At 45.8% G+C, this 71,277-nt stretch overlaps 1 protein-coding gene and 1 pseudogene across 1 annotated transcript; one reads left to right on the top strand and one right to left on the bottom strand.

Moving 5' to 3' along the window:
• The first annotated feature begins 20,486 nt into the window (after positions 1 to 20,486).
• Positions 20,487 to 55,470, top strand: Chst3 (carbohydrate sulfotransferase 3). Its single transcript, XM_055598890.1, has 3 exons — positions 20,487 to 20,542; positions 51,016 to 51,258; positions 52,206 to 55,470. Exons 2-3 carry the CDS (start codon positions 51,101 to 51,103, stop codon positions 53,482 to 53,484), a joined length of 1,437 nt encoding a protein of 478 aa, XP_055454865.1. The 5' UTR covers positions 20,487 to 20,542; positions 51,016 to 51,100; the 3' UTR covers positions 53,485 to 55,470.
• Positions 55,471 to 65,413: 9,943 nt separating this feature from the next.
• Positions 65,414 to 66,112, bottom strand: LOC129670360 (gem-associated protein 8-like; annotated as a pseudogene).
• Between the last annotated feature and the right edge of the window lie 5,165 nt (positions 66,113 to 71,277).

Below are 71,277 nucleotides of genomic sequence, written 5' to 3'. Positions count from 1 at the left end.
ACTATAACTATTACTATAACTATAACTATAACTATAACTATAACTATAACTATAACTATAACTATAACTATAACTATAACTATAACTATAACTATAACTATAACTATAACTATAACTATAACTATATATATATATATATATTTCACAGATTGGATGGTCTGATGTCCCTACAGACAGACTGAGGTGCAGAGATGAACAGCAACCACTCAAGGACACTGGTGTCAACACAGGGGGCAAGACCTTGAATTGAATTCCATTCAGGGGGCTGAATCTAAACTCTCTCTCTCTCTCTCTCTCTCTCTCTCTCTCTCTCTCTGGATTTCCAGAGACAGGGTTTCTCTGGTTTGAGACAAGGCTGTCCTGGAACTCACTCTGTACACCAGGCTGGCTTTAAGCTTGGAGCTCTACCTGCCTCTTCCTCGGGAATTCTGGGATTAAAGGCAGGCACTGCCACCTGCCCGGTGAGTCTGGACTTTTATCAACAGTGGTTTCTTAAATCATCAGCCCAGGAAGCCTGGGGCAGTGAGGAGCCAAGCACTGAGTCACAATTCATGTCAAGCCAGTCAACACAGGCACAGGGACTCTGCACCTGAGGCAACCACTACAGTGCAGAGCTGTTCCAGCCACGAAGAGGTTCCAGGCCTCAGAATTATCCCAACCATATCCAAGTGGCTATGAACCCCAAGATGCTGCCCAAAGCAGCCCTCCAACTTAGAAGTACAGGTGCTGGGGCTGGGAATAGAGCACCCAGACAGGGTGAGGGGACAAGTGGTGCCGCGGTGCCCTTCTTAGCTTCTGTGGGCTCGACAGTCAATGTAGAGAATTACTCTTCTATTCAGGAATTAGCACGATTCACTGTGGGCTCCACCCTTACTGCCTAAGGGAGCTATCTCCTGTTTCAGGGCTGTGGGGAGCACAACACTATCTGATTTAGAGCACAATCTCTCTCTCTCTGTCCTTGGATTAAAGAGCTGGTCCTTAAGAAAACACAGCTCCCAGGGCCAAAGCTGGGACAGACTTTCAACTTCAGTGAGAATTTCTTTTACTGGAATGTCTCTCAAGCGCCAAGTGCTTCCCTTGGCTCTGTAGGAAGTCAGGCATCTACCTAATCAAGGAAACAACAGTGGCAGGAGACAGTGTGAAGCCAAGAGGAGGCAGGCTGTGCCATGACAAGCTATGGCCTGCCTGGATTCTGTGTAAGGACAGGGCTGCTCACAGAAAGTATTCTGGAAGCATCCAGAGAAGGTAGAAAGATGCATGCTTACTCCGAACACCTTGCAAGTCGTGTGCCTGTGAAAATTAAGCATGGCAGAGGTGCTGCTGGCAGTTCGCTAGGTTCTTGGTTTCAACTCTGAAGCAGGAAGGTGTCTGAAGCCACAGCCTTTACTCCTTGTCCCGAATAAAGTTAAACTGGAGGGTAAGTGGGCACGAGCTCCTCTGGCTGGGTGCTGGCCATGAAAGGGTTAGGCTAACTTTGTAACCTGTATGTCTTCTAAAGCCTATAGTTTTGAGTTTTAGGTTCAGGTTAAGCTAAAGCCTCTTAGTACCTTTCCAGAGAATGGAAAAATGTGACCCTATCTATGAGGACAGATAGAAAAAAAGGCAAGCAAGCAATGACCTTCACTCAGCAAAAAGAAAAACTCCTGTCTTTGAGATAGCATTTCTTAGCAACGAACCCAGACTTCTTCTGAGTAGCTTTTGACCTGCAGCCAAAAGTTCGCAGCCCCTAATCTTCAAGGATGAGCTAACCACCCCCACCTTCAATTGCAGCTGCATCCACACTTGGCAGGACTGGCCAAGCTTGAGCACCTAAGACTAACCAATCATCTTACTTTATAGCTTCCTCATCCAATCCTAAATTGCCAAGACTGCAACTTCAAATCTCACGCAATTTTTCCGTTAAAAACCTAAAGGCCTTTGTCTCCGGGTGCCACTCTTTGCTGACCAGCAGGGGTGACCCCATTGCGCAATGGTTAATAAACCTCTGAGTCGTGGTCTGGGGGAATTTCTGGGAAGGGCACAATCTTGTACTCCTGAGCTGTGAGACCCCAGGTCTTACAGATACACAAACAAGACTTGTTTTTCTCTTAAGCCTAGAGCTAAAAATATATATTAAAATGGCTTTTTGACACTTTTCAATTCTGTTTCAAAACATAAAACAAAACAGAATCAGGGGCCAGTAAGATGTCTCATTGGGTAAAGGAATTTGGCACTAAGCCTGAGCTGAATCCCCATGACCCACATGATGGAAAGAGAGAACAGACTCCCACAAATTGTCCTCTGACCTCCACATGTGCACCATGACATGTTCCACCCCCAATAAATATAACTTTTTAAAAGAACTTGTCATGAGCCAAGTGGTGGCAGCACACACCTTTAATCCCAGAAATCAGGAAGCAGAGGCAGATGGATCTATGTGAGTTCAAGGCCAGCCTGATCTACAGAATGAGTTTAGGATAGCCAGACCTACTCAGAGAAACCTTGTCTTGAAAAACTAAACCCAGGGCTGAAGAGATGGCTCAGAGTTAAGGCCCTGAGTTCAATTCCCAGCAACTGCATGGTGGCTCACGGCCATCTATAGTGAGATCTGGTGCCCTCTCCTGGCCTGCATGCACATATGCAGACAGAATGCTGTATAAATAATACATAAATCTTAAACAAAAACAAAAGAACTTGTCATGAAAATCACTGAAACAAACACAAAACTGGGGGGAGGGGAGCTGAGACCTCAAGGGCAATGGCCACTCCAGGCTCTGTGGAATTCACACTGCCATCCCTTTGGTCTCCATCTGGAACTAACTGCTTTTTCAGGTTAGATAACCCTGATACCTCTTCTCCATCTTCATCCTGGCCTCTCTTCTCCATCTTCCATGTTTTTGTCCTGGCACAGGCCTTCTTTACTGATCTTTCCAGACTATCTCAGGGCCCTCCCTGCCCCTAGTCCTGCCCCCTCCAACCCAGTTTCCTCACTGCCCACATTGCTGCTTGTGCCTCCTCCATCCCTCTGTACCCAGATCCATTTTAGCACTCTGTGTTTGGCATGTGGGAGAAACTCATCAAATACCTGATGCATATCATGACAACGTCATAGATGTGCACCTGTACCAGCTCCAGGATCAGAAGAGTCCACACTTGGTTTCTTTGTTGTTTTTGAATTTGTTATTACTTCATTTTACAAGTGCAAAAACTGAGGCAAAGAAAACTGCAGCCAGTAGGGGCAGAACTGACTTCACCCCTGTGATAGCTATTCTTAGCTGTTAATTTGACTACATCTGGATTCAACTAAAATCCAAAAATGGAGGGCACACCTTTCAGGGTTTTCTGCTTAATTTGAAGTAGGAAGTTCTATTTCCAATCTGGATCTTTGAGAAGGAAGACACACCTTTGGTTAAGATCTTTAATCCAGATCTAATCTGGGTCAACCCTTCAGCTAAAAACTACATAAAAACATGGAGGAAGGGAAGCTTTTGCTCTTTGCCTGCTTGCTCTGATGTTGCTAGCAAATCTGTTCTTTTACTGGCTTTAGAGTCTACTTTTTCAGGGTTTCAGTGTATACCGAAGACTAACTGAGATATCCAGCTTTGTGGCCTAAGCAAGCTAGCAAACAACACCCCTCCATGGCCTCTTCAGCATCTGCCTCCAGGTTCTTGCCCTGTTCCTGTCCTGACTTTCTTCCATGATGACAGGTGTGATATGGAAGCATAAGCCAAATAAACCCTTTCCTCCCCAAGTTGCTTTGGTCATGGTGTTTCATCTCAGCAAACAGTAACCCCAACGGTTAATGTCCCTACCTGCTGCAGGGCATGGCTGACATACACTGCCCTCTACCTAGGGGTGGGGCTTCTCTCCCAGAGGCCCTTCACTATATAACCAGACATCTTTATTCCAGACATCATTGTTCTGTACCCCCCTTTCCACTCTTTCTCCCCTTCCTGTCCTCTCTCTTCCTTCCCCACCTCCCAGCACACCCCCTTCCCCTCCCCTTCCCTCACTGCTCCCCATAAACCTGCATTTATATAATAGAGCTTCATCTCTCCATTAGCTCATTCTGTTTTATTTAATCAATCACTAACTAAGACAAGTCTTGAAATGATGATGTGCACAACAGATATTACACGAAAGAGAATTATTGGATGAAGAGAGAGAGAGAGAAAGAGAAGGAGAGAGCTGAGACATGATGGGGGATGGGCAGAGGCACCCTGACAGAGAAAGGAGACTACAAGAGACTGCAAAGAGGGAGTCCAAGTGCCACTTGTTCCTTTTACAGCCTTGGGGTGCAGCTGAACTGCACCTGCCAGCTGCATCTACCTGGGGGTAACACATAATGACATCCTAGGTTACTAGGCAACCCAGAAGCAGGCTGCCTAAATACTAACAAGTTCTCCACCCCACTTGTCTCCTGGCTCCTCAGTAACTAAGGCCAACCAGGAGGGTCCATTTCCCATGAATGTATAGAGGCTTTGGGAATCCTGAGGTGCACTTTCTCCAAGTGAAAGCTTAGATTCTCATGTCTAAAGATATGCCCTTGTAAGCTTGGGCTGGTGACACAGGCCTGTAATTTCAACACTTGGGAGGTATTTTGGTTCAGGAATAGCTGCACACTGACCACTCAGACACCAGACTCAGATCAATGGACGTTTATTGAACACTTAGCAAAATCTGATCTGTAAGGGACATAGCTTGGATTCAGGAACCAAGATTGAACCCGGTCTGTTTCTAAGGTAGGCTTTCTATAAGAAAAACTGCAACCAGGTAAAAACCAGGTAAACAGGTATAGGAAGAAAGGGTAGGGCAGCATTACATCATTTTGACTAGCTAAACAAAGGTCTTTAACTGAACTTTAAATTTTGGCTGGTTCTGTAGTTGGGGGAATTTACAGGATGTCCAGGTAACAAAGCATACAAAGTTTGAGAAATGAAATCATAGAGACATAACAAAATAAGAAGTTATTCTGACCTTACAAAGTATCAGCATCTTAATCATTGGGAGGTGGAGCGGGAGAACCTGAACTTAACTTTACCTTACAATCAAGACGGTAAGTTATTAATATTTCCTTTTAGTTCAGCAGCAGTTATTCCTAAACCAGCTGTATACCCATATCACCACACAGAGACTAGGATTTTTTTTTTTAATTAACCTAGAGCACAATGCTGGGCAATAGTTTCTCCATCTTTAACCTCCAAGCCTGCATAGTTTCCTACCATTCAGATTTTACCCATTGTACTTGCTAGAATCCTGCGGAAGAGAGTTACACGGTGGGTTCACAAATCACACCACTCAACTGGTTCCACATGGGAAGTTTATTATTAATAGGAAAGGGAGGAAGAGAAGGGAAGGGGGAAGGGGTCACAGAGACTATCTCTGGACAAGGCAGGAGAAAATGGGGGGAAGCTTCCAGTTCTCTCATAAGGTGACCTAGAGCATTCGCAGGTGGTTCCAGGTGTTCTGTACGTGGCTTCACAGATGCCTGATATCTGGTTTGTCAGGTCCCTTGGGGCTGGCCATAGAGATGCCTGCTTACAGATACCAACATTCCTCCCTTTTTGTTTTATTAAAAAGTGAGGAGCTAGGAAGGGGTGATGGTGGGGAGGGCATGGAGCAACCTTTGTTCTTCAAGGTACTTCCTGCTGATTAAGGGCATTGTCATTCTCAGGGTATAGCTGGTCCCCACCATCAGGGACAATTAGAGAGTCATTGTCATCTGGTTCTGTGAGCAGAGGTTGATAATCCTGTAATAGTAACTGATTAATGGTTTGGTTAGAGAATTTTTGCATTTGTTGCTGGAGGAATGTAGAGATGAAGTAATTTAAGCAGGGTGCAAAAAGCAAAAGCAGAAAGACCAGCAGAAGAGGTGTGAGGAAGGGCAGAGTCCATTTTCATATGGGGCTCTCGAAGGCCCAAGAGCTAGAAGCCTCAAGCTATTCCTTCGTTTTTGTAAATCTGTCTGGAGTTGTTGGATTTTGTCTTTTACTATACCTGACTGGTTGAGGAGGTGCAAAGGCCACCTTCTTTAGCTGTGAGGAAATCCAATCTGTGTCGGTTTTGAAGTACTACTGCTGCCAGTGAGTCAATCTGTCCTTGGAGGGTTAGTATTGTCTGAGCCACTTGCTGAAGGTCCTGGATGAACTGGGAAGAAAGCTGATAATACAAAGTTAATGAAGTGGCTAATCCTGCTGTCCCGGTCCTGACAGCTGCCTGCAACAGCCAAGAGGGGCAGGATTTGAATTGCCCTCTTATCCTGCTGGGAAGCTACTGAGTCCATGACCGGGATTGGTAGGGGCTCTTTTTCATTTATCACCCCCAGCTCAGGGAAGAGGAGTCCCAGTGTGCAAACTCCTGACCAATCAGCAGGCAGATGATGGTCACCTGAGTGCCACAAAGAATCGAGGTATTATTAGCAGTAGGGCTTTGGGGTTGAGATGAGGTATCAAGGATTATAGTTTTATTACATTCTAAGGAACTTAGCATTCCTACAGAGTATGTCCTGGATGCCTTGAAACAGCTTGCCATGCCAAAGAGGGTGATATGAGAAAGGTAGGGGGTTGTGGCAACATCAGAGTCAGGGCAGTTAGTAAATGATGAAGTCACTGCAGCTTTAAAACAGCCCTTTTGGGTCACATTAAGGAGCTTGTAGGCCAAGGTCAGAGTCTGAAGTAGGAGAAGAAATGACAGGTTTGTATTATTTAGGAGGGAGGGGGTGTCAGAGAGGCAATGACCTTAGATGCCTGAGCCTACCAGCAAACTCAAACAGTTGCTGGGTGGGGAACAAGTATTGAAATAATTAAAGCAAGTCACATCAATTTAAGAAAGAAGTTCCTGGAACTGCCAAACTTGTTTTCTAAAACTACTTCCCTGTAGCAGATATGGTCCAAGGTCACACAAACAAGTTTTAGGAACTTCCTCTTTTCCGTCTCAGGGTGGAGGCCGGGGTGAAAACATGTTTTTTGATAAATAACAAAGCAGCTTGATAAACAAGCAGCTCTCCAAACTTAGAGGAGTGTTTAATTACCTTCTCTACTTCTCCCATCTCCAGGGATTGGGTAATATACCAGGTGGGACCCTGTAGCTGAATGACCACAGGGGAATGATGCCTAACAACAAAGGGATTTTGGACATCCCCGACTTGAGAGGCTGGTAAAGGAAGCAACGTGGTGTCATAACTGCTAGGAAGGTAGGGTAGGTAGGAGGAGGAAGAGAGAGGATGCTGGAGAGCTTGAGGTCAGGCGAATGGGTGGAGTAAGGAGATAGAGGTTCCCACTTTGGCTAAAAAGTCCCTTCCCAGTAAGGGAACTGGACAGGGTGGCATCACTGAAAAGGAATGAGTCAAGGGGACACCCCTGAAGATACAATTAAGTGATGGAGTGTGACAAAGCTGTCAAGGCTGTCCCCCTACCCCAACAGTAGAGGAACTACAGGAGAGGTTGGTCCCCAGTACTCTGTCAGGACTGAGTAAGTGGCTCTGATGTCCACAAGGAAGGAGATGGCCCACCCTGATACTATTATGATTACCCGTGGCTCCCTGTTAGTGATGGCAGTGGTCAGGTCAAGGGAACCCAGTCGTCTGTAGACAGGCCTAGGATATTGGCCGGAGGGCGATCTGGGAGTGATGCCCCCATATCATGGGAGAAACGGTGGCAGTCAACACCCCAATGTCCCTCTTGGTGACATTTTGGACATGGCCCCGGTGGCTTTCGGGGGTTAGGACAAGCCCAGACCCAGTGATCTTGTTGGACCCCCTAGGTGGGGAGTCCCTCCATCCCTCGGGATAGACGCCGGACCCCAATGACCAACGAAGACACGTTCTCTATGCAAAACAGCAGGAGGCTTTTATTCTCAAGCCGGTGCACCCGGACTCAGCACAGCCCCGGTGCAAGGAACAGTGGAGAGCTCTGAGCAACAGAATCACAGAGTTTATGAAGGCAAAAACCACAAAGCAGGAGGGTGTCTAGGGGTTAGAGACTTTCCTAACGGGGAAATCAGTGATTGGTTGTATCCAGGTGCAGTGAGTGCAAAGCAAACAGGAGGGGGTCGAGGGATTGTTTGCACTTCTCAGTCCATGACTACAGAAGGGCATTTCTCAGAAACGTTTCAGATAATGATTGGAGCTCACGAGTTCAAGTACGCATGGTCAGGGCCAAGTTAACCTTGAAAGACCCCAGCCTCACACTAAGTTAAACATAGCTAATGCCATTTTGTGAGACACCACTGTTTTGTAAAACTCTGAAGGCCAGATGAGAAACTGGAAAATTTCTGAGAAATCCTAGCTGTGTCACCCACTTGGGATATCTGTGGTCAGGCTGCCCCAGTCATACTAAAAACAGTTTGTGTTAATCACTCTCATAGATATCTGTGAGACTGTTTCAGCTAAGATAGGGAAAAACAAAATAACAGGTGGCGGGCCACGTCAAGGGGTCATCCTACCCCCCTTGACCACCCAGTTCCTGGAATCTTGGTGCCCTGCCAAACTTTGACGCAAATTGTGGTCTCGTGTAAACGTACCAATCAGCCCCCTGTAACCATGCCCTCTCGTTTCTGTACCAGTGCTTCTGCCTCTAAAACCCTATAAAAACCCCAGCTTCCCATCTAGGGGGCGCGGAAGTCTTCCGAATGACTTCTCGCCCCAGGTACCCGAGTATCAAAATAAAAGCCTCTTGCTGTTTGCATCCGAATGGACTCGTTGATCCTTGGGAGGGGGTCTCTCTGACGGAAGATACCCTCCGGGGATCTTTCAAACCTCACAATTCTTTTGACCACATTTGAGGCAGGGACCTGGTGGTCCTTGTGCCTTAGAAGGCAAGGGAGCCTGGGTAGTGGCTGAGGCTGGTTGGATGGCCTTGGCCAGCATTTGGTATTTTTGCTTGCAGGCTTTTTCATCTCTCCTGTGGTACACCTTAAAGGCCAGCGCTAAGACTTCTGCCTGTGGAGTCAGAGGACCCTGAGAGACCAAAAGATTAAAAATTAGCAGCTATTATTAATATTTAAGGCCTGAACTAGGTGGGTGGAGAAGTCCAGCAATGCCCTGAGGGGAAGAACCTGCCTTACTGCATTCTTTTCCCACTCACTAGAGATACAGTTGCTAGAAAACTGGCCCATCCCCCTAGGGAGGGACACCAGATCATTAATGGTTTGGGGGCCTTCCTATAGCCAATCAATTCAAAATGTAGCATTTTGACCAGTAGATGCTTGCCAGGCAGGAATCGCCTCTGCCTTGGGCATGCTGGGAGGGACCTGCTCTCAGCTCTCACTGCTTCTGCAGTGGCAGGGGGAGGGGGGGTGAACCCAAGCTGCAGCTTGTAATGATTTGTAATGAAAAGAGCCTCATGTATTTACAGCAGAGTCTATTTATTCCTGGTCTTTTGGGGTTCGAAAACTGAGCAGAACATTCCCCTCTCCAAGGATTTAAGCTTAGCCCTGATGTCGGGGTAACTTTGGAAGAAAAAGTAGGTCATCAGAAGTTGCCTACCCTCTGTACTTTTGGGGTCTAGATTAGTGTGTTGTAAGAGGGCCTTTGTAAGGTGCTCTAGGAATTGAGATGGGTGTTCCTTTCTGTCCTGAATGACCTCCTGGAGTTTTTCATAATTAAGTGGCTTAAGGGCTGCCTTGAGGAGACCAGCCAGGAGGCATGTCGTGAACTGATCTCTGGTTAAAATGCCTTCCGGAGTATTGTAATCCCATTGTGGATCCTGGTTGGGTACCGCCTCAGCCCCAACCGAGTGTGAAGCATTTGTTTGGTAAACCTCATCTGCATGTGTTCTAGCCTGTTCCCAAACTTGCCTGTGTTCCTCAGGTTATTGGTAAGAATCATATAAATATCATGGAAGGTGAGACTCTAAGATTGAGTGAGATATTGAAATTCTTTAATGAAAGTAGAAGGATTAGAGGTATAGGATCCTAATCTCTTTTCTACTTGAGAAAGCTCAGTTATTGAGAAGGGAACATGCACCCTAATTAAGCTGTCTACACCTGCTACCTCCTGCAAGGGAAGAATTGAGGCTGGCTTCTTCGAGTAGAGGAAGCAGGCTTTGCGAGAATGGGTAGCAGGAGGGCTAATAGTTGTCGGTGGGGTGAAAGTGGGTGCCAGAGTAAGATGATTGGGACAGCCTATTGCTGGGGAGAGGGGGGAGGATTTTGGAGAAGGCAAAGAGGGAGAAGAGGTAGTAGAAGAGGAGGGGGAAGACAACAGAGGTTGTGAGGATTTTGGAGAAGCCGAAGAGGGAGAAGGGGGAGTAGAAGAGGAAGAAGCTGTGGGTTGAGATCAGCGAGGTGGAGGTTCATCTGCAGGGTCAAAGGTAGAGAACTCTTGAGGTTGAGATTTTATAGCTAGAAGAATTCAGGTAGGAGGACAGGAAGAGCAGAGAGAAGTTTTAGAGTAGAGTGAAAGCTTGAACATAGGGTACCTCCTTACGTTTACCAGATCGCTGACAGTAATTAAGAAGATCCTGTAAAATATTGGGATTTAATGTGCTGTTAATTGGCCAATTTGAACCCTTATCTAAAGAATATGTAGGCCAAGTTTTATTACAGAGGCTTATGAGCTTAGAGCCCTTTAACTCAGGCTTCATGTGTAATGTTTTAAAATTCTCCAGAAGATATCCCAGTGGGGACACTGGAGGAATGGATGTCTGGGTGTTCCTCATTGGGAGGCAGAGAAGTCAGTGACCTTCCAGAGGCATCCCAAAGGCAAGGTGTGATTCAGATGAAAGGTCCTATGTGATCCAATAGCTCGTGAACTTTTGGCCAGAGACCAGGGGCACAGTTGTCTGAGAGAGCACAGTCCACCTAGCGCTAGGATTTTCCTCTGCGAGCGAGAGGGGAGGGAGAAGGAACTGTGCGCGTGTGGGAGGCTCTCCCAAGGGAAAGTGAAGCCCTAAATGGAGGTCCAGCAAAGAGGGTCAACAGTAGCCAATGAAGACCGTGGTTGGGGGTTCTTCCGCCTCAAAGGGTATTGGGAAGTTGCTGGACTCTCAATGGTCAGTCGTCCCTTACCCAGAGAAATGTTTATGATGACCAATGGGGGGAACACACCAATTTAGCTGGTGTAGAATGCTATGGTAGCAATCTGGTTGCCTGCCGGAAAATGGAGGTCATGGGTGGATTTGGACCATTGCTCAGCATTGGGGCTAGTTGTTTAATTGACAATATAGGGAACAAATGGTAGAACAAATGTTTAAACAAACTTGAGACAGGTGATGCTTAGAATAAGCATCACAATACAATGTCTGAATTGAAACCAGATAGTGGAATAGAGAAATCAGCATTTGCATGAGTGGGTAAACTGTACACATTCCAAAAGAACATTATACAAATATTTCCCCCTTTAAGTCCAATAAAAAGCTCCTTTTCTTCCAATACAATAATAACTATAAAAGTTATGAAAACTGTTAGGTAAGATTTACATGTGCAATAACCAGTTTACATGCATTTGGCAAATTAGGAGAAAGTATTTGATTATCTATCCTATCTTGACAAGTTTAGAGTTATATATCCAAATTAACTTTATTGTTATTGGTATTATGTGAAAACAATTTCTTAAATTCTAAAAACTTAATTATGGAACTAAAACTATTTGGTCTTCAACCCCACCAAAGACTCGAGAAGGAATAAAATTAGTTACTGGAGTAAATAGGAAGTGTACGTTAGCAGTTTCCAAAAGATAAAAAACTGACAGAGACAGTTTGCTTCCTGAACAGTCACCCATAACTCTGTATAATGTTGGAGCATCATCTTCAGCCTTCTGGCTCAGAATATTTGACAGACATAAATGTGAAGCAGGAACTATTTAGGACTTGCTTATACTGTCTTGGCAGATTTTGGCAGTCAGCTTGTCCTGCATTTAAGCTTTCCTATTTTTGGCAGAATTCTGTCTGTCATGAAATGGGGGCATTTTCTTTTTGCCTGGTTGGCACGTTTGCCACATTTGAAGCCATTTCCATATGGAGGTTCTTCGATGCTTATCCTCTTCATTGAGGTAGGCTGGGTGCTGCTAGGAGATGACCTGTCTCATTGTCAAAGAATCTTGAAAATAGTAAAGACATTTTTAAATGCCATATTCTACAGGTCTCTGAAGTTTTTGAGGACGTAACCATCTTTATATAATCATATCTATCTGTTAAACCTAGAATGTATACTCCTGAGATAAATTAGACTAGTGTCTGACATGACTATGAGTTGATTATCTAGCCATTAACTTGTATTACCTAGTACCCTAAACAGTCTGTAATGACAGTTTACCAATGTATTAAAAATAGACTTATTTTTGAATCAATATACAAAATCCTATACCAGAGTTAAAAATAACCTTATTTGAGAATAACAAATAAAACCTTAAGTTGAGTAGATTCAATAATCTACCTTTTGTCTTATTATTCCTTTAAGATATCCCTGTATTCCCCTTTCTTTCTTTTTAACCCCTCTCTCCTTATCTAAGAGAGAAAGATAGAGAAAAGACAAAGGAAAAGAGAGGAATCCCTGAGTCTAACCTTGTTTTCTCTCTGAATAAGACCATTAATAATTTATAGCCATCTCTCAATGACAATAAACATTCATAGCCCCAGAAAACAACCAAAAGCGTACCCAACCTCCCTTAAAGGAAATTGAACGTTGTTCTCATGAATTTCTTCTAGCTGACATTTTGGACATGCAGAAATCCTGTTAGGGTGACCAAAGGAAATTCTGAAAAATGGTTAATTAAGCAAGCATTAACTTTTGTGGTCCAGTCTTTGAATATTGAGAAATTTCAGGCTTAATAGAAGTCCTGTTTGAAGCAGTCTAAAATGCTGGACTAATTGAGATTAGTAGCTTTCTTCAAAGCTCTCTTGGGAGCAAGCTTTGATGAGAAATAGCAACTGAAGCAGTTGAGGAAGGAACAAGCAGAGTGCTGGAACACACAAGATACTGGAGCAGATATGTCAATGTCTCAGCATGCTGGAAGGATGAATTCTGTCAGGTTTGATCCAGCCCCTCTGGTGTCCAGTCCTTTTGTTCTGCAAACATATAACTTCTCACAAGCATTATACACTTCTAAAATTATAAATGTATGAGATATTCAGGATGAAACTAAACTGTTAACCAATTTTATTTAAGAATGGCATAATAAATTTTGAGGATATTATAGCCAAGGATTTATTGGCCATGTATTGTTAGAGTTCTGGCTAGAGACATTTTTTTATGTCTCAGTCAGTTTCAGAGTTGTTCTCATGTAAAGGGATCAGCAATATATATCATTAATATTGAACATACAATCATTATCATGTTGAAATCAAAACAAGGTTGTATAGATCAAAATATCGTTTTTGGGCTCTTGGGAGCCTGTTATATTAGGCCAATTTGCTACCTATCTCCTGAGAGAAGGCCTCCCATTAGAGAGACAAGCTGGTTGCCCTGAGCAATAGAAAAGGCATGTTTTAAGTAAATTTTATATAAACCTTTTTTCAGAGTTTAAGCATACCCTAGGCATCTTGTACCTGTTTAGAGGCTTAGGCCTAGGTTTTTATATACGTGTATATATGTATATAGCTATTTTTGTCTCATCTCCGTTTCATACAAAATTAACAGTTATGCCTGTATAGCCAAACTTTATATAATTTCTTTTTTATCTTTAGCATTTAAGCATACCCCAGGCATCTTGTACCTGGCTTTTTACATTGGTTGTGGCTATTTTTTTGTCTTGTTCCCCTTTTGATATGGGATGGACATGGACAGTTCTTCTTTTTAAACATATGAATTATAATTTTTGAGTTTTTGGGACTTAACTAGGCTGGCATGTACTTTGCCACCAGTAAGCCTCCTGTGTCTTTTTTGCATCAGACATGACCAACATTTGTCCCCCCTGAAAATGTCTCACATTTAAAAGGATAAGCCAGCTTCCAGAGCAATGTGACACCTTAATTTAGTTCACATTTAAAAGTTTTTTTGACATGGGAAGCATGCGGTTTGCATGTTTGTCTCCCAGACTAATTTTGAGTCCTTACATTGACCAACAGAACATATTTCTTAAGCCAAAATACCCTTTTGTACCAGTTTTCCTGTGAAAGTCCCATTTTCTGAGATTAGCTGGCCTTTGGTATGACATCATCTCTCTTTACATAAACCTAAAATTGATGTGATTTCAATATTTAGAACAGTACAGTCATAACATCTATTACTAAGAAAAAAGAACTTAAATTGTAACCTTAAGGAAAATTTTGTCATTTTGAATCTTAGACTATCTCTGCAAGTGATTCAACAGCAGGAGTTGCTACCCTGGCTTTTATTATGTAAATTATGCTGATCTGGAACTCAGAGATCTGCCTTTTTTTGTTTTTTGTATTTTTACTTTGTGTTGGGATTAAAGGTATGTGCCTTCACCAACTTGTTCAAATATTTTTTTTTCTCAAATCAATATCGTTGTAACTCATAACCTTTAAATGAAAATCAAGCAAAGAGACAAGAAAATTTTAAGTTTTGGGTCAGTTGTGCCAATTGAGGCTGTAACAAGCAAAGCCCAGTTGATAATATTTTGGAATTTAGTTGTTGTTACAGTGAGTTGGTAGACCCTTACCAAAGAGATGACAAGTGTCTTATAACCAGAGAGTTTTGAATTTTAGTTTTTGTTAAGCTAATTTTTATTAGGAAGAGGGCCCTTTCTATTGCCTGTAACTTAGTATTCCATTCCTTGTCTTTTTCCCCATTTTCTCCTTGAACTTTCTTGAAGAAGGCATGAAGAAGAGCCATCACCATTAAACATATTGCTACCAGATCCATAACTATGACAACTAAAACAAAGCCAAAAGGGATTAAAACACCCTCTGTCATGGCATTTTTTATTTCAGATGCAGTTTTAGGCCAAGTTCTCTCTAGAGGTCTGTCTGCTCCCAGTTTCCTTCTTTCCCACCATGGCTGCTGCTAAACTGAGCTGAGCCGGCCATACTATAAGGAAGCCATGCTCCTGTACCCTTCCTGTTAGACTGTAGGGGCAGCCAGTTTTGTTATGTTAAGTCTCAGGTCAGCTCACAAATAGGCTGTCTTTTGCTCCTGGGCCTGTTTAAGAATCTCTCTGGGTTGTATCACTAAATTATGTTAAAGTATGATTTAAAGGGTGTGGATACTTAGATTAGTTGGGTGCCATTTCTTGTGAGTTATGATATTTATTATTGATTTATCTTTTAGTTAAGCAGTGATTATTCCTAAACTAGCTGTATACCCAAATCACCACACAGAGCTAACCTAGAGCACAATGTTGGGCAATAGTTACTCCATCCTAAACCTCTAAGCCTGCATAGTTTCCTACCCTTCACATTTCACCTATTACACTTCCTTATAGTCATATCTCAGGTCGTATACATTCCAAGAGAACATTATACTAACAAGATGGAGACTAAAAATGGCTTCAGTTTTATTTTAATGATGAAGGCAAGTGTCAATGTAGGAATTACAGTTATGCTAAAAACTAAAGTAGGTCTAAAGCAGGCCTCAACAAGGTAGGAGCAAGAAACTTAGGAGTTCAAGGTTGTCTTGGTTACACAGTGAGTTTGAGGCCAGCCTGAGCTACATAAGACCTGTCTCAAAACACCAGGAAAGACAAAGGCTGTAGAGATGGCTCAAAAGTTAAGAGTGTGTATTGCTGTTCAAGATGACTCAAGTTCACTTGTCAAAGGCATGGGCCATCCCATCCAGCTTGGAGCTTTCAGAGTATTGTTGTGCCTAGATCTTAAGGTCCCCAAAGACCACCAGGAGCCAGACCACATATGCAAGAGCAAAGAGATTTATATGGGCTTAAGCTCAATCCCTCCACCTTCATCAACCCCGTGGAGCAGAGAGGAGAGCCCTGAGCAGCTACATGGCAGGGTTTTTATTTGGGATTTGAGGAAGAACCTGGAATTCCCAGCTTAGCAGTTACAGGATTGAATGACCTTCAGCAAGGGCAAGCTTGTTACAAAGTGATTGGCTAACTAACATAATTAATATTGAGTTATCAATAGACCCCAAGGAATGTTAGTTCATTGGGCTGCCCAGCACAGGTGCCCTACCCTGAGATAAGATACTTTCCCATTCTTGTGGTAACCTCCAGGCTATTCCTTGGGTAGGGAATTTTATGGTTTTCTTATTCTTGGAATTGGTGACCTATGGCCTAGTTCCTGGGACTGGTGACGTTTGGGGGGTGGGAGTCAGGCCCGGTCCTTTCAGTATAAACAATATTACTTTTTTGAAAAGGCAGCTTTCTGGCTGTACTGCCTTTTCTGAGTTAGCCTCTCTCTCTTCCCCATACCAAATCCTCTCACCTTCCCCATAGCCACCCTCTCCTGTTCAAGGGACCCCAGCTGGCCCCTAGCAGGGCTCACATCAGCTCTTTCGTACTCCACGCTCAGAGTGACTTTGCTTGTGGCAGGTAGCCAGTCCCTGTCCTGCTGTATATCCTCCCAGAGCTGCTTTAAAGGACTGTGTATCCCCTACAGATAGAGCCACATCTTGTTCCAACTAATATACACTTCAGCCCACACAGTTAGCCTCTAGTGCAACTTATGCTTGCTTATTTTTTTTTTTTTTGAAAAAGGTCCAAGGCGGTTCTGAATTCTAATCATCCCACCTCCTCCTCCCAGGTGCCTCAGTTTTATGTGGTTCTTGGATTGAACCCAGGCCTTCTGGCATGCTAAGCAAATACTCTACCTGCTGAGCTATATTCCCAACTCCACATTTATTTCTTTGAGGTGCTGGACACTGAATGCAGGGTCTCATGCATGAAAAAAAAAAAAAAAATCGACACAAGGTCTTAGATAGACCAGGATAACCTTGAACTTGCTGTTTAGCTAAGGTTGGCTTTGAACTCCCAATCCTCATGTCTCCACCCAGAGTGCTGGGATTACAGGTGTGGGTATCATGTTGAGGATCCTTAAAGGAAAATTCAAACACCAACAGTATGAGTGGTCTGATGAGCACAGTGGACCTTTCCCCAGCTTCAGTTGTCACTTGATGGCCTGCGGAATTTCAGCCACCTACACCCACTATTCCCGCCAAGTATTTAGAAAGACACTTGACACCTGTGGGCAACATTTCATTTGCATTTGTGTTTCAGGATCGAATTTCTTCTCCTTCTCTCTGCGTGTGCATTCACTCTCGCTCTTTTATTTTTTCTTTCTTTCCTTTGTTTGTTTTTATTGTTTGAGACAAGGTTTTTCTATGTAGCTCTGGCTATGTTAGAACTCACTCTTTAGACCAGGCCTCTTAGAGAGATCCCCCTGCCTCTGCTTCCTAAGTGTTTAGATTAAGGGTGTGTTCCACCATTGCCTGCTCAGGATTTAATTTCTAAGGTAAGGACACTTTACAAAATCAGAATCAAGATGCACATCTACTGGGTCTTGTCATCTTGAAATAGCCAAAAACTCCATCAAAGGTTATACTGAGCCTCTCTAGAGAAACAAACAAGAGCTAGGCATGTTGCTGTATGGGAAGTGGAGCAGGGGGAGTTCGTGGCCAGCCTCCGCTGCAGAGCAAGCTCAGGGCTACTCCTGGCTAGAGACTGTCTCAAAAAGGCTTTGGAGCATGTGCTTTTCCCTGCATCCTAGCCCACTTCCACCATCAGGGGCTGATTGCCCTCCTTCCTTTTTGTTTTTCCTTCCTTCCCTCTTTCTTTCCTTCCTTCTATTTATTTATTTTTGAGGCTGGGTTTCTTTTTGTGTAGTCCTGGGCTGTCCTCAAACTCTCTCTATAGACCAGGCTGGCCTTGAACTCATGGAACTCCACCTGCCTCTGCCTCCCAAGTGCTGGGGTTACAGATGTGAGCCACTGCCATACGACTCTGATTTTCTTTTTCTTTCTTTTTTTTTTTTTAAATATTTTATTTATTTATTTTACATATATGAGTGTTCTGTCTATAGTATAGCTGCAAGCCAGAAGAAGGCATCACATTCCTTGTATAGATGGATGTGAGCCATCATGTTGTTGCTAGGAATTGAACTCAGAACCTCTGGAAGGGCAGACAGTGCTCTTAACCTCTGAGCCATCTCTCCAGCCCTGATTTCCTTTTCTTAATAAATTTTCTCATTTCTGCTTTTACTTTTTTAAGGAGGTCACTAGGAAAGCAGAGGCAGGCAGGTCTCTATGAGCTCAGCCTGGTCTACAGAGGGAGTTCCAGTCTTATCAAGGCTACAGAACCCTGTCTCAGAACAAACAAACAATTTTAAAAATGAAAGGTGGGAGCTGGACCTGTTAGCATATACCTTTAATCCCAGCACTCCAGGTAAAGGCAGGGGGATCTCTGTGAATGCAAGGCCAGCTTTGTCTATTGGCATAGAGGTGGTCTAGAGAGTTCCAGGTCAGTCAGGGCTAAACAGTGAAACCCTGTCTCAAAATACAAGCAAACATGAACAAGAAAACCCAAGCATAAAAACCACCCCCACTGCCACCAAATACAATGTCTTCTTTCTTATGTTTCTTTCTTTCTTGGCAGTCTTAATATGTAGCCCTGGCTGGCCTGGAACTCACATGCCTCTTGCTGGAATTGAAGGTGTGTGCCACCGAGCTCCTGCCTTAGCCTTCTGAATGCTGAGGTTATAGGCATGAGCCACCTTGCCCAGCTAGTTCTTCCCTGTTTTTCAAATAAGGAGAAGTGGGAGCCCCAATCTTATTTCAATGATATTGTATACTGAGTATATTGTATACTGATATTGTACATTTTAGGATGAAAAAATTTTCAGGCTCTTGGCTAAAACCTTTGAACTCAATGACAAGTCAGATAGATGCCGGCACTGAAAGCCCAGGAACCAGCTGCCCTCTCTCCCTGGGGAAAGAGTTCCCATGCGTGCTGAGCATTTCAGGTTATATCTTAGCTACACTTCCAGCCTGACACAAAAGTTCTAACTTTTGGCCTTTGTGTACCCTGAGGTATATCACAAATTCCTGGTGATAAACTCCAAGACTCCCTGTGTCCCTAAGGAAAAGCGTTTTGCATGGGGCCATCAGACACAGGTCAGTGAATCTTCTTGACAAGTTCTTAAGAGTGGCAGGCCAGCCTCTCATCTGAAAAGACATAGCATTGGGTGCTTGTGTGTGTGTGTGTGTGTGTGTGTGTGTGTGTGTGTAAAACTACCCAGATTTGCAGAAGAGCTTGGTGACTGACAGAGTCTATTAGGGGACAATGCAGAATGAGGGAGCCAGGGAGTTCCCCAGAAGTGAGCTTGGTCTGAATTTTCTCCAGTTTTTGTCTCTTCCACAGGCTGCGGGACAGAGACGAACAGCAGGTCTCACATTATAGTGAAGGGCAGTTTGATCAAGCCAATGTTATGCAGCAGATTCACAGATTCCTACCAGCCTTCTGATTCGGGACCTGAGAGGAAGGTCTTGAGGCTGCCTGGGTCCCACTCTATTCTGTTTGTCTCTGTATCTATTATTAACTTTTTTTCTCTCAGATGTAAATGATGGGGGGGGGGCGACAGATGTGTAAGTTTCCTTTTTTTATTTTCTCACTCCTTTATAGAAAATTGTCCATTTTGTCTAAAACTTACATGAGGCCATAAAATGTCAGGAATGCTGTCTTGAGCCTGAATTTAGCTAGAGGCAAAGGGATGGAAAGTCTGGGGAAGAAAGTTGGACAGGGAGTCATCAAGGACAGGCTGCCTCATCAGGATTGGAACACAAACCCTGAGGTTCAGTTTGTATTCCGATACTGAGTCATCTTAACGAAACTGGCCTTTTTACAGATCCAGCTGGCCACTGCCCAAACTACATGCCCCCTACCTCAGGGTGCCAGCAGTCCAAGTGGCTCCAGGTCCCTCTGTGTTTCTTGTGAGGACCCTTCCTGCTTCTTGCCCTGGGGTCTATGTGAGAAAGCACCAAGGACACTACTGCGACCTGTTGCTGCCCAGGGAAGGTGCACAGTGGCTTTCCAAACTCTCAGGGAGCCTTCACGGAGAGTCAGGAAGGTTCTTATGTCAGCCCTGAGGGTGAGTAACAGCTTGGGGCTTCAGGAAAGCTCTCCAAGCAGCCACTCCCAGAACTCTTTTCCCTGGGGCTAGGAGCTCCTCCCGGCCTTGTCCTCCAGGGTAGGGATCTGAGCAGTCCGTGGGGACGCGGCCACGTCGGGAACAAAGGCTGGCAGAGGGGTCCTGGAGAGCGAGGCTGGGGGGGGGGGGAAGGAGGTGGGGGCTGCTCCCTCTCGGCTCCTCCCTCCTCCCTGCGTCCTCCGCCTCCTCCATCCTCTCTGAGAGGCGGCCAACTTCACCGGGCGTCCCCAAGTTGCGAGGTGCGCGTGTGGAGTGAGGTAGGGAGCGCGGTGGAGAGGCGAGGGGCTCCCGGAGCCTTGGCTGTGGTTCAGGAGGCCGCCGGCGGCCGCTAACGGGATTGGGGTAGCGGCTAGGACCGACAGTTCGCCTGTGGCTAGGACACCGCCCGCTAGGCTCCGCTTCCCGCCCAGCGAGGGGACCAGCCCCAGCGCGCCTCCCTCCTCGCACTCGCGGCCCCAGCATCTTCCAAGCAAAGGGCGCAGTTAGGGGAGGATGCTGCCCGCCCTGGACGCTGGCTTCCGGACAGTCGGATCCGCCCGCCGGGAGGAGGAGGAGGCTCGGCTGGGGTAAGTTGGGCGCCCGCGTCTCGCGTCTTGGCACCGCCTCCTGGGCCCCAGCCGGGCGCCGACGGCGTCCCAAACTTTGGGAGGAGAAAGGACCAGCGTGGGGCGGGAGGGAGTTCCCTGCGCGGGGAAACCCCAGCGCTGCCAGATTCCCAGCTGCCTGGTGCCCACTCCCGGGTCACAGCACAAGCCACAGGCGAAGGTCTTCTCCACTCCGGGCGTCCGGAGCCCTCCGAAAAGCGTGCTCCTGGGAACGCAGGGTTGGGGACTTCTAAACCAGTCTGGGTTCTCTGCTGGTCCCGCAGCTCCTTCCACCGTGAAAGGGAGTCCTCGAACTTCATAGCCGGAGACTACTAGCTGCCCGGGCTTTGGAAAGCTGTGACGGGGACCCGCTGAGGTCCAGGAATAGGGAGGAAGAAGCAAATATTGCAGTCACTTCTCCCGGACCAACAGGGGCAGATTTGGTGTGGAAACTCAGTGTCTGTATGATGTGTCTGGGCGTGCTCAGCCCTTCCAGAGAGAGATGGGGGAGACCGGAGCCAACAATTTAGAAACTTTTTAAAGAGTTCTTCTGGTTTGGGGTCTTTGAACTGTGAGGAAAAATCTGCATGCTAGTGCTGTGCCTGACATCTGCACGGTGGCCAGGACAGGGAGTTGCAAAGGAAGCAGAGACCCTGGCGGATGTACTTCCTCAGAGGGACTTCCAGGGGGATCGAAGCTAATGTATATAGGGTCATGGGCTGAGCTGAGACTTGAAAGTCGGGGTGAAGCCAGCCCTGCTGGTCTGTCTTACTCTAGAATGCTTAGTTTGTGATTCTAATGTCCTGGCACACACCCCAAGGATCTTCCTGGGCCTAGTGCAGTTCAGGGCACACAGTCGATGATGACTGATGGCATCAGTAGGGAATGCATTTTGTACTTGCCTTGAGTGAAGCCCAGGGAGCCTCAGCTGAATTGGCATTGCTCTTCTTGGAGAGGAAAAGGCCTCTCACTGGCTGTGGGAAGCCCTGCCTGTTCTCTTCAGGGGAAGTGGCCCAAGTGGCATGTTCCACTGTGCCTCGTGGTTACCTCTCCTTCCCCAGAACAAAAGAAAGGTTCCAATTCAGCATCTGGTTAAGTAGGAATGGAATAGAGTTGGAGAGTTGTGTGCTGTTTGGCAGACTCAGAGCTCTGCAGTGGACATTATAAGTTGATTCCATCCGTCCTCCCATGCCCTCGCCATGGTGGCAGTGAGTTAGTGAGGACTAACTACCCCAGTGTGTACATGCTGGGGTAGAGTCCCTGAAACAGGAGGGATTGGGGACATCTACTCTTGCTTGCTCCTGCTGGTCTGGCTGGAGAAAAGTGGCTACAAGGGTCTAGTAGAAGCTATGTCTTCCAGCAGGGGCTTGACTTGGTGGTAGCACGTGATGGTAACCGTGAGCGGGTGATCACAGCCCTTGTGCCAGTTGCTGTGAGTTTCCCAGAGGGGCAGAAACATTCCTTTTTCCTGGAACTGAGGCTGCCAGCAGTTGGGACTGAGAGTCCACAACGATGTAGGAGTGGTCTTAGCCCGTCCCCGGGAGGAAATGTGTCCATCTGCACTCCTGTCCCTGAAGGATATTGACTAGCAGTAGTGTGCCTGCCAGGGCCCTAAATGCCAGCATTAGCGAGATGCGTGGGTAGTGCTAGACCTGCGGTCCTAGAGGAGAGAGGAGGCGTTTGGCCCTCACCCAGTGAGATTCTGTTAGATGGGGGGTATGCCAGTCCCTTCTCAACCCCCCTTTCCATTTTCATCATGTGTTCTGGAATCAGGAGTTCTGTAGATGCTGTTCCTTTAAGTCATTACACTCCTCTAGAATTTCCATTTTATCTTTTTTACAGATGAGCCTCAGAAAAACTGCACATCTTTCAAAGTCACACAGTTGGTAAGAGACCAAGCCAGGATTTGAACTTGGAGATTTGATTTCAGAATTGTGCTGGCTCCACAATTCTGAAATCAAGTTCTGTACAGTCTATCTGTATAGGCTCTGTAGCAACATTGGTGCTACCTTGAAACCTGTTTCTGTGGTCTCTGCCTGCCTGTCCTTTTCCACAGCCTCTGTGGAGCCATGGGACCAAAAGCTGGGTGGCACCCAGCTCCTGGAGCCTTCGTGTGGCTCTGCACTCAGGAAGCTGGAGGTTTGGGTGTGAGTGCCAGGGCATGGCACAATAACATCACGAGAGACAATTGCCTACTCAGTCCCTTATGGCTGTTCCTTGGCTGAACCATCTATCTTTAAGTGGATCAGTATACTATTTCCCCTTTGCCCCTGGATACATAAACTGTTATCTGAGGAAGTTATTCCTCACCGATATTTCCCTGGTGACTTAAGGGGTCATGGTTATAGCTGTCTTTTCTGTCATATCATGTACCCTGGAGAGCTGGACTCTTTAGATCATCAGAAGAGACAGGTGGGACAGAGCCAGGCAACCAGGGGAGATGATAGCAATGGCTCACTTTGTCCCCAGCTGTGCTTCTGTGAACAGGACCCACAGAGTGTCAGCTGTCTGATCCCATGGGGCACAAGAGGATATGAGGATCAAGGGTGGATGCATAAGCTCGTGAGTCAGGAAACTGTAGCCACATTGCCTCAGGAACCCCTGCTGATTTTCTTAGTTTTTAGAATACCTGGTGTCCTGTTCCTCCAACTTTTGAGTGTTAGAATCACCCCTTCAAGGGCCAAGGTTTCTATCTCCCCAGAACCTCTGATACGGTATCTATGAGATGAGGAAAGATGAGGACTTCAAGAATGTAAGAGGCCTTGGGTGAGCATAGCTCAGCTGACACCCCACACCCCATGTAACAGAATCTCACTGGGTGAGGGCCAAATGTCTTGAAGTCCTAGCTGCAGGCCCTCCCTGGTAGAGGCCCCTCCCTGGTAGAGTGGACATGATAGATGGCGAGAGGAAGATGGGATATGGGGGCAATCCCACAGAGGACATGCTTGTACCTATCCTGGTGCCTTACACTCAGGGAAGCGAGAGGTAGCCGTGGTGAAGCCTGGGAAGGACTGTGTACTCTTGCTGGGGAGTTGCACTGAAGGCTCTTAACAATTTTTTTTTATGATTTTTTTTAAGATTTATTTATTTTATGTATATGAGTGTTCTATCTGCATTTATACCAGAAGACCAGAAGAGAGAATCAGTTTACATTATAGATGGTTGTGAACCACCATGTGGTTGCTGGGAATTGAACTCATGACCTTTGGAAGGGCAGACCGTGTTCTTTACCAGTGAGGCATTTCTCCAGCCCCCTCAGGGCTGATTTTTATCACCCTTTCCTCTCTAGGCCTGAAAAGAGGATAAGAAGCTGATCCAGTCCGTGGATTCCACCGTTGGGTGTGGGTGGTGGGGACAGGGTGTTGATCTTTGCAAGCTCAGGCACCTTCTGTCTCTATTGTCCCAACTCTAGCTGCTGCTCCTGGTCCCCAGCCAGTGTGGAGGGAGGAGCTCCTCTGTCAGTCTCCAGCATTGGCCTGGCGAGAGCTGCCACCTTCTCACAAAGATGGTGTGTACTGGAGCACTGAGGGTTTCTCTAAACTCTAGGTAGTTCATCACCAGGCTCCAAGAGGATTCTGTGGGAAGTCTGGAGGAACTGTGGAAAACCAGCAAACCAATTTTCCACTCAGCTGCTCCTGGCGACCACAAGTAAACAGCCACTTCTGGGACCAGCCTGAACTGTTGGAGGGCTATGCCTGCCCCTCTCTGCCCTTTTGACTTTGGTAGCCTCGAAAGCCACAGAGCACATCTTAGCCAGGCCAGTTCTTGCGCTGCTGGACTAGGTGGTTGGGATCAGGTGAAACTTAGGGGATAAAGGAAAACCTGGGCTTGGGGCCCGACGCTGTTTGGGTAAGTTACTTGTGTTCTACCCAGTTCATGAGCCCCAAAAGACCAGGAATAAACAGACTCCACTGTAAATATATGACCTTCTTTTTATTACAAATTACAAGCTGCAGCTTGGGCCCACACCGAGAGCCCCGTGCCCAGCTTAGTTGGGTGATTTAAAGATTCTGCTCCCTCCCAGCATGCCCAAGGCAGGGGGATTCCTGCCTGGCAAGCATCTATTGGTCAAAATGCTACATTTTGAATTGATTGGCTATAGGAAGGTCCCCAGACTATAATGACCTGGTGTCCCTCCCTAGGGGGATGGGCCAGTTTCCTAGCAACTATATCTCTAGTGGGTGGGGAAAGAATGCAGTAAGGCGGTCCTTCCCCTCAGGGCATTACTGGACTTCTCACCCACCTACTTCAGGCCTTAAACTTTAATAACTGCTCATGTTTAATCTTTTGGTCTCTCACTTGCTCTGGGAAGAAGGCTGGTTCTTTGACTTGGAGGGTAGAGAACAGCAGTGTTCTTCACCAGCTTTGGGGCATCTTACACATTGCCTCAGGATGGGTGGACCAAAGTAATTTTCAGCTCACACCTTTCCAAGGTAGGGCCCACTTTGGAAAAGATCATAGAGAGCATGCACTCATTTCCTCTGTCTATTTTCTATATTGACAAAACTGTCCCAGAGTTGGGTCAGCTTGAGGAGGGCTGGAGGTTCAAGGTCATTCATGGCTTCACGAATGGACCTTTTGTGTCTTAGAGATGGGTAACCTGGTGGCAGCTGCAGGTTATTGGTCATGAACTGAAAGTTCACACACAGTAAGAAAGAAGGTGGGCTCTCGGTGAGGGTGGCTTTCTGGTGCTCAGGGCCAAGAAGAGTCCCACAGTCCTGTGTGGCTGTGCAAGCTTGGCTCTCTAAACTGGACACTGCAGGAGCCTGGAAGAGGGGCATTGCATGAAGGTGCTCAGAACTGCTGCCACCAGGCTGCTAAAGAAGGGAGTCCTGGGTGGGTCCCCTCATGACTGCAGGTTTTTCTTCCTTTGGTGTTGGGAATGGAACCCAGGGTCTTACACACTCACTAGGCAAACTCTCTACCACTGAGCTCCTCCACATACCTATCCTGTAGCCTTGGTAAAGAGAAAAGGCTGGTAGGCCCACAATCACACATAAACCACTACAAAAATTCATGCACATGCACTCAAACACAAAATATTAAGTGAATATGAGACAAATTAATACACTCCAAAAAGATGCTTACAAACTGAGCCTACAAACTCAAGGCATTGAAAGGCAAACTATGTGATATTTAAGAATACCTTGGGTTAGATACTTAACCTTTCTGGGCCTTCCTTTCTTTTTTCTCAGTCTGTAAGAAGGGATTGGAACAGTGCCCTGTGTGCCTGGCTATTGTGAGTTACAACATAGATGGAGGTTAGACTTAGACATAATGAATGCTAGGTATGTGTTATTTCTGGCCTCTTACTGGTACACCCTGTACCAGCTGTTTACAGAGCTAAGGTTGCAAGGCATACTTACACGGCAGTGAATGGCTCAATAGGCTACATAAATGAGCCCTTTTCCCCAGGATGGGAGGACCTCCTTGTGCTACACTCTTAACTGGAATTTATTAGGGAGACCATCATGTCTTTCTATGGACCATTCAAACAATGCAGGAGTGAGCTCCTCCAAGAGTTAGTGGAATTCCTTTGGCAGGAGTTTAAAAGCAGGGCTACATGGAGTCCCAGTCTAGCAAGGGAACCCTGTGAGGCCAGGTGCAGGTGGGGCTGCGGACCTTGTTCCTGTTGTTATGATTTACATATTGGACTTCTGAGCATAGTTGTGGGCTGCAAGAAGGCTCACAGTTGGATATGGTGGCACTTGCCCGGAATTCCAGCACTCTGGAGGAAAAGGCGGGAGGATCAGGCAGTCAAGGCCATCCTATCTACAAAGAAAGTTCAAGCCACCTTGGGCTACATGAGATCCTGGAGATAGAGAGAGACAGAGATAGGGGCACAGAGAGAGAGAGAGTAAAGAGAAGGAGAGGGGGAGGGAGAGGGAGAGAGAGAGAGAGAGAGAGAGAGAGAGAGAGAGAGAGAGAGAGGAATGTATCATGGACTCTGCCTAGATGATACCAGTGCCTCTTCAGGCTTTTGGTATGTACCTACTATTCACACAGGCCACATCCAGCTGCCTGTGCCACCTCCATTCTACCTGTGAGCTGGCCTCACCCATTCCCTGTTCTTCCTGCTTCCCAGTCTCCCTTCCTGTCCAGCTGCCCGACCATTTGCAGGACACTGGAATGTGCTAGTTTGCCTGAACTAAAGCAGTGTCAGCTGAGGAAACATTTTGCAAATAAATGCTCCGCCACCACTACCACACACATCCCCCACAGCTGCAACTGTGCCAATTTTCAGCAAAGAATTTCACAGCTCAAAGCACACAGCCTCAGGCTGGCTGCACTTGCTGTGGTCTTTAGCTCCTTTCTGGAGACAGCCAGAGGCCAGAGTACTAAAAGCAGATGCCCAGCTATGAAGAAACTCCAAGGGAGAAACCTAGAAGCCAAGTCCCAAGAGGGAGGTCATTTCCTCCGAGGAGGAATGGCTCTCCCCTGGCCCATCTGCAAAGCTAACTCCCTGTGTTAGTGACTTCTTTTGCACCTTGCTTTGCTGTCTGAGGGCAGAGCCCTCAGGGGTCAGAAGCTGTAACAGTTGGCATGTCAGCACCCCCCCCCAAACCCTTCCCATGTGCCTTCACTTGCTTCCTAGGAAGCTCCTAAGCTGGTCACTGCCTCTATCTCCATGTTTAAGTTGAGGTACCCACGTCCATGGCTGTCCAAGCTGGCACATCTTTGCCCTACCATGACATCACTAGTGAGTATTTGTCCCGATATGGTGGTACCCTGAGGAAGAAGGGGCCAAAATTTGCCTAAGGATCCAACTGAGGGGCTGGTTCCAGGGAATTAGTGTCACATGTCACTGACAGCACCTCAAGAGCTGCGTCTGACCTGACATCCGCTGGTTGACCCAGTTGGCATTTCAGATCATGCAGCAATCTAAATCAGGCCTAGTATCTGCACCACTGGCTTACAGAGCCAGGAAGACAGGGCTAGCCAAAGCCTCAATGTCCCCATGGCCATTTCAACAATGCAGAGTCCTGGGTAGCTTCCGTGGCTTGTGATCTATGGAACATTGCAGCTTTGGCCTGTACCTGAGCTCTTCTCTGGACATCCAAGCTCTCCTCACTTCCTGGGCACAAAGCCTGCACTTCACAGCCTCTTTGGGGGTTCAGGACACCCCCCCCATCCTTCCTTCCCCTTGTCATGCATGTCTCTATCTCCTGGAAGCCTGGCTGGATAGTCCCCATCACAGAGCCTGTGTGTCCATGCTGTCCCATAGCATGGAGGCTGTTAGCTCTGTGGTCGGCGGTGGCGGTTGGGTAGTGACTCTGAACATAAGGGCTGCCTTAATCATCTGTGTCCTCTGCTATGCGCTGCCCCCGGGCATGCAAAGAGCATACTGTGTGGTGTCTGAGTATAGAAAGCAAGGGCTATAGATGTGAGTCCAAGGGAGCAGCTGGCAGAGATGGTAGGGTGGTCCAAGCCAGGATGACCCTGCTAGGGAGTAGGCAAAGGGGAGTCATGGTAAATGGGAGTGACAGGAAATGGCAGGAAGAATGTTCCCCCAAACACCTGACCTATCTATTCATTTCCTAGTTGGACCTGGGCAAGTATCCTGAGGATTGACCTGACACCCTTGAAAGGCTTCTCCATCCATCCATCCATCCATCCATCCATCCATCCATCCATCCATCCATCCATCCCTGTCTGCCTACCCAGAGTGCCTGCCTACACAGGATGCCTCTTTTTTTATTTTTTAATTTTTCAAGACAGGGTTTCTTTGGGTAACCTTGATCTGCCTGCCTTTACCTCCCCAATTGCTGGGATCAGAGGTGTGTGCCACCATGCCCAGCTCAAGATGCCTCTTTATGCCACACTGCTGGCTAATGGATGGGTATACCCTAGGTTTTCTGCTTAGTCCCATAAGCCCTTAATAACCAGTCTTGTTCTCACTGTAGATGCTTATTCAATTTCTTCAGGGTCTACTTCTGATCTCCAGGCAATTCAGGTCTCTGAGGCTGTTGTTTCTTTGAGGAAACTGAGGCACAGGGTGGGGAGGAGCCACTTTCTTTGAGATTCCATCTGCAGCTCCCAATTTGTCCTTTCAGAAGGTGTAGTGCTGAATTTTAGGGTTCAGGGACATCACACCATGTCTTACTCAACACTATTTAAGGTGGACTGATGGTTGGGGGTGGTAGGTCCTTCTGGAAAAGAGATGAAAGGGGCATCAGTGACCACTCTGATTCTTGCTGTGATAAGGACTCAGGAAAACTTTTGTCTTGAGCTGGAGAGATGGCTTAGCAGTTAAGAGCACTGGCTGCTCTTCCAGAGGTCCTGAGTTCAATTCCCAGCAACCACATGGTGGCTTATCACCATCTATAATGAGATCTGCTACCCTCTTCTGTCATTCAGGCAAAAATACTGTATTCATAAATACAGTCTTAAGGAAAAAGAAGAAGCAGCCATTTTTTCATGCAGAAAAAACAGAGAGGAGGATGGTCAGATGGGCTGCAGGGTCAGAGAGGGAGGCAGCTGGGCTGAATCGTTCATAGGGTACAAGAAGAAAGATGAAAGAGGATGGAGTGTAGCTCCCTGGACAGGCTCTAGAGCCAGTCTGCCCACCTGGGAAGCCCTGGCCACCCTACTGGCAGTGTGGCCAGGGCCAAATTGCTGAACCTTTCTGTGCCTCAGTTTCCCTAATGGAACTCAGCATGTAGGGGTGATGCCAGAATGAGATTTAAATTTATTTATTTATTTATTTATTTATTTACTGAGTGTGTGTGTGCTGGAGAATAACTTACAGGAGTCAGAACTATGTGGGTCCTGGGGATTGAACCCAGGTGTCAGGCCTGACAGCAAGTACCGGAGCAAGCACCAGCTCTAAAATGTTTTTATACAAGTGCTTAGAGCTGAGCTTATCACACAGCATCAAGCAAGGTGAGCTGCTTTATGTACAGGTGTGTGTGTGTGTGTGTGTGTGTGTGTGTGTGTGTGTTGGAAACTCAAGATATGCATATATCTTATTTTGGTGTTTTGAAACAGAGCCCTGCGGGAAGCCCTGCCTAGGCTAGAAGCCTTCTGGCAGTCCTCTGCCTCTGCCTCTCAAGTGCTGGGATTACAGATCTGTGACACCATACCTGGCTTTCAGTATGACTTTTTTTGTTGTTGTTTTGATTTTTCAAAACAGAGTTTTTTGTATATCCGTGGTTGTCCCGGAACTTACTCTGTAGACCGGGCTGGACTCAAACTCACAGAGATCTGTCTGCCTCTCCCTCCCTGAGTGCATGCACCATGCATGGTGGCCTGGTTTCCATATGGATTTTCAAAGGCAGCTAGGAAGTAAACTGAGTTTGTGTCTTAGCTCCCCTTAGATACCATAGTTGGCATGATATACTTTGCTGCATGCCACATGCTTCATATCCTCATTAAGCCCTGTTTAACCTATAAAGGTTGGTAGAGGAGCAAACTGCAGCTCAAAGAGGCAGAGTATCCTGCCCGAGGCTACCCAACTGTGGGGACTCAGACATAGGCCTGACTCCCTGGGTTTATCTGTGCTTAGGTTTCTCCTTACAGTGGAGGTTGGAGAGGCTGCCAGATGCTATGTCCAGTGCAAGATATACAGACTGTAGTTGTGAATCTCCATAGCAGGGAGAATTAGAGGTGACAAGGGAGAGGTGCCAGGACAACTCAGAAGGGAGGATAGCCTGGAGGCCACAGTATAAAACTCACTATTCATAGCCCACGACAAATCATTGAGTCACTAGGGAAAAACTTGCATCACTCATCTCTCTTGCTGTCTACTGCCTCTCTGCCCTTCCTGAGCTCCTGGAGACCCTAATGCCCACAGTCCTATGGTGAGGGAGTGTCCACCCCCAGCTAGCAGGCCTACAGACTGCCTTGTATTCCCCTTCTGAGCCTCTGTCTCCCACCTTCTCACCTTTCTTATTGTGCTGTGAGAATTCCAGACCAACATCATAGTACCCAGCTTCTGTGTTGAGTTTTAAACTTCTTTTCCTTTGAGAAAGGGCTCTGGTTTCCTGTTGGAGTCAGTGTTTGCTTTTTTGTTTTTGGAGACAGGTTTTTCCTAGTCCAGGCTGGCCTCAAACACTGAGTTTCTTGTTCCATTTCTCAAATGCTAAAGTTTACAAGTGGGTGTCACCATTCCCAATTTTATGGGATGCTGGGTATTGAACTCAGGGCCTTTGTGCACACTAGGTAAGTACTCTACCCGCTGAGCTGCATCTCTAGCCCAAGAGTCAGTGTCCAGAGAGCTAAGCTGCCTGAGCAGTGTCCGCAACAGAAAGCTGTGTCCTAGATGGAAGTGAGAAGCTGATAAGCAGGCCCCTGTTTCCAAGGATGCAGCTGAGTGTCCTACAGATCTTTATTTGAGCATCTTTGGCCAACTGTTCTATGTGCTTCAATCTAATAGCATTTTACAGATGCCAACAATGAGTCCCAGAGAGCTCAGGAGACTTTTCTGTAGCCACACAGCCTGAGTCAAACTTGTTGTCTAACTCCACGTATGCTCTTGGCCACTGTAGCAATCGGGCTGCATTTCACTCATACTCCCCACGCTGGGCAATGCAGACTGAAAGTATTTGGGCAGCTTCCATGTCTGGGTCCCTGTTCACTTTCCTAGAGACTGAATCTATGCAGGAGGAGGAACAGAGCATTGGCTTCCCTTGTCATGGGAACTCTGTGGCTAGGGGAGTTGGGTGACATGTTTGCCGACTCTCCTCTCAAGAAGGCACATTCCCCATGCGTCAGAGGGGCACCTGTCCAGGGTTTGGTGGGTCAGACCTGGAAAAAGAATATGAGTCAGGCTGGGGCAGGGTGCCAGCTTCCTCGGCCCAGGCTGTGGGTGCAGGATGCCAGGCTGCTGCAGTTACTGCTATGACTCAAAACTCTGTTCCTCAGCCAGAAGGGGTCTGTGCCAGCTCTGTACAGAATGACACCTTTCCACCCTCCTGCCACCTTGTGGGGGAGAGCCAGTTACCCTGTTTCACAGTTGAGAATACCAAGGCTGGGAGGCATTTCTGACGGAGCTCCCACAGCTGGAAGGAGGAGGAAGAAGAAGACTCAAGCCTCCTTTTTGTGCATAAAAGGGCAGAGGGTCTTTCTTCCTGGACACAGGGACCAACATGACCCTCTGACAAAGGGCAGTGATGAACTTTTTGGTCCTCTTTCCTTACAGCTTATTCTGTAGTCACGGATACAGGTGTGAATCCAGAGACCACCCTACTAGAATTCCCAGACACCTGTGTCCAGGGGCTGAAGCAGGACTGCATGGACAGAGGTGGAGATGGAAATGATCTATTCAAAAGAGGAAAGGCAGTCCTGAAAGTGGAAGTAGCCAGTGAGCTGGGAGAGATTGGAAGCTCAGACTATTAGGCCACAAAAACCCTGGCCTTTGGCTGTAAGGGTCCCATGTGGGTAACTACTTAGCAAATGATCATAGATGGGGACAGGTATGAGAGAGTGGGACTCTGCAGCATCCTCATGCTAACTCTGGTCTCAATTATTTTCCAGGTTGTGTCTCAGTTTACTTAATAAAACAGGAAGCCCAACAGAGTGGACTTTGAATTGCCTTCAAAGTGGATGGGGCTGGAGAATTGCCCTGGATAGCTTGTGTACAACCCTAAATTTGATCCCAACACTACCAAAAAATAAAATAAAATTGAAGAATTAAAAAAAAAAACAAAAAACAGGCCAGGCTGTGATGGCTCACACCTTTAATCCCAGCATTTGGGAGGCAAATGCAGGCAGATCTCTGTGAGTTCTAGGACAGCCAAGGCTACACAGAGAAACTTTGTCTCAAAAAACCAAACCAAGCCAAACAACCCTGATATTACTGGTTGCCTGTGTAGACTGTTCTGAATGCCCGAGCCAGGCATAGGAATGAAAATTCACCATGTAACTTTTTCAACGTTGTACCACAGACAACTGTTATTTGTCATAAAATTTAAAAGCACAAACAAAGTAAAAAAAAAAAAAAAAAAGGACAAGTTCTTGTTTATCTACAAAGGGCATGGCATGTCTCACTAAAGCCAAATGCTCCTCTTTTGCAAGCCTTTCTTGTTTTTAATGAGTCTCACAGAGCCCAAGCTAGCTTCAAATACTTGTGAAGCCAAGGATGACCTTGAACTATTGATCCCCCTGCCTCCCTCCACCTACAAAGTGCTGAGATTAAAGACCTGTACCACCATGCCCAGCTATTAGGAAAGCCATTTAAATATGTCTTGAATTTATGAAGAAGGACAGTAAAATCCTTCATCAGCAAGGAAGATTGGGGGAAAATGGAAGCTGTCTATGGCATTGAGCAAAAGCCAGTGTTCTCTGCAAGGAAAGTAACAGATCTTCAGAGATTCCAATGTGATGACTAAGCAGAGCCTAAGAGGAGAGAGGACTCAGGCCTGGGTGGTTTTGCCACCTCTAATCCCACAGGGACTAAGGGCAGGGGAGAGTAGAGCCAGAAGAGGCCTCTGCCAGTCCAGACTTCTTGGTGTGTTTGGGAAGAGGGCTATCTCCAGAAATCCCTGAAAGATTGGCATTGTACCAATGGTGCAGAACTGTATTTGGGGTACAGTGGACTGGCATCTGAAGAGGATGGGACACCAAAAAAGTCTTCAGGCCTGCAGACCTCTAGGTGAGCATGCAATGGCCCCTTGTTGCATTTTAGGTAATCATAGTTAGGCCCTCTGTGAAGGCTGCTTATTTCCATGTCCTTATGAAGGGAAACAGAGTTAGGGACAGGTTAGCATGGAGCTTGGGTGGAGAAAGGATTGAAAATTAAAATGCTATAGGAAAATGGAGAGTCAACCCCACAAGGGAATTGAGAGCCTGCACTCTTGCCCCAGAGAAAGATGCTTTCAAACACAGGTGCCCTGATGTATCGGGAGCAAGAAAAGCACAAAAATTAGTGTGAAAAGTCAGTTAGCAAAAAGTCTGAAAGCCCTTCCCTATCAGGGCTTCATGCAAAGGCAGTGTTTGGGAAAAGCAGACAGTACATACATGTGGGAAAGGCCAGGTTGATGTGGACATCACCATCCCCAGTGGACAAAAGAGGAAGAAGTCCACAGATTAGGACCTCAGCTCCTTTCAGGCTCAGACTGAGGTGGAAGCCTAGATGACCAGGATTCTAGGGGCAGAGGGTGACCTGGTGCTCAGCTCAGCCACTTTAGCAATGAATGACCTCATCCCCCACAGCTTTCTTGGTAATGCCTGGCTAACTGTGTGGCTGTATTCTCAGGATATTTGAGTAAGCACTGTTTTAAGAACCCCAACTCTGCCATGTCAGTCCTTAGGGCCTTGGCCAGAGTTTTGCCCCCTTTTGCATGTGTCTGAAACTTAGGAAGGAGTTCTGGCATAAGTTCCCACAAGTTTAAGGGGCTGTTCTGTGGGATAGAGAAGCACCCTTCTCCATGGATACTTTAGAGGTGACCTGTGGGGAAGGCCACTGTTCAGTGGAGCAAAATCAGGAGTATTCAAGGCATAGGGAAGCAATATCTGGGCCCTTTCTAGGCTGTCCCCCTCCTCCTTGGGAGCAGAGTGTCAGGTGAAGTTCAGTAACATAGACACATTTCCCTCCCTGCATCTGTCTCTGTGTCCCCCATCTTTCCTTACATACATGTTCAGTCTGTGTGTCCACAGCACTGGTATGTCACCTCCAAGAGTGAAAATGACCAGCACAGAGGACATGAAGATAAACGTGCCAAGAAGGAATGGCCGGTCGGAGACAGTGGACCTTGCCCTTCATGGTCTGGCCCTGACACTCCAGCGAGGTGACCTTGGGCAGATCACTTAACTTCTCTGAACTCACGTTTCTTCTCCAGATGGTGAAGGAGAAGGTGATGGGAGGGGCCCAGTTGCTTTGACAATTAGGGAGCACACAAGGATTGAACGTAGCATATGAGAGTGGAGGGGCCTCATGTTAGTCCCTGGGGGATTGACTATGGCTGCAGAGCTGATGCAGTGTGGCTGTGAAGACAGAGTTTGGGCTCAGTTCTAATGGTTGAACCCACTCCAGATTAATGGCTGCCTGCTCTCCTTTGGAGACCACTTCCCCTTGTCTGTAACTCCCTACGAATGTTTTCGAGTGGTTATTTTACTCTCTTTAGCATAATGGCAGTTACCTATTACATACAGCTCATGAGCAATACATAGAAACCAGTATATGGCATCACCCAGTCACTCCACCGCGTTTGGCCCAGCACTGGCCACTGCACAGCAGCAGATGATGGAGGACACAGTTTTGTGTGCATGGGGAAAAGTATGATTTTTTTAAAAAATCAAATTTGTTGTAATTTTTGTCTTTTTCATATTTATTCATGTATTTTATATATGTGGGGGTTTACTATACATACATATAAATGCACAGGCTCATGTGTGAAGGTCAGTGATAACCTGCTGGTTCTGCCCTTCCACCGTGTAGGTTTCAAACTCATATTACCGGCAACCGAGTCTCACTATGTAGCCCAGGCTAGCCATGATCTCCTGGCTTTCCTGCCTTAGGTTTCAGAGTACTAGGATCACAGGTCTGTGCCAAAAGATCAGGCTGAAGGTAAGTGGACAGTTTGATTGAAGTTTGGGCTAACGTTGCTTAGAGCTGTCTGTCCTGAAAGTAGTCCATGGCTGTGTCGTGTAGGACTGGGGGTGGGGGAGGGGCTCTTAAGTCCAATACCTTAACCATTTGGCCATCCCAGTCCTGATTTGGGGGGACTATTATACCATCTTAAAAACCTCCCATTCGGGCAAATCACAAAGAAGGATCCAGTCTCAACGAGCACATTCAGGACTAAAACACTCGCTTTCAGGGTTTTTGAACTGACACCTCATGTAACTGAAATGGAAGTCTTAGGAACCCCATATGTACCCTTACAACACAGAAGACCCCTGATATTTTCTGTTTTCTACAATACTGGCTTATGGAGACAGGAGAAGGAGGACAAAAGCTTGCCCAACTTATTAAATATATTGTGCAACCTTCAGTTTGACAAGTAACTTCTAGTAGGAGTTAGCATGAGATAGGATCTTGATCATTAGTGTATATTGGATCTGCCTTGGACTTCTGGAAGCAGCCTGCCAGCTTCTGCCTCCAGAGTTCTTCTGGTGCTCCTGACCTATCTTTGAGCATCTTGAGCACTGCCCTCCTAAAATCTAGCTCACACCATTTATAGTTTGGAATGTTGAAAGCTCTAAGCAAAGGGACACTTGTGCCCAGCCCTGGCTGAATGACCCCTGCCTCTTGAATCCCCAAACCACAGGACACAAAACCCCTCCCAGCCTTCTGAAAGTACTTCTAGAGGCTGTGAAAGGCACCATTTATTCAGTGATTTCACATTTCTATTTTTCTAGGGGTAGATGGTAGGTCAGGTATGACTACCCAGTGGGTGGTGCTCTCTTGGCATCTGCTGGCTATCTCTGGCTTTCCAGTTTCACCTAGAGAGCTTTCCTGGCATTGTAGCCAGTCTGCTTCCTAGACAGGCTTTTGGGGTTCTTGGGCCCTCACACTGGTCATCCTGAATAATCTTGGGTCCCCTGAGCCCCTCCCTTGCCTTGTTCCCTAAGCTAGCAGCCAGCTCAGCTGGGAACAGCTCCACTAGGAGGAGTGTTAAGTGGGTACAGAGCCTCCTCTGTTCTAGTAACAATGGCCTGTTGATGGCTAGATTGGGTCCCCTAACTCCTATTGGACTTCAGGGAGGAGAAAGGATGCCAGCCCTTCCTCCAGCCCAGGCAGTCAGTGCTGGATGTGAGGTTAACTCAGAGGGCTCTGTCTGCCCACAGGACCTCTTTCTTTTTTATTCTCTGGGATCTGACTCCTCCCATCTATCCAAGAGACCCACTTGGGGGCTCCAGGAATGCTTCACTTCACAGCCTCAACAAGTATTCATTGAACAGACCCCTGAGCCGCAAGGAGGGCTTTTACAGTTGGGCTACAGGGAGTTAATGCCAACCCCCTCCTCACAAGCAGATATTTAGGGCACTGACAGTTTTAGGCTTTGCCCTTTAACGGAGTCTCATTCTCAGTTGGGATTAAACATCCCTGGGCCTCCTAACTGACACTGTGCTAAGCATATCACCACAGTACCCCACTTAAAGTGGCAGGTGTTTGTGGAAGGCCAGATATGAATCCTCAGCACTGCATATTAATGTCCATATCTGAACCTCTGTGAATATGTTACCTTGCATGGTAGAAGAAATTTTGTGGATGCCTGTAGAGGAATTTTAATTCAGAACATGGCTGCTCTAGCAAGAGATCACACTCAAAGACCTTCTAGGTCTGTGTGCTTCAGCGGGAATACAGACATGTCTTTACTCCCAGGAGACAGAGGTATGCAGATCTCTTGAGTTCTGTTCAGACAGTTCAGTTGAGTAAGGGAGTTGAAAGGCAGTGCAGTGGAGTTTGTTCATGAGTCCAGTGCAGGTCAGCAGAGGCAGTTGAAGCCAGAGAGCAGCACAGAGAGAGAAAAGGAGGAGGCAGCTTTACAGGGATAGTTTTGCAGAGAGAACAAGCTAGACTCAGGGGAAGACAAAATGAGGCAGAGAATGAGAAGGTATCAGAAGAGTAGAACAGATTGCTAGAGTTAGTGTGGGGCCAAGCAGAGCAATCCGGTGAGAAACTGAGAGAAGCCAGTTTGAATTAGTCAGCTTGGAGATGAGATTTGAGCCAGAACAGCTGAATTGAACCAGCCAGAGTTCAGAAGGAGCTAGAAAGGGAGAGCTTATTCATCAGGAAGCCTCAGAGGCCTAGATTAGATTGTATGGAGGCTAGAAGCTTCCAGGACTAAGCCTAGGTTAGCAGACTGAGGCAGTAAGCCTCTGAGATGACAGTTACATCAGCCAAATAAAAGTTACTGTAACAGAGCTGGACACAGTGGCACAGGCCTGTTATCCCAGCACTCAGGGAGGCAGAGGCAGAGGCAGGTGGATCTCTGTGAGTTCAAGGCCAGCCTGGTCTACAAAGGGAGTCCAGGACAGCTAAGGCTACTCAGAGAAACCCTGTCTGGAAAAAAAAAAAAACAAAACCAAAAGTTATTTTAACAAATGTCATTAAGGATTTAGGGGTGGCAGAGTGCCCTGTATTAGATGGGTGATCCTGACTAGAATACAAGGGTCCTTATAAAAGGGAGGCCGAGGGAGCCTTAGCTGCAGAAGACACTGAAAACTATGCACCAAACTCAGGGCTTTGTGTCTGCAAGGCAAGGACTCTATTGATTCTGCTCATGTCCAGCTCCAGAGCTAGTTTTGAATGACTACAGTCTTAGAAGTTTTTCAAGCACTTTGTCCTAGTTAACACAGAGAACACAAACCTATTCTTTCTGGCTTCTGTGTTTGGTCAGTCAGAGACTCAGCACCAAGGCAAACATCACAGTGCTTGCTTGGAATCCCAACACTGGGGAAGCTGAGGCAGAAAGCCTTCTAGGAGTTCAGATCTGGACTTAATAGTAAGATCCAGAGCCAAAAGAAGGAAGGAATGGAAGGAGGGAAAGATTAGCGCTTCCTGTCTATATGGCCTTGCAGGTGAGCTGGTGTGTGGCAGGCAGGATCTGGCAAGCTTCTGCCATCTCCCAGATGTCCTAGGATAGTGGGATTTGATACTCTCAGTTATCAGCTCTTGGTCTTACTAAGCCTAGGTTAGAATCATCTAAGGATCTTTTGGCAGCCCCAATGTCCAGAACAATATAGTCATAATCTCAGGAGGTGGGACTTGGCTATCAGATTTTTTTTTTTTCTAACTTCTTACATGCTATCAGGATTGAAACCCAGAACTCTAGGCAGGGTTTCTCTGTGTAGCTCTGCCTGTCTTGGAACTCACTCTGTAGACCAGGCTGGCTTTGAACTAAGAGATCCATCTGCCTCTGCCTCTGTCTCTGCCTCCCATGTGCTGGGATTAAAGGCATGAGCCATCAATATCTGGCCACATGTGTCCTTATTGTCACCTCTATGAGTGTGGTTGGAAGTTAATTCTTATAATCAGAATTTCTGGACCAGAGAGTATATTGGTCTGTTGGGGCACTGACTAACACAGTATCATTGATTGGGAGATTTACAAATAACAGGAAGTTGTCAAACATGGTTCCAGAGGTTGGGAAGTTTAAAATCAAAGTGCCAGCACATTCCAATAAAAGGCTCATTCTCTATGTCCAAGATGAAACCTTTGTGCCATGTCCTCACATGGTGGCAGGAATGACTGTTTCCTCACACCTCTTTTACAAGGACACTAATTCTATTCAGAAGGACTCTGCCTTCTTCACCTAGCCACTCTAGTCATTCTCTGAAGATGTCACTTCTAACACCAGCACACTGGAAATTGGACTTTAACTTAAGAATTTTGGAAGGAAACCGACATTTAAGCTACAGCAAAGAGTATATATATTCTAAAGTGTGGTGTTCAAGATCAGCCTGAGGTCTATAGTGAGACACTGTCTCAAGAAATAACGTAGCTTAGTTGTTGAGTGTTTGTGTAGCAAGCATGGAGCCCTGGATTCACTACTCAGTGTGGTGGTTCCAGTAGGTTTGGCTCCCATGGCTTCATATATTTGGATGGGTTGCCTAAAGCTGGTGAAACTATATGGGAAGGATTAGAAGATGTGGCCTCGTTGGAACAGGTATGCCATTCCCAGTTAGATGCTCTCTCTCTCTCTGCCTCTAACTCTTGGATAAAATGTAAGCTCTCACTTACTGTTCCAGGCTACCCCTGCCCCCTGTTGCCATGCTTTCTGCCGTGATGACTATGGACCCACCCTCTGAAACTGTAAGCAAGCCCCCAGCTAAATGCTTTCTTTTATAAATTGCCTTGGTCACGGGTGTCTCTTTACAACAATAAAAAGTACTTAAGATACTCGACACAACAAACAAACTGATAAAATCTCACAGCTGGAAATCCCAGCACTTAGGAGGTAGAGGCAAGAGGACCAGAAACTCAAGACCATCATTGACTACATTTCTAGTTTTAGGCCAGCCTGGAATACATATATGAGACCCTGGACAATAACTAATAATAATACAATAGTAATGATAATAATATAAATTATGATGTTTTGGTCAAACAGTTCTTCAAAAAGTATACCCTCATCAGCATTGTGAGAGAATCCTTTGTTTATCTTTCTTTCTTTCTTTCTTTCTTTCTTTCTTTCTTTCTTTCTTTCTCTCTCTCTCTCTCTCTTCCTTCCTTCCTTCCTTCCTTCCTTCCTTCCTTCCTTCCTTCCTTCCTTCCTTCCTTCTTCCTTTCTTTCTTTCTTTCTTTCTTTCTTTCTTTCTTTCTTTCTTTCTTTCTTTCTTTCTTTCTTTCATCTTTTTTTGAGACAGGGTTTCCTGTGTAGCCCTTGCTTTTCTGAAACTTGCTTTGTAGAACACACTGGCCTAGAACTCACAGAGCTCCACCTGCCTCTGTCTCTCCAGTGCTGGGATTTACCAACATACCCAGCTGAGGGCATCCTTTGTATTACCCAAGAGATGGACAGGGTCTATTGCCAAAACAGACCCCAAATCTAAGTACCTCAATCCAGCAAAAGCTTGTTTTTCTCACGTATCACATTTGGCTCTCCTACAGCAGTGTGAATCCAGCTGCTTCCATCTTGAACTAAACCCATCCAAACATGTGGCTGTCCATTCAACACAGCTTCTGGAGAATGTGTGGAGTCATTTTAAGGTCCAGGCCTTGAAGTGGCTTGCATCACTTTCAACACACATCCCGCAGACCAGAGCTAACCACATGGTCTTCACTTCACTGCCAGCCAAGGCAGGGCCATGGCAAGCAACACACAGGTGTTGGGTAAATGTAGCTGTGTTGGTGGGTTCCCTGGAACTTCACTCCCATAGCATACTGCAGGATGCCTTCTTGCTGACTATTGAGTGTTATGAGGATGATTCTTGGTTATCAAGTTGATTACATCTGCAGTTAACTAAATCCCAAGTGGCTGGGTCTACCTGTAAGGGATTTGTTTAAATTAAATCATTTGAAGTGGGAAGACCCACCTTTAAGCTGGATCTTTTGAGGTGGGAAAATCCACTTTTGATCTGAGCTGCACCTTCTGGTGGCAGCCTATGTAAAGGACGCAGAGGGAGGAGGCTTTTGCTGTTGGCCTGTTTGCCCTCACTCTCACTGGCAAGTCCATTCTTTCACTGGCTTTAGAGCCTACTTCTTTGGGACTCCAGTGTAGACTGAAGACCAGCTGAGACAGCCAGCCTCATGAACTGAACAGGGACTGGATTCTTGGACTTTTCGTTGGTAGACAGCCATTGCTGGACTAGTCGGACCACAGCCTGACTAAATGAGTGTGGCTCCAGTTTACCTTCCTGTGCTTTCTCCAGCAGCTGCACACCAGTGTTCTCTGCTATATAATCAGAGCTGACTGTCTTCATGATCAAGACACACCCCAGTGGCTCTGCCCCCAAACTCCCCCAAACCCAAATATTCACTTGTGGGAAAGCCTCAAGACTTTTTAAAAAATGTTGGCTGTTATTCATAAGAGCATATAAAGGCATGTGAGTAGCAATGTAAAATTAGCTGTGTCGAGATCTTTGCCAGCTGTTCTGTGGCCTAGCTTGGCAGCTGTCTTCCCAGAAGTTCCAAGGCTCTGTCTTGCCCCACCTCCTCTCTCAGAGACGCATGCGCCAAGTGAGGGGAAAAGGTGGATGGGGAAAAGGAGAGGGATAAGGTGTCTGCTGGCATTCTGTCCCAACTTTTGCAAACTTCTGGGCTTTAAGCATTCTTACCTTGAGGTTCATATGACTGTGGAGACCTTATGGGCTTAACAGCTTGGAGCTGGTGTGCAGGTGCATGTTCTTGGATGGAAAATTTGCATACAGGAGCATGAGTACAATTTGGAATTTGATCTGGTGTCAACAGCACGGTGACCCACAGCAGTATGTCAAGCTAAAGGACAGGAAAATTTTGTTTGCTAACCAGAAAGAATTGTCTAAAGCTGGGAGAGCAAATGGGCTCTGCCTTCCAGGTCACATTTAGTGCACTGGCTCTGCACCCAGAAGACAGCAAGCAAAAGCAAGAAGCCCAAAGGGCCCACAGCATCAGTGCTGTGTGTGTGTCTATATGAGCTCATGATTCACTCTATTTGCTTTAATACAGGATCTTACCATGTAGCCCTGCTGGTTTCCAATTTCCTGCCTCTGCTTCTCAGGTGGTAGGATTACAGATGTCATTTGGCATGATTTTTTTTTAAACAAAACAACAACAAGAAAAAAAACAAATGGACTGTAATTGTGGCCCCTTGTGTGCCCTCAGGTTTGTTTTTTTTTTTTTTGTTCAGTGTCCTACCATGAGCATCTTTTATAGAGCTTTATATCAATATTCTTCTTTTAGATTATAAAACAAACCTTTTTCAAACAAACAAACAAACAACAAACAAGCAAACAAAACCGGAAAAACCACATCCCATGTAGCCAAACCCAAACACTGAATTCCTACTATTCCAGCCTCTACCCTCCAGGTGCTAGAACTGCAGATGTGTACCACCACACCTGGTATTATGGGATGCCAGGAGTAGAACCCAGAGCTTCATGCACACTAGATGCTCTGCCAACTGAGCTACATCTGCAGTTCCAAATCAGGCATCTTAGGTGCCCAATACTCTGACCACACTGGAGAAAGACAAGTATTGAAAGCAAGAACCGACAATCCATATGGCACAGAAGTCCATTCATTTATTCCACAGATATTTGTTGAGGCCTGTTACATGCCATGAGCTGTGTTTACTGCTGTGGGGCGTCAGAGGACAAGACCACCATCTGAGGAAAGAACAGGGACTTTCCCAGCTTCCTGTTTTTCTTACCACTTTGCCCATAGTTTTATTTAGCAAAACAAAAAATGCATTGCATAACACAAAACTCACCTCTTTAGGTAGGGGCTTAATAGTGAAACTGTGCTCTTGTAGAGGACCTATGAGGTCCTTACTGCCCATAGACCAACTCGCAACCATCTCTAATGCCAGTTCCAGAGAATCTGCCGCTCTCTTCTAACCTCTGCAGATACCAGGCATCACCCAATGCACGCACATATGTTCCTGGCTGAGAAGTGACACACAAACCACGCATACATTGGTCTCAGCCAGATATTGATGGTTTATTAGAATGCATATGCAAGCTGATCGATCAGGGCCACAGTAAGGACTTAGGAGCCTAATCGTGACATCTACAAGGTCTCACAGCAGGGTGTTTATAGAAAAATAACCAAATGCAAAAGACATGGTGAGGGCAGTACAAAACGATATTACGTTTTTGGCCTACTAGGTAAAGTATTATTTATGAGCTAACCTTTAAGCTGATTGGTTCTAGGTGAGGTAGGTAAGTGAAGGTCTTCCAGAGTGCAGGCCAAGTGCAACCAGGTGTATAAATAACAAGAGTGCAACCAGATAACCAAGTATGACACTATTAGATCATACAAAGTATAAGGTCAGCTCACCCCTCTGCCACGGTCTGTTGATCTAGGTTAACTTGGTTCCTTGGCAGTTTTTTATTGTCAGCTATGAATAACTACTTTTAGGAAGCAAGGCTAGAAGTTTAAAAATTTGAACTTAAGGCCACAAAGGAAGACAATGCAGCCAGTCCTGATGAGACCTGATAGGCTAGGGTCAGATGGAAGGGGAGGAGGACCTCCCCTATCAGTGGACTAGAGGAGGGGCATAGGGGAGAAGAGGGAAGGGAGGGTGGGATTGTGAGGAGATGAGGAAGGGGGCCACAGCTGGGATACAAAGTAAATAAATTGTGATTAATAATAAGAAAAACAGAAAAAAATAAATGCATACAGGCAGTTTTATCATACATGTTAATTCCACACATGAGCAGGTCCAGTAAAGATCTGCCAAGGTCAGAATCAGTAGAACCTTTTGCCATCAACCAGGAGAAAAATGAATAAATAATATCAAAGTCTTTAAAAATTGAAGTTAATTTCACCTTAAAAATAAAATGGAAGCTGAAATGGCTGCAGTTATGTCTCAGAGAAGACTTCAATATTCCAGGCTTCAACAACATAGACATGCAAGCAAACAGTCAGACACATAAATAAAATAGGTAAATCTTTTAAAACAAGCAACCACCACTTTAAACACCCAGTTTCCTAGCATTAAATGCAGTTACACCAGCACTGCCATTCATCTGCAGAATCCCCGTTATCTTCCCAGACTGATGCTCTGTATGTAGACACGGGACCCCTCTGCCTCGGCCTCCTGGGTAGTGAATACTACAAACAGCCCTACAGCACTTGGCATCTTTTCATTTGTTTAGTTGTTTTGCTGCTTTGTTTTGTTTATAAAGTCTCCTCTAACCCAAGCCAGCATCAAATCCATTATGCAGTCTAAGGATAATCTTGAACCTTTCCTCCTCTGCCTCCAGCTCTGAGTGCTACCATCACATGCATGCACCGCGATTCCCAGTTGTGTGGGTGCTATGGATAGAGCCCAGAGCTTCCTGCCGCGATTCCCAGTTGTGTGGGTGCTATGGATAGAGCCCAGAGCTTCCTGCGTGCTAGAGAAGTGCTCTACCAACTGGACCATATTCCCAGCCCAGTGCCTGCACTTCTCGCATCACGCCTAGGATGCTCTTCCATGCCTTTCTAGAAACTGTTTTTTTTTGTTTGTGTATTGGCATTTTGCCTGTGTGTCTGTGTGGAGGTGTCAGAACTCCTGGAGCTGCAGTCACAGACAGTGGTGAGCTGCCATGTGGGTACGTGGAATTGAACGCGGGTCCTCTGGATGAACAACCAGTGCTCTTAATCACTGAGCCATCTCTCCAGCCCCTCCATGCCTTATTTGAAGTTTGAAAATTTTCAAAGTGATACAAGCATGTGGTTGTCCAAATACTAACACCATAGAAAGGTCTGAGAGTGGTCACTTACAGCATTTCTGTAGCTGCCTCAGCATTTTCAGTGGGGCATTTCATTGTTTGGCCCGGGTGGCGTTCAGGTCAGTTTTGAATGCTGCAGACTGGTACCCAGGCTGCCTGCTTGTGTGTGAAGGCAGCCTGGATGCCAGGCACCATATTGTGCTGGCTAGCTAATGGCATGTTGCTAGGCCTCCTGGGGCCTGGCACAGCACTTGCACTTCAAGCAACTGTGACTACCTGGTGGAGGCAGAGAAAGAATGTTTGCCTTGTCTGTGCACAGGCATGAACGGCCGAGCAGTGCCTTGGGCTGATTTTGTCAGTGTTGCCTCATAGCTCTATCAGCTAGCCCTTACCTCCATAGTCCACTATGGCTCAAGCCCATACTCCTTGTAAGTATATGGCCACCTTTGCCTTGGGCTGCTTCTGACTCGGCTATGGCTGGACACACACAAGAAGTTGTAGATGGACTCAGTCATTTTGTTTGTTTGTTTTACATTTATTCGTGTGTGTGTGTGTGTGTGTGTGTGTGGTACGGTGCTTCACTTGATATCCTGGTCATCTTACCTCTATTTCCCAAGTGCTGGGATTATAGGGATGCACTGTGCCTAAGGAATGTGTTTGTTTTAGAGGGGGAAGCTGGGGCCCCGGGATGCTAAGTTGCTGAGGTACTGGGATGGATTCTGGCATCCTCAGTGGGATGCTGGATGCTGGGATGCTTCCGTACCACGATACTGAGAGATGGAGCACTAACCAGATCTGCCCTCACATCCTCATTCTCTTGTTCCTTTTCTTCTCCCTTTGCCATCGACATCCTTTGAACATTTACTGTCATGTCAGAACTAAAGCCACGATGCTGGGGTACAGCAGGGAGGGGTGTGCCCTTCCCAGGCCATGTCTAGGTGCTTCTAAGGAAATAGGGTGTAGCCAGAACAGGCCAGTGCATGGACAAACCCAGCTTATGAGAAACAAGTAACTTCAGTGCTTCTTATCTCCATTCTGATCAACTACCTGGAATGGCAGAGTCCCAGGCCCCACCCCTTCCCTCTACTCTCTAAGGATTCAAGAACAGCTCTACAGAATCTCACTTCCAATTGGGTGGCACAGGGGATCAGCCCTCTAGCCTCCATAAGTGGACACACAACTTTCCCACAGTGGCCAGTCCCTCCCTCTCTGCCTATGAAGCCCCTTTCTTCTATGGGGAAAAGCTGCGTGTACAGGCATGTAACAGCCAAGTCTGTTTCTGCCATGCTCTGGGTCCCAGAGAAGAGAGGAGTGGAGTCTTGGCTGCTGATGCAATGTCTGGCAAGGCACAACCTCTTATCGGAGCTTCCCGCTCAGTCTCCCAGCTGGGAGCCCTCCAGAAGTTTTGGAGGCAGGACTGACTGTAATCCATTAGGGGCCCCAGTGGAAGGGCCTGGCTGGAGGCCATCCAAGTGGGAAAACAGCTCTCTAGTAGGGCATTTTGCCAAGTCATGGAAGAGGCCTGAGCATAAAGACCCCTGAGCCAAGGGTAGGGAAGGGAAGCTGGCAAGGCTGCTTGGCAAGGCTGGCCCACCTCAGCTGCCTTGTTCCCTTTCTGAACCACCAGTTTCCTCAGGGCCTTTCCCACCCAACTCCACATGAGCATACAGTTGTTAGGACTTGAACTGAAAGTCCTCCCCAAATGAAAATTCAACACCTAAGTTTGGTGTTTTGCCCTCGGTCCACCTGCCCCACGTTCTAGCACATGCCAATGCAGCTGCGCACGGTGTCTTTCCCTCGTGGCTCACTCATGCATGGAACTATTAAGCGTCTTCTTTCTCCTGGTCCTGCCTATCAACCTAAATGCCTAAGCATCTTGCACTGGACTAAGTATTCTGGGAAGGACATCCATCCATCCATCTTTTCAGCCTTCCTCCATCTCTCCCTTCATTCAATGCCCCCCCCCCCTTAATGGCATCTACTGGGGTGAAACTGGGATGTTGACTACATCTCGGAAAAATAATTTCAGGACAAATCTGTGTGGAACAGAACTATGCTTATTATGTAGAGGTGAGAGAAAACATGTGAATACACACATTAAATCTAAGCATGGACAGTCAGAGGGACTAGGTTTAGTGTCTTATCAATAACTAGTGTAACTTCATGGCTTCCTGATATTGCATCTAAAGGTTGTAATATTACTCTTTTTTTTCTTCTTTTCTTTCCTCCCTCCCTCCCTCCCTTCCTCCCTCTCTCCCTTCCTCCCTCCCTCCCTCCCTTTCTCCCTCCCTCCCTCCCTCCCCTCTCTCTTTCTTTCTCAAGTCAGGGTTTCTCTGTGCAGCCCTGGTTATCCTGGAACTGCTCTGTAGACCAGGCTGTCCTCCAACTCATCCATCTGCTTCTGCGTCCTGAGTGCTGGGTCTAAAGGCATGTACAACCATGCCCAGAGGATTTTTTTTTTTAATTTCCATTTGTTTAACGAAATGAAATAATAAGGTGTTAAGAGGCACTTTGCTCGGATCTGTGGTGGGCAGAAGTGTGGATAAGGTTACAAAGGTCTACAGCTGTAAGCATGGTTCATATATTGTTTATAACACCTTTGAAATATCTTAGAAAAATGAGTCTTTCCTCTGTCTCAGTCTTTGCTGATTTTGTCAGTTGTGTGACAAGCCTAAACTAGATCCTATGGGGGAGAGACTTCTTCTATTTCCCACATCTCCTTGGTTTTCCTGTCTCTCTAACCAGTCTGGAACAAAGGCATTATAGACATCCCAGTAGAAGAGAATGCTTGCAGGAAAGAAATAATGCATACGAAAACCAGGAACGTGATGAAGGTGGCTTAGAGAAGGGCTAAGTCAGCAGAAATGGAATAGGGATCTTTGGCCTCTCTGGGTCATGTTGGAGGAAGAATGGTCTTGGAGCACACATTAAGTAGAACATGAAATTTGCAGGTAAATGGTCAGAACTGGAAAAGATCATCCTGAGTGAGGTATCTCAGAAGCAGAAAGACACACAGGGTATATACTCACTCATAAGTGGATATTAGACATATAATATAGGATAAACCTACTAAAACACCTAAAGAAACTAATCAAGAAGGAGGACTCTGGTAAAATGTTCAATCCCCATTCAGAAAAGCAAAGAGGATGGACATCAGAAGAAGGAGAAAACAGGGAACAGGACAGGAGCCTGCCACAGAGGGCCTCTGAAAGGCTCTATCCTGCAGGGTATCAAAGCAGATGCTGAGACTTATGGTCAACCTTTGGGCAGAGTGCAGGGAATCTTATGAAAGAAGGGGGAAATAGTAAGATCTGGAGAGGACAGGAGCTCCACAAGGAGAGCAACAGAACCAAAAAATCTAGGCACAGGGGTCTTTTCTGAGACTGATATTCCAACCAAGGACCACTCATGGAGATAACCTAAGACCCCTGCACAGATATAGCCCATGGCAGTACAGTGGCCAAGTGGGTTCCATAGTAATGGGGACAGGGGCTGTCTCTGACATGAACTGAGTGGCCTGCTCTTTGATCACCTCCCTCTGAGGAGGAGCAGCCTTACCAGGCCACAGAGGAAGACAATGCAGCCACTCCTGATGAGACCTGATAGACTAGGATCAGAAGGAGGGAGCGGAGGACCTCCCCTATCAGTGGACTTGGGCAGGGGCATGCGTGGAGAAGGGTGAGGGAAGGTGGAATTGGGAGGTAGCTACAGGGGCGATACAAAGTGAATCAAACGTAATTAATAAAAATTTAAAAAGATAATAATTCTTAAAAAAAAAAAAAGACCAGAAAGGATGCTCCCCCAGGTGGAGAGTAGTGGGAAAGGCTGGGGCCTATAGCCTACAGAAGCTGAGACGATGTGGCTCCCGTCCGCAGGGCTTTGGAGGGCTTATGAGTTGTTCGGCTCTGAGTTGTGCTTGGAACATTTTTTTTCAGCAGCTAGGGTCACCTCAAAGTCCTGGGCTGGATGCCTGAAAAGTTTCCTACGTATCCTCTGCGTCCACTGGGCTCGGGTGCTCATGGGCGCCACCATGTGTTGGAGGCGGAAAGAGTTTGGGAGAGGAATGTGGACAGGGAATGAAAGGCATGACATAGTGGGCTGATGGTCTAGAACAGGAGGGTGAGATGCATGAAATGGGGGGCTACCATATCGTAAGGAGGGAGAAGAGAGTCATGGAAGAAAGCACCCCCAGGGGGTCCTAGAGGAAGCTTCATCAGAGAATGCCGGGAGGGGCTGTTATATAGAAGGAGCAGTCAGCCCATCCTCCAGGATGAAATGCAGCAAGAGCTGCTACTCTCAATGAAGATGACTGAGGACCCTCCCAGGTGTTCTTTAAGGAAAAAAGGACCTTTCAGAAGGAGAGGGCTGAGATTCAAAGGCCAGGGGGAGGAATGCTTTTGAGCACTGTGTACCCGATGGTCGGGTGAGAAATGTGTCCCAGCTGATACTCGAGGGCAAGGCTGGGTGTTGCTCCTTCATGTGGCTCCCAACATTGCTAGGGCCTGGCACAGAGTGGCCCTGCCACATGGAAGCTCCTAAGAGGAGCTCAGCACTCCATCTTCTCTTACTGCCCCTGGTGTTTGGACAGGAGATCTGGCCTTCCTGGGTAGATGGTGCTGGCCCATGATCAGCTGTGTCCAGGCAGAGCAAGGCTGGGATTGGCATCCTAGCATCTTTCACTACTAGCCAAGACGTGCTAGAGAGTTGGCCTCTAGTGGCACCTTGCCAGGGAAACTGGGGAAGTGAAATCCATGGAGCAGGGATTTCTGAGAGGGCCATCAAGGGAAGCAGGGCAAGCCCTGCCTGAGCTTTTGCTGAGTAAGTCTCAGTCTGGGGACCCTCTCCTCTCCTGTTGGTCCTGTGAACTCCTGGCTTTGGGATTCTCTCACCCATCCCCAGAATCTACAGCTCTTCCTCTCTTGGCTAGCCACCTGGCCTTTGGGATTTCAATGCTATAGAGAAGACAACCTAACTGGGGATGGGTGAAGAAGCTGCTGGTCTGTTCATTTGAGGCCACTACTCAGCCTTCCTTCTTCCTGGCATTGCTAAAAGGCTCCTAGGAACCCTACATTTTTGTGAGGGTGAGGAAGTTGAATCAACAACTTCAAAATATAAAAAGCCACTGGAAGGGGTAGTGGAGAGAAGGGTTAGAGGCTTGTCATCAGAGTAGCCCAACTCCTAAGCTGACTTTCTGCTTAGGAGACTCATGCTTAGGGGCTCCAGCATGCTAGGCACTCACTTTGCCACCTGGATTCACTCCTTGTGCTCTTTTTACTGTTTCTGTCTGAGACACAGTCTTGCTAAGCTGCCCTGGCAAGTTTTGAACTTGCAGTCTCTTGCTTGTAGCTGGGTTATGGCCATCAGATTCTATCAACTCGCAATTTTGCTAAAGGTGTTACTCAGGAGGGGAAAGATAGCTGGGCCACACACCTCTTCTCTTGTGTTCTCTACAACGAACTGCTGACCATACCGCAGATGCCAGGCAAGTGTTCTACCACTGATCCACAATCTCCAATCCCCCTTGGCCTCTTTGTACAACCCGGAAACTCTAGAAACACAAGAACAATAAGCTAGGCCAGGAGAGCATATTGTGTTTTTTGTAGCTGAAGATAACTGTGGACTTCTTAGCCTCCTGCCTCCAGCTCCTGAATGTCAGAGATTACAGCTGTATGTCACCATTTCCAGTTTCATGCAGCACTAGGAATCAAACCCAGGGCCTTGTGCATGTTAGGTAGACATTCTATCAGCTGAGCCACAGTGTCAGCCCTGCATTGTGCTTTTATATGGCAGGTCAGTTTATACTAGTATCATCCCAACAAGTGATGCTGTAGCTGTGACTGATCATTCATTGATCAGGATTCTGCAGCTTCATGGCTCTATTATAGCGTCAGGGACTAGAGGACTTAAGCTCTTCTTTATCTAAATACCCTGTGTGACCCTTGACTGTTCATGCATTTGATCTGTGAGGCCAACAGAGAAACTCAGGGAAATGGGGAAGATAAAAGGGTTTGTTGTTCATTCATTTGTTTGTTCATCATTCATTCATCAGATCTCATTTTGACCCAGAAGAACTCTGTAGCTCAAACTAGCATTGAACTTAAAAAAATATATTCCTGTTCAGTTTCCTAGGATTACAGGTCTGTACTGTCATGTCCTGGCTCCTTATTAGTATTTTGATGTTTGTTTGGTCATTTTTAACAGAAAGCAAACAAAGTTTATTGGCTAGAGTAACAGTTACTGGAAACAATGTTTTTGTTTACCCTGGGCCTTTTTTAAGGTTTATTTTATATCGTGTGAGTGTTCTGCCTGCTTTTATGTCTGTGCACCATATGCATTCAGTGACTGTAGAGGCAAAGAGGACATCATATCCCTTGGGACTGGAGTTATAGAGGCACTGTGTAACTGAAGCTGGCCTGGAACTCCTGATCTTCCTGCCTTACCTCCAGAGTGCTGGCCTGTGACTTTTAAATAACCTATTAAAGCAACTCCAACCAGGTGTGGTAGAATACACCTGTAATCTTAGGAGGTTGGGGCTGGTGGATAAAGAGGTTCTGGGCTACGTAGAGGGACCCTGTCTCAAAAGATAGGTGAAGACACCCGAAGTCTTCAGTTTTCAGAGTGATCTTGGGGTCTCCACAAAAGCTGGTAAAAAGATGTCTCTGTTTTCTATCTATGAACAAAAAGATCCATAAATACCTGTCTCTCTACAGGATGAGGTGTCCCCCACCTGAAGAGGACAAGTTGGGTCCCAAGCCATGCCCCTAAGCTGAGTGCCTGCAGCCAGCCTGGAGCCCCATGGCGCCTCCTCTTCCCAAGGAGAAAGGACTCACTTTGCCTCAGGAATGCCAGGACTTTGTGCACAGCCTGAAGATTCGGGGCAAATACGCCTTGTTCCTGGCATTTGTGGTCATAGCTTTTGTCTTCATCGAAAAGGAAAATCAAATTATATCCAGGTAAGGAACTCAACCATAGGTCTACTTTATCAAAGGCGAGGAGTCTGAGGACAGAGGCGACACTAGGGCTTGCCAGGGATCAAGAAGTAAATCGCTTCTATACCAGGCAACCCCTATGTCTTAGGCCAAGGTCATGTGCACAGTAGTGAGACTAGGGTGGCCCAGGCTGGTGTCCCCATACTGGCCCTTCTCAACTACAAGAGTTTAGACAAAACACTTCACTTTGTGGAGGTAGTCCTCTAACCTGTAATTGAGAGTAAATGCAAAAAAGTAAACCACATCTACATAGCCGAATCTTAGTCTTTGTTGTTATGGGCACTTTACTTTCTATTCTAACCCTGTAGCTGCCTTTAGCAGCCATATCTGCTCTGCAAGTCTTGATGTCATGAGTGAAAATGAGCCTATGGGAAACAGGATTCTGGTTGGCCACTCTGGTGGGTAGGACCAGTATGGGCAGCTGCCCAGATTGTTTCTCATTCAATTCCAAAGGAGTGACTCAGCTAAGTTACATAGTCCTTGAGTCGGGAGTGCACCTGCTAGATACAGAATCATCTCTTAGTCCTGACCTACCAGATGCAAAGCCCTGCACAACAGCCTTGGCCAAGGATGGTAGGTTAAGGACTGCAAATAAATCAGCCCATGCCTGCTGTACACCTTGTAAGTCTCCTGAAAGCTGCTACTGACCCCCCGCCTCGAACCAGTCGGAGGGTAAAGTGCCTGAGTTCTTTAGTGAAAGCGAGTCCACATGTAGCCTCCAGCGACTGCTTCACCTCCCCACTAAGTCACCCCCTCCCCCTCAGGTTCGTGCCAAAGAAACCACACTTGAACCGTAACCTCCAAGCCTGTTCTGGAGAGACCCAGCTAAGACTGTTTGGTCTAGTACAGGGGATGGCCTCCAACTCCATCACAGACCTTGTCCTTTTACTTCCCCCCTCCCTTCTCCCCAGGGTATCGGACAAGCTGAAGCAGATCCCTCAATCTGTGGCAGATGTTAACAGCACCGACCCAGCCTTGCTCTTACCGGAAAACGCTTCTCTCTTATCCCTGAGCGAGCTGGATTCCACCTTCTCTCAACTGCAGAGCCGCCTGCGCAACCTGAGTCTGCAGCTGGGCATGGAGCCAGCAATGCAGGCTCAGTGGGGTGCAGCAGAGAAGCCATCCCAGCAGGCTAGAGCAGGGAACCGGCGCCACGTGCTCCTCATGGCCACCACCCGTACCGGATCCTCCTTCGTGGGCGAGTTCTTCAACCAGCAGGGCAATATCTTCTACCTCTTCGAGCCGCTGTGGCACATCGAGCGCACTGTGTTCTTCCAGCAGGGGGGCGCCAGCGCAGCGGGCTCAGCGCTGGTCTACAGGGACGTCCTCAAGCAGCTGCTGCTGTGTGACCTGTATGTGCTCGAGCCCTTCATCAGCCCTCCGCCAGAGGACCACCTGACTCAGTTCCTATTCCGCAGGGGATCCAGCCGCTCACTCTGCGAGGACCCAGTGTGCACCCCCTTCGTCAAGAAGGTCTTTGAAAAGTACCACTGCAGGAATCGTCGCTGTGGGCCCCTCAACGTGACCTTGGCAGCCGAGGCCTGCCGCCGCAAGGACCACATGGCCCTCAAGGCTGTGCGCATCCGTCAGCTGGAGTTCCTGCAACCGCTGGCCGAGGACCCCCGGCTGGATCTACGAGTCATCCAGCTGGTGCGCGATCCCCGGGCCGTACTGGCCTCACGCATGGTGGCCTTCGCGGGCAAGTATGAGAGCTGGAAGAAGTGGCTGACCGAGGGGCAGGACGGGCTGGGCGAGGATGAAGTGCAGCGCTTGCGCGGCAACTGCGAGAGCATCCGGCTGTCTGCAGAGCTGGGCTTGCGGCAGCCCGCTTGGCTGCGCGGCCGCTACATGCTGGTGCGCTACGAGGACGTGGCACGCAGACCGCTGCAGAAGGCCCGAGAAATGTACGGCTTTGCGGGCATCCCTTTGACCCCGCAAGTGGAGGACTGGATCCAGAGGAACACGCAAGCGTCCCGAGACAGCAGCGACGTCTACTCCACGCAGAAGAACTCCTCGGAGCAGTTCGAGAAGTGGCGCTTCAGCATGCCCTTCAAGCTGGCCCAGGTGGTGCAAGCTGCCTGCGGCCCGGCCATGCGTCTCTTCGGCTACAAGCTGGCAAGCGATGCCGCCTCACTCACCAACCGTTCTGTCAGCCTGCTGGAGGAGCGGGGCATCTTTTGGGTTACGTAGTGGGGGATGTCTGGAACCCTGGGAACCCCTTTTCGTGAAAGGCTGTCCCTGCTTTCCTCACATCCAGCCTGTCCAGTGAGACAGCTCTGGCAGAGTCAAAATGGGGAGCTATGACGGGAGCATAGCCCCTGGATGTCGCAGTGGGCCTCCTGCCATCTAGTTCCTTCCCTCCCCCCATCCCCCGGGAACTCCAGCTAAGGCCTTGGGACTCCTCAGAGGAGAGCAGTGCCCTGTCTCCATGGAGGTACTGATCATTCCCACACACCTTATGACCTGCAGTGTCCAGAGCAAGCGCAAGTCAGTTCCTATGTATGATTACACCTCCCTAAGTCCAAATATTTAACAAGCAGAAGAGGCGTAACCCTCTCCAGTCACTCAGACCTCCTCCTGGGTCAGGAAAGCCTGGGGTCTGGCTGAGTCCTTGGAAGGAGAAGGGCAGCCTAGGGTAAGAAAGAGGGCATTTGAAGCTCCTCAGGGAACAACAGGCAACTCAAGGAGGGACTGGCCCTTAGCTCTACATAGGCATAAGTCTCCCTAGTGCTCTTGGAGAGTGTGGCCCTGTTTCATCTGGGGACTGCCAGCAGGAAGATGAAGGCCACCATGGGAAGAAGGAGAAAATAAAGAGCAGCCATTGAGCAAAATGACATCACCATGATAGGAGAGAGGGGGAAGGGTATGCAGGAAACATCCTACGCAGGGGACCATCCAAGAGAGACAACTGGCAAGCACAATAAAGCCACCACGATCATGCACCAGTGCAAGTAGACAGTAGGACAATAGGAAAGACACAGAATTGTGTGGGCAACGAGCATGCATTTGTGCATGAATTCTTTCCTGCATGCACCTGTGCGTGTGTCTGTGCCTCTGTGTGTTAAATAGGGTCTCATTTAGCCCAGCCTTTGTAGGCAGGTGTGAACTTGACCTTGACTTCCCGGTCTTCCTGCTCCTACTTTCCCTGTGTTGGCCTCATACCATACCTTCCTCATGTGATACCAGCGATTGATCACAGAGTTTCATGCGTCCTAGACAACCCTCTATGAATCTCCTGAACTACATATTCAGCTCGTGGGACCCAGAATTTCAATAAGAATCTGGGGGCAACACAACTTGGTCCCTAATAGTTACGTAAGCTCATGTGTACCCAGTATCCAGACTACTGTGAACTCAAGTCATCTGATGAATATGACTGTCTTCCCAAGGTGATGTGACCTCATCCTATGTAAAGAGATGCCTCTATGACTGTCCTTCATCAAGCAGCTTTGCAGAGTTCTGCTGTCCCAGTGTCCTGCTTTTCCAGGCTTTTGCTGAGTAGTGGGCCCAAGGGCTGGTCTCTGCTCAACTCCCTGGACCATTGTGCCTGATGTTCTATGTTTCTCTGGAGGGACTACCCTGACCCTTGGGTTCTGAAAACAAAAGTTTCCTTCCCTTTCAGTTGACACTCAGGACAGTAGAACAGTAGGATAGCCACACAGAATTGTGTGTGAATTTCTGCATGCATTCATTAATTCACATATGCATGCATATGTGCATGTGTGGGTGTGTTTTAGACAAGATCTCATTTAGCCCAGCCATAAAATTTTGCTTTGTAGGCAGGTATGACATTGACCTTGACTTCTTGATCTTTGTGCCTATACTTCCCCTGTGTTAGTCTCATACCATACATTCTTTATGTGGTACCAGGGATTGAACACAGAGCTTCCTGCTTCCTAGACAACCCTCTATCTATCTTTGGGACTACAACCTCAGCTACTGGGACCCTGAATGTCAGTATGAATCTGGGGGCAACACAGCTCAGTCTCTAACACTTACTTAAGGTTATGTGTAGCCAGTATCCATAATAATGCAAACTCAAGTCATCTGATGAATGTGTGGATAAGGTGATGTGACCTCATAGTATGTTAAGAGATGATTCTGTGACTGCCCGTCATCAATCAGCTTTATGAAGTGTCCTACTTTTCCAAGTTCTGGATGAATACTGGGCATGAGTGCCAGACCATTGTTCCTGATGCTCTAATTTTCTCTACAGAGCCGCCCCTGACCCTTGGGTTCTGAAAAGAAAAGTTTCCTTTCCTTTCATATGAAACTTGAGATGGTAGAACAGTAAGCTAGACACACAGAATAGTGTGTGCAAGGAGCATGCATTTCTGCATGAATTCATTTGTGCATGAACATGTGCATGTGTGTGTACATGTATGTGTGTGTGTTTGTTTGTTTTAGACAGGATCTCATGTAGCCCAGCCTTAAAAATTGCTTTGTAGGCAGACCTAGACCATGACTTCCTGATTGTCCTGCCTCTACCTCCCTGGCATTGGGATTATACCATACTTCTTTATGTGGTGTCAGGGATTGAATACAGAGCTTCATGCTTCCTAGAGAACCCTTTATCTATCTCCTGAAATACACCCTCAGCTCCTGAGACCCAGAATTTCAATGTGAATCTGGTGGCAACACAACTCAGCCCCTAACCCTTACTTAAGCTCCTGTGTAGCAAGTATCCAGAATAATGTAAACTCAAGTCATCTGAAAAACGTGACTGTCATCCCAAGGTGATGTGACATCTTCCTATGTTAAGAGATGCTTCTATAATTGCCTTTCATCAGTCATCTTTATGAAGTACTGGCATTCCTATGTCCTGCTTTTCCAAGATTCGGCTGGGTATTGGTTCCAAGAGCTTGTCACTGCTCTCATCTCCCCAGGACCCTTGTGCCTAATGCTCTAAGTTTCTCTCCATTCTCTCCCCTGACTCTTGTGTTCTGAAAACAAAAGAGTCCTTGCCTTGCAGATGACACTCAGGACAGTAAAAGAGTAGGAGAGACACACAGAGTTGTGTGTGCAAGAAGCTTGCATTTGTGCATGCATTCATTCATGCATTCATGTGAGTGTGTTTGTGTTTTAGAAGGGCCTCATTTAGCCCAGCTTAAAGTTTGCTTTGTAGGCAAGTATGATATTGACCTCGACTTCCTGATCTTCCTGCTCCTACCTTCCCTGCATTGGGCTCATACCATACTTTCTTTATGTGGTACCAGGGATTGAACACAGAACTCTGTGCTTTCTAGACAACCCTCTCTCTGTCTCCAGGACTACATTCTCAGCTCCTGGGACCCAGAATTTCAATATGAATCTAGGGGCAACACAACTCAGTGCCTAGCATTTACTTAAGCTTCTGTGTATCCAGTATCCATAATAATGTGAACCCATGTCTTCTGACAAATGTGACTGTCTGCTCAAGGTGATGTGACATCTTTTTATGTTAAGAGATTCCTGTATGATTGCCCATCATCAATCAGCTTTACAGTACTGCCATCCCTGTGTCCTGCTATTCCAAGGATTGGCTGAACATTGGTCCTGAGTGCTTCTCTCTAGTCTCCATTCTCAGAACCATTGTGCCTGATGCTATAAGTTTCTCTCAGAAGCACAGAGCCTGTGTTTTTGAGGTAAGTAGAGAGGAGCACAGAGCGGTGTTTCTGTGGTCATTGCATGAGAGCACAGAGCAGCATTCTGAACTGAGTGTAGAAGAGCACAGAACAGCATTTCCCAGCTGAGTGCACAGGAGCACAGAGCAACGTTTCAGGGTTGAGTGCACAAGAGCACAGAGCAACGTTTCCGAGCTGAGTGCATGAGAACGCATATCAGTGTTTCCCAGCTAATTATAGAACAGCACAGAGCAGTGTTAGCTAGCTATGTAAACAGTAGCATAGAGCAGTGTTAAGGAGCTAAGTAGAGAATAGCACAAAGCAATATTTCTGAGCTAAGTAGAGAAGAACACAGAGCAGTTATTCTGATCTAAATATAGAAGATCACAAATAAGTTTTTCTGAGCTTAGTAGAGAGTAGTACAAAGCAGTGTTACCGAGCTAATTGGAGAAGAGAACAGAGCAGTGTTTCTGAGCTAACTATAGAACTGCTCGGAGCTTGTTTCCATGCTAAGTAGAGAGGAGTACGGAGCAGTGTTACCAAGCTAAGTAGAAAAAAGCACAGCAAGCTTTGGCTGAATACTGGACCTAAGTGCTAATCTGTTCTCTCAGCTCCCACGACCATTGTTACAGCTGCTCTAAGTTTCTCTCCATGTAGTCCATTACCCCTTGGGTTCTGAGAAAAAGTTTCCTTCCCTTTCAGATGATCCTAAAGATAGGATAGACACACAGAACAGTATTGCAAGGAGTGTGCATTTGTGGAAGAATAACCATAACCCTGAAACTATCCCTAACCCTAACCCTAACCCTATCCCTATCCTTAACCCTAACCAAACCCTAACCTTAACTCTAACCCAAACCCTGAACTTATCCCGACCATACCCCTAAACTTAAACCTAACTCTAACCCTATCCTGAACCATAACACTATAGCTAACCATATCACTAACCATAAACCTAACCAGAACCCAAAACCTAACTAAACCCTAACCGGAACCTAACCCTATCCCTAAGCATAAACCTAAACCTAAACCTAACCTCAACAATAACCCTAACCATAACCCTAACTGGAACCCTATTACTATCACTAACAGTAACCCTAATGCTAACCCTAACCTTAAACCTAACCCTAACCCTGACCCTGACCCTAACCCTAACAACAACAACAAACACCAAAACAAAACCCTAACCCTCACCTTAACCATTACCCTAACCCTAACCCCAACCCTAACCCTAAACCTATTCTTAAAAAGGACCCTGACCCTAACCCTAAACATAACCCTGACACTGACCATGGCCTAACCCTAACCTTAACCCTAACCCTCACACTAACATTAACCTTAAACCTAACCGTAACCCACAACCTAACCCTGAACCTATTCGTATGCCTAACCCTAACCCTTTTGTTAACCCTCACTTTAACCCTAAAAATAATTGAAACACTAAAGCTAACCCTAACCCTATTCCTATCCTTAACTCCAACCATAATACCCTGACCATAACCATAACCCTAAACCTAACACTATCAATAACCCTAACCCTAACTATATCAATAACCCCAAACCTAACCCTAATCATAAATCTACCCCTTACACTAACCCTATTCCTAACAGAGACCCTAGCCAAACACCAACTATAACACTAACCCTAAACCTAACCCTAACACTACAACTATCCTTAATCCTAACACTAACCTGAACCCTAATACTAGCCCTAAACCTGACCCTAACATTAAACCTAACCCTAACAGTAACACTAACTCTAAACCTAACACTATCCCTAAACCTAATTGTAACCCTATACCTTTCCTTAATCCTAACCCTAAAGCTAAACTAAACCCTAACTCTAACCCTAACCCTATCTCTAACCCTAACTCTAAACCTAACCCTATCCCTAACCCTGAACACTAACCCTAACTCTAACCTTAACCCTCTAATCCCAAACTTAACCCTAATTATAACCATAACTCTAACACTATCTCTAACGCTAAAGCCTAACCCTATCCCTAACTCAAACCCTATCTCTAATCTTAATCCTAACCCTCCCCTAACCCTAACCCTGTCCCTAACACTAAACCTAACCCTAACCCTAGCACAATCCCAATCATAACACTAACCCTAAACCTAATCCTGATCCAAAACCAATACAAACCCTAACCCTAACATCAACCTTAACCCTCTAGCTATCCTTAATTTTAATCCTGACCCTAATCGTAACCAGAACCCTAACCTTAAATGGAACCCTAATACTATCAGTATCACTAACCTTAACCCTAACACTAACCCTAATCTTAAACCCATCCCTAACACTAACCCTAACCGTAATTGTAACCCTGTTGGTATAATGTTCTTTTGAAATGTACACACCTTACCCTTGTGCATCCAAATGCTGATTTCTCCCCCTCTCTCATCTCTGGTTTCAATCCAGATATTGCATTGTGATACTTACTCTAAGCATCCTGTCTCAACTGTGTGTAAACAGGCCAAAATAAAACAACTAGCCACAATGTTGTGCAAAGGGAGGAGCCAGAGGACAGGAAAGAGGGGAGGAGCCAGAGGGCAGGAGGAGAAGGGGCCAGAGGAGAGCTTGAAGCAGAGCTGGAGGAGAGATCTTGGAACTATGTGGAGATGGACTGAAATAAGATATCACAAAAAGCAAGTATAATGGGTAAAATCTAAATGTTAGGAAACTATGAGGGCTTGGAGGTTTAGGGGGAAGTAACTATTGCCCAGCATTGTGTTCTAGGTTAACTAAATAAACCCAGTCTCCATGTGGTGATTTGGTTTATACAGCTGTTTAGGACTAACAACAGCTTTACTAAAAGATAATCATTAGTAAATATTGTCACTTACAACATAACCCTAACACTAAACTTAACCTTAACCCTAAAGGAAACCATGACCCTGACCATAAAAAAACCCCCACTAACCCTAACCCTAAACAGAGCCCTAACCTTCACCCTAACCCTAACCCTAACCTGAAACCTAACCCCAACCCTAACCCTAAACCTGAACTTAATCCTATCCCTAACCCTAACCCTACCCATAACCCTGTCCCTAACCCTAACCCTAACCGTAATCCTAACCCTAAACATATCAGTGACAGGGAACCTGACCCTAACCCTAAACCTAATCTTATCCCTAACTCTAAGCCTAACCCTAAACCTAATACTAACATTAACCCGACACTTAACACTATCACTAACACGACCCATAACCCTAACTGGAACACTAACACTATCCCTAACCCTAAGGCTAACCCTAACCTTAACCATATTACTAAACCTAATCCTATCTGTAACCCTAAACATAACCCTAACCAGAATCCTAACACTATCCTTAACCCTAACCATAACAATAACCCTAACCCTTAAAATTTACCCTAACCCTAACCCCTACCAAAACCACAAACCTAGACCTAACACTAACCCTAAATCTAAAACTAACCCTAACCCTAACAGGAAACCTATCCATAACCCTGTTGTTGATTTATTTTTAGTTGCCAGCAGTTATTCCTAAACCAGCTGTATACCCAAATCACCACACAGAGGCTGGGAATTATTTAATTAACCTAAAGCACAATGCTGGGTAATAGTTACTCCATTGTAAACCTCCAAGCATGCATAGTTTCCTACCATTCAGATTTTACTTGCTTTTAGTCACATCTTAGGTCTGGTTCATCTCCCTTTTTGCTTCCATGTCCTGTCCTGCCAACCTCTGCTCTCTCCTCTGTTCTTGGCTTCCTTCCCCTCCCTCTAGGCCAGGATGTCCTACCCTATTTTCTCCATTGCTCAGCACAGGGGCTGGTTGTTTTATTGACAATACAAAGAACAAATGGAGGCATGTTTACACAAACTTGAGACAGATGATGCTTAGAATAAGCATCAAAATGCAATGTCTGGATTAAAACCAGATAATAAGGTAGAGAAAACAGCATTTGAATTAACAAGAGTATATTCTACAAGAATATTATATCAACCACCCTAACACTAACCATAACCCTGATGCTAAGCCTTACCTTAACCCTAAACCTAACTGGAATCCTAACACTATACCTAACCCTAACACTAAATGCAATCCTAACCCTATCTCTAATCCTAAACCTAAGCCTATACCTAACCTTAACTGGAACCCTAATACTATCTCTAAAACCTAACCCTAACCCTAAACCTAATCCCAAAGCTAAGCAAAACCCTAATGCTAACCCTAACCCTAACTGAAACCCTAACCCTAATCCTAACCCTAACCATGTCCTTAAACCTAACTCTGAAACTAACCCTAAATTTAACCATAACCCTGACACTAACTGGAACCCTAATACAATCTCTAAACCAAATCCTAGCATCAACCCTAACCCTATCTGTAACCCTAATACTATCCTAACCCTAACCCTATCCCTAACCCTAACACTAACTGAAATACTAACGTTAATTTTAACCCTAAGTATAACTCTAACCCTATCTCTAACCGTAACCCTAACCCTAACCCTAAATCTTACCCTAACCCTAATTCACTAACAGCAACCCTAATCATAACCCTAACCCTAACACTATCCCTAACCCTAACGGTATCCCTAACCTTAAATCTAACCTGAAACCCTAACCCTAATAATACAATAACACTAACCATAAACCTATCCTTAGCCCTAACCCTAACCTTAAACCTAACCCTAAACATTATCACTAACCCTTAACCCTACACCCTCATCCTAACTCTAATCTTAATCCTAAAATGAACCCTAACCCCTCATCTTAGCTCTAACCCTAACTCTAAACACTAAACCTAACCATAACACTAACCCAAATACTCTTACTAACCTTAACCCTAACACTAACAATAAATCCTAACCCTAACTTTGAACCAAAACTAAACCATGACCCTAACCCTAAACCTAACCCTAACAATAACCCAAAACATAACCCTAACCCTAACCGTATTTGTTACCCTAAGCTCAACCCAAACCCAAATCCTATCCTTAAACCAAACACTAAACCTAACCCTAACATTAACCCCAACCCTAACTCTAACAGTAACCCTAACACTAACCAAAACCCTAACGCTAAACCTAAGTCCAACCATAACCCTAACCTTAATGCTAACACTAACTCTAACCCTAATCTTTTTTTATTACACTTTATTCATTTTGTATCCCCCATAAGCCCCTCCCTCCTCCCCTCCCAATCCCACCCTCCCTCACCTTTCTGCATGCATGCTCCTCCCCAAGTCCACTGATAGGGGAGGTTCTCCTCTCCTTTCTGATCTTAGTCTATCAGTTCTCATCAAAAGTGGCTGCATTGTCCTCTATTGTGGCCTCTGGTAAGGCTGCTCCCCCATCAGGGGGAGGTGATCAACGAGCAGGCCAATCAGATTATGTCAGAGACAGTCCCTGTTCCCATTACTACGTAACCCACTTGGACACTGAACTGCCATGGGCTAGGGGTTCTGTGCAGGGGTTCTAGGTCATCTCCATGAATAGTCCTTGGTTGGAGTATGAGTCTCTGGGAAGTTCCTTGTGTTCAAATTTTCTTGTTCTGTTGCTCTCCTTGTGGAGACCCTGTCCTCTCCAGCTCTTACTATTTCCCACTTCTTACATAAAATTCCATTCACTCTGCCCAAGAGTTGGCCATCAGGCTCAGCATCTGCTTTGATAGTCTGTAGGGCAGAGGCTTTCAGAGGCCCTCTGTGGCAGGTTCCTAGTTTGTTTCCTGTTTTCTTCTTCTGGCTTTCAGAAGCCCTCTGTAGAAGGTTCTTAGGTTGTTTCCTGTTTTCTTCTTCTTCTGATGTCCATCCTCTTTGCCTTTCAGGATGGGGATTGACCACTTTAGTTAAGGTCCTCTCTCTTGCTTAGTTTCTTTAGATGCACAGATTTTAGTGCGTTTGTCCTATGTTGTATGTCTATATGAGTGAGTATATACCGTGTGTGTCTTTTTGCTTCTGGGACAACTCACTCAGGATGATCCTTTCCAGGTCCCACCATTTACCTGCAAATTTCATGATTTCCTTATTTTTCATTGCTGAGTAATATTCCATTGTATAGATGTACCACAATTTCTTCATCCATTTTTCAGTTGAGGGGCATCTGGGTTGTTTCCAGCTTCTGGCTATTACAAATAAAGCTGCTACAAACATGGTTGAGCAAATGTCCTTTTTGTGTACTTGAGCCTCTTTTGGATATATGCCTAGGAGTGGTATGGCTGGATCTTGGGGAAGCGCTATGCCTAGTTGTCTGAGAAAGTGCCAGATTGCTTTCCAGAGTGGTTGTACAAGTTTACATTCCCACCAGCAGTGGAGGAGGGTTCCCCTTTCTCCACAGCCTCTCCAGCAAGTGTTGTCACTTGAGTTTTTTATCTTGGCCATTCTCATGGGTGTAAGATGAAATCTCAGGGTTGTTTTGATTTGCATTTCCCTAATGGCTAATGAGGTTGAGCATTTCTTTAAGTGTTTCTCTGCCATTTGATATTCCTCTACAGAGAGTTCTCTGTTTAGCTCTGTTCGCCATTTTTTAATTGGATTACTTGGTTTGCTGCTTTTCAGCTTGTTTAGTTCTTTATATATACTGGATATTAGCCCTCTGTCAGATAAAGGGTTGGTGAAGATTCTTTCCCAATCTGTAGGCAGTCACTTTGTTTTGATGACGGTGTCCTTTGCTTTACAGAAGCTTTTCAGTTTCATGAGGTCCCATTTATTGATTGTTGCTCTTAGAGCCTGTGCTGTTGGTGTTCTGTTCAGGAAGTTTGCTCCTGTACCAATGAGTTCTAAGGTCTTCCCCACTTTTTTTTTCTAGCCGATTTAATGTGTCTGGTTTTATGTTGAGGTCTTTGATCCACTTGGACTTCAGTTTTGTGCAGGGTGATAAGTATGGATCTATTTTTATTTTTTTACATGTAGACATCCAGTTGGACCAGCACCATTTGTGGAAGATGCTATCTTTTTTCCATTGTATGGTTTTGGTGTCTTTGTCAAAGATCAGGTGTCCATAAGTGTGTGGGTTTATTTCTGGGTCCTCTGTTCGGTTCTATTTATCCACCATTCTGTTTCTATGCCAGTACCATGCAGTTTTTAAAACTGTTGCTCTATAGTACAACTTAAGATCAGGGATGGAGATCTTTTATTGTAGAGGATTGTTTTAGCAACTCTGGGTTTCTTGTTATTCCATATGAAGTTGAGAATTTTTCTTTCCAGGTCTGTAAAGAATTGAGTTGGTAATTTGATGGGAATTGCATTAAATCTGTAGATTGCTTTTGGTAAGATGGCCATTTTTACTATGTTAATCCTGCCAAGCCATGAGCATGGGAGATCTTTCCATCTTCTCATATCTTCTTCTAATTCTTTCTTCAGAGACTTGAAATTTTTTTCATACAAGTCTTTGACTTCCTTGGTTAGGGTTACTCCGAGGTACCTTATGTCATTTGTGGTTATTGTGAAGGGTGTTGTTTCCCTAACTTCTTTCTCAGTCCTTTTGTCTTTTGTATACAGGAGGGCTACTGAAGGAGATCAAGGGGATACAAATTGGAAAGGAAGAAGTCAAATTATCACTATTTGCAGATGATATGACAGTATACGTGAGTGACCTCAAATCTCTACCAGGGAACTCCTACAGCTGATAAACACCTTCAGCAAAGTGGCCAGATACAAAATTAACTCAAAAAAATCAGTAGCCCTCCTGTATCTAACCCTAATAACCCTATCCCTAACCCTTAAAATTTACCCTAACCCTAACCGCTACCAAAACCACAACCCTAGACCTAACACTAACCCTAAACCTAAAACTAACCCTAACCCTAACAGGGAACCTATCCATAACCCTGTCGTTGATTTATTTTTAGTTAACCAGCAGTTATTCCTAAACCAGCTGTATACCCAAATCACCACACAGAGGCTGGGAATTATTTAATTAACCTAGAGCACAATGCTGGGTAATATTTACACTAACCCTATCCCTAACCCTAACCATAACAATTACCTTAAACCTAACCTTATCTCTGACCCTGACCCTGACCATATCACAAACCTTAACCTTAAACCTAACCCTGATCCTGACCCTGAAAAACCCTAACCATAACTCTAATGCTAAACTTAAACTTGACCCTAAAAATAACCCTAACCCTGACTGGAACCCTAAACCTATCTGTAAACATAACAGTAACCCTAACTGTAACCCTATCCTTAAACCTAAACCTAATCCTAGCCCTAACATTAACCCCGAACCCTAACCCTAACTCTAACCCTTAACTTAATTTGGAAACACTGTTCTGTGCTTCTCTCTTCTTTGCTAGAAAACATTCTCTCTTCTTCTTCTTTTTCTTTTTTTGCAATAAATATTTTTATTACTTTATGTCAACTGAACATTCCTTGTGTATACCTCCTGCTGACAGAATTCTGAGTGACTGACAGATTGTATCCACCATGTTGATATACAGGTCTCTTCCTAAGGAAAAAAAAATGTCCAGAAGAGATGAAGAGGGAGAGGCTAGGAACTGTGTTCAGGAGACAATCCCTAGGGTCCCTGTGGCTAGGACTCAGAACTTCAGCCAGTACCTAGGCTGCTTTCTGTCAAAGAACTTGTTAAAGCTCAGCTGCACAGCAGCCTCCATGGCCATGATTTTAGGAGTACTTTCCCCATACACGTGCTTCATTTCAGCAAGGCGCCGCTCCCCAGGCCTTTCAGAGGGTGTCTCCATTGATCTGTGGTGGTTGTAAAGGCCATGGTCGGCATACACACAGTCATCCAGGCGCTCTGCTTCCCGCTGCTGCTGTTTCCGCCACCCTTCTCTGCCTCTCGGTCACTGCAAAGTACTGATGGAGCTCCTCAGTGATTACCATATTGCTTAGGTCGTATTTTACTTTATTATTGAATCCGACTCCTGCTCTTACACTTCACATAGTGCTTTATTTTCTCTTCTGGATGCCTTGGTCCTACTTCTGTTATGCCGACGCTGCCCACGGCTTTTGAGATAGGAAACACTATCAGGAGATCACTGCCAGGCTGTGTACCGGCCTGGAGAGAACCAAGGATACCCAGCCAAATAAGCAAGAGAGCTCCAGGAAAGAACTCCATAAGATGAGAACCATGGAGAATTAAAATAAGAATCTATGGCCTTTCTGTAGGCCTTCTGGTAGCTTTGCATCCAAACCACGGCATGATGATGATGCTGCCAGTATCTTGCATACGCTGGGTGAGAATACGAGGATGGAGTGGCTTTCCTTTTTGACGCCATTGAGGCTGTTTCTGACTGACAAAGTCCAAATGGCCACTTGTGAGCCTGCAGCTTTCAAATCTCGGGCAGTGGGCAACAATGGGCCTCCTTCTCATTGTGGGGGCCAGGGAGTGGAGGAGGGCAGGGACCTTCTCACTTCTTCTTAACTTAGTTTGAAAACAGTGCTATGTGTTCTTTTCTACTTAGTTCGCAAGTATAGTTCTTTGTTCATTTGTACTTATCTTAGAAACACAGCTCTTTTCTTCACTCTGCTTTGCAAGAGAACATTCTTCTCTTCTTAACTTTGTTTGGAAACAATGCTATGTGTTCTTTTCTACGAGTTCAGAAACATTGCTAGGTGTCCTTTTCTACTTAGTTCAGAAACACTGTTCTTTGTACATTAATACTTCTCTTAGAAACACTGCTCTTTGCTTCTTTTTTCATTGCTAGAAACCATTCTTCTCTTTTCTTCTTAACTTAGTCTGGAAACACTGCAATGTGTTCTTTTCTAGTTAGTTTCCAAAGATATTTCTTTGTTCCTTTGTACTTATCTTAGAAACACTGCTTTTTTCTTTGCTCTTCATTGCAAGATAACATTCTTCTCTTCTCTTCTTTTATTTTATTTTTATTAATTACACTTTATTCACTTTGTATCCCCCCATAAGCCCCTCCCTCCTCCCCTGCTGATTCCACCCTCCCTCCCCTTTTTTCATGCATGTCCCTCCCCAAGTCCACTGATAGAGGAGGTCCTTTTCTCCTTCCTTCTGATCTTAGTCTATCAGACCACATCAAGAGTGGCTGCATTGTCATCTTCTGTGGCCTGGTAAGGCTGCTCCCCCCTTCAGGGGGAGGTGATCAAAGAGAAGGACAATCAGATTATGTCAGAGGCAGTCCCTCTTCTCATTACTATGTAACCCACTTGGACACTGAACTGCTATGTGCTCTACTTCTGTGCAGGGGTTCTAGGTTGTCTCCATGAACAGTCCTTCGTTGGAGTATAAGTCTTTGGGAAGTTCTCTGTATTCAAGTTTTTTGGTTCTGTTGCTCTCCTTGTGGGGTTCTTGTCCTCTCCAGATCTTACTATTTCCCATATCTTACATAAGATTCCATGCACTCTGCCCAACAGTTGGCCATAAGTCTCAGCGTCTGCTTTGATAGTCTGCAGAGCAGAGCCTTTCAGAGGTCCTCTGTGGCAGGTTCCTAGGTTGTTTCCTGTTTTCTTCTTCTGATGTCCATCCTCTTTGCCTTTCAGGATGGGGATTGAGTTTTAGTCAGGGTCCTCCCTCTTGATTAGTTTCTTTAGATGTACAGATTTTAGTAGGTTTATCTTATGTTATACGTCTATATGAGTGAGTATATACCATGTGTGTCTTTCTGCTTCTTGGACAGCTCACCCAGGATGAGCCTTTCCAGGTCCCACCATTTACCTGAAAATTTCATGATTTTCTTATTTTTCATTGCAGAGTAATACTCCATTGTGTAGATGTACCACAATTTCTGCTCAGCATCATTAGCCATTAGGGAAATGCAAATCAAAATGACCCTGAGATTTCACCTTACACCCATCAGAATGGCCAAGATGAAAAACTCAAGTGACAACACATGCTGGAGAGATTGTAGAGAAAGGGGAATCCCCCTCCACTGCTGGTGGGAATGTAAACTTGTACAACCACTCTGGAAAGCAATCTGGCACTTTCTCAGACAACTAGGAATAGCGCTTTTTCAAGATCCAGTCATACCACTCCTAGGCATATATCCAAAAGAGGCTCAAGTACACAAAAAGGACATTTGCTCAACCATGTTTGTAGCAGCTTTATTTGTAATAGCCAGAAGCTGGAAACAGCCCAGATGCCCTTCAACTGAAGAATGGATGCAGAAACTGTGGTACTTCTTTTTTCTTCTTAACTTCGTTTGGAAACCCTAACCCTAACCCTAACCCTAACCCTAACCCTAACCCTAACCCTAACCCTAACCCTAAACTAAATTTGGAAACACTACTCTGTGCTTCTCTCTTCTTTTCTAGAAAACAGTCTTCTCTTTTCTTCTTAACTTTGTTTGGAAACCCTGTCCCTAACCCTAACCCTAAACCTAACCCCATTTCTAACCCTAAACCTAATCCTAACTAAAACACTAACCCTAAACATTACCCTACCATTAACCTTAAACCTATCCCTATCCCTAACCCTAACCCTAAACCCAAGCCTAACACTAACATTATCCATAAACCTAACACTAAACCTAACCCTAACCTTAACCATAACTCTAAACCTAACCTTACACCTAACCCTAACCTTAAATACACCTATTACCTAACCCTAACCCTAACCATAACCAGAATACTAACATTATCCATAACCCTAACCCAATCCTATCCCTAACCTTAATATTGACTGTAAATCTAACCATAAACGAAATGTAACCCTGGCCCTGACCCTGACTCTAAACTGTAACACTAAACCTAATATTAACCCTAAATCTAAATCTAACCCTAACCCAAACCAGAAACCTAAACATAACCCTAACCCTAGTTCTAAACATAATTCTAACCTGAAACTTAATCGTAACCTTATCCCTAAACCTAAACCTTAACCTTAACCCTAACCATACCGTATCCCTAAACCTAAACCTGACCTGAACCTAACCCTAAAAATTTCTGACACCCTAAGTATAACCTACCCCTATCCCTATCCCTAACCCTCACTCTCACCCTAAACGTAACTCTATTTCTAAACCTAACCCTCACCCTAACCCTAAACATAACCCTAAATCTAACCATAACCCTATCCCTAACGCCTAACACTAAATCTATCATTACCCCTAACCCTATCCCTAACCCTAACACTGAACCTATCCCTAACCCTGACACTAACTATAAGCAAAACCGTAACCCCATAACTAATTCTAACCATAACCTTAACCCAACACTAAACATAACACTATCTGTAACACTAACTCGAAACTTAACCCTTGCTGGAAATTTACCCCTAAACTTAAGTGTAGCCCTACCATAACCTTTACTCTAATTGTAATCCAATACTTATACCTAACCCTAACCCGAACAGCTACCCTATCCCTAACCCTAACTTTATACCTAACCCTAACTCTAAACCTAAGGCTAACACTATCTCAATAGCTAACCCTAACCCTAAAACTAACCCTAACCCTAAATGTAACCCTAACATTATCACTAACAATAACCCTAACTCTAACACTAAGCCTAAACCAAATCCTGACCTGGAACCCTAACCTTTAACTTAACTCTGACCCTGACCCTAAGCCTATCCCTAACCCTAAACCAAACCCTGACCATGACCCTGACAATAATACTAACCTGACTTCTATCCTAACCCTAACCTTAACCCTAACCAGAAGCCTAAACCTATCCCTACCCATAACACTAAACCTAAACCTAACTCTAATCAGAACTTTTACCCTAACCCTAATCCTAACCCTAACCCTAATTATATCCCTATCACTAACTGAATCCCTAAGCCTAACCTTAAGCAGAACCCTAAACCTAACCCAAATCCTTACACTAACTCTATCCAGAACCCTATCCCCATCCCTAAACATAATACTAATCGTAACCTTAATCTCTACCCTAACCCTATCCCTAATCCTAACCCTAACACTAAACCCTATCCCTAAGCCTAACCCTTACCATAACCCTAACCCTGACCCTAACCAGAACCATAACCCTATCCCTAACCACAATACTAACCAGAACCAGAACACTAACTCTAACTGGAACCCTAACTCTAACTCCAACCATAACACTAAACGTATACATAACCCTAAGCCTAACCCAAACTTTATTCTGAACCCTAACTATAACCTTAACCCTAACAGGGACACTAATACTATCACTGAACCTAACCCTAAAGCTTTTCCTAACCCTAACCAAAAACCTAACACTAATACTATCACTAAAACTTACCTTAACCCTAACACTAACCCTAATGCTAACCCTAACGCTAACCATATCAGTAACTCTAAACATAACCCTAATACTAAACATATCTGAAACCCTAACTCTAACCCTAACACTAACCCTAACCCCAACACTATCCCTATCCCCTAACACAAATGCTATAACTAACCCTAATCGAAATCTAACCCAAATCCTAACCCTAATCCAATCCCTATCCCTAAACCCCTAAAATTTCCTTATCACTAACCCAAACTCTAACACTATCCTTATCACTAACCTTAACCGTAACCATATCCCTAACCCTGACCCTAACCTTATACCTAACTTTAAACCCAACCCTATACCTACACCTATCCCTATCTCTAACCCAAACACTAACCCTAACACTTTCCTTACTTTAACACTGAACCTAACCCTAAACTTAACACTTACACTAACCCCTAAATCTCATCCAAACTATAAACTAACCATAACGGTAACTCAAACCCTAAGTTTAACCCTGACCCTAATCCCAACCCTATCCCTATCTCTAAACTTAATCCTAAAAATAGCCCTAACACTTACCCTCTGTTAACTCTAACTCTAAATCTAACATTAACACTAACACTAACCCCTAAACCTCATCCTAACCCTATCCCAACACTAACGCGAACTCTAAACCTAACCCTAACCTCAACCATGACCCTATCTCTAACACTAAACCTAACCCAAACCCTAACCTTAACCTTAAACCTAACCCAAAGTCTAATCCTAACCCTATCCCTAACTCTAACCTATCCCTAACCCTAACCCTAAGCTAATCCTAACCCTAACCCTAATACTATCCCTAACCCCAAACCTAATTCTAACACTAACCCTAACCCATAACCATAACAATAATCCTAACAGTACCGCTAACCCTATCCCTAAACCTAAACATAGCCTAAGCCTATTCTTAACCCTAACCCTAACCCAAATCTAAGCCTCTTACCCTAACCTTAAAACCTATCCCTAAGCCTAAGCCTAACACTAACAACCCTACCTTAACCCTAACCCTTAACCTAACCCTAACCTTAACCCCGACTCTATCCCTATCACTAACCCTAACCCAAACCCTAACCCTAACCTTAACCCTAACCCAAACCCTAACTCTAACTCTAACCCTTACCCTAACACTATGCAAAACCTTAACCTAAATCCTAACCCTAAGGCTATCCCTAAACCTAAACCTAACCCTATCCCTAACCCCTAACACTAATCCTATCACTAACCCTAA

This window comes from Psammomys obesus, unplaced genomic scaffold (assembly GCF_907164565.1).
Source record: "Psammomys obesus unplaced genomic scaffold, mPsaObe1.curated_primary_1811, whole genome shotgun sequence".
In the NCBI taxonomy this organism is placed as follows: domain Eukaryota; kingdom Metazoa; phylum Chordata; class Mammalia; order Rodentia; family Muridae; genus Psammomys; species Psammomys obesus.
The sequence above is the reverse complement of the archived record's forward strand: the minus strand, read 5'-3'. Positions and strand labels throughout refer to the sequence as shown.

Bases quoted from the DNA above. Each gene is read 5' to 3' on its own strand.
- Chst3 (XM_055598890.1), top strand. From the start codon at position 51,101: ATGGCGCCTCCTCTTCCCAAGGAGAAAGGACTCACTTTGCCTCAGGAA. The intron at 51,259-52,205 runs GTAAGGAACTCA...CCTTCTCCCCAG, and splicing joins GAAAATCAAATTATATCCAG to GGTATCGGACAAGCTGAAGC.